Below are 72,089 nucleotides of genomic sequence, written 5' to 3'. Positions count from 1 at the left end.
GATTCCATTTAATAACTCGACTGCATGGTTTGATATTAATGAGTGCAAGCCAAGTATTAAAATGTCACGCGAATGGTTTAACACTGCATGCACACCACCGGCATGTAGTAAAGTTCGTTTTCGTGCGTCGATGACGTTATCGATATGGAACAATTATGACGTCACAAGACTTCGCCACCTCATAAAAAAATAAAAGTCGGCGCCTATGAGTAATACCCATCGCAATATTATGTGATGTGGTAATTAGGAAGTCCCGCTATCTATTTTTAAAATGGGTATCTGGAATTTCCGTAACAGAGCCCCAAATGTACTAATGCTAGAAACAAAACGCATATCTTGTAAAAGGTTGGGGCAAACGCGATGCAGAGAAATTAGTCTGAGCAGTAGGAGCAGACGTCCGTCATAATTAGATTCACAGTAAAAGGTTTTGCCGGGCGAAAAACGAGATTTATGCTATAGTAGCTTATCTTGAATTGAGGTTAACACAGTCGCAAGTATTTTCCTCGAGAGCTAAAGCGAGTGTACGTGAAAATTGAAGCACGACGTCACAACGTCGATGAAGTCATACAGTAGAATATTCTAGACGCAATTGTGATTTTAACATGATTTGAAATAGTAACCGATCCTCAAAATGAAATTAGGTACGAAAGCGACCGTTCGTCAAAATTGAAGTATGACGTAACAGTCACAGTCATATAGCTGAATATTATGGATGTAACTGGGATTCCTGGATAGTTTGAAGCAGCAAACTGGGTGAAAGTTGGATGTGATCAAAGTATCACCTGTTGAATTGTGCTTTAGTTACATTTGAAGGAAATACGTCATAGTGACGATGATGTCATAAAGTCGAATATTCGGAATGTGATCGTTTTTTTTTGAGCTGGGTTGGAAAGGGTCATTTAGCCATAAAATAGTGTCGGATATTCTGGATTGGATGTAATCGTTTATTTTTAGGGTTGGAAAGAGTCATTTAGCCTTATAACAGAATCGGGTAAAAATTCTATATTGATTAGTATTACCCATTGAATTAGGCACAATGGAATTATGACGTCATATAGTTGCGTATTTTGGATGTAATTGGGATTTGGGGGCATGCTTTGGTAGGGGTGGGTAGGTAGTAACATGTCCTCAAGCATAGAATTAGGTAATATTGTATGATGTATATTGTCCAAACTTTACCGATTGATAAGTGCGAATTTTCTGAATGTGAGCGCTTCTTTAGTCACCTCTTGTAAACGATTTCCGAATTACCACATTATGCATTCCTATAAGCTCGATTACTGCCGTCACGAAATCGCCCTGAATATCCTTTATTTACGATCGGTAACGACCGTTTAACAAATGAAAGCGTGATCGCCCTTCACGCTAATTACGCGGTCATGACACAAAAGCGGGCGACATCCGCCGACCCGTTAATCAGCGGCTATAAATCACGTTACCCCAAATCGATCCCGCACGCTCATACGCGTTTGCCGGACCGTGGCGCGGTTGTATTAATCGTCACAAAGACCGCAGTGCCGCGTACCGAATCTTGCATCTGTGGCTAGACATAACTTATCACACCCATGTAAATATATGAGTTGTTAATAGGTGTATATTCCGGATAACCACCTTGTTGTAGGGTGCGAATCCAGCCAATTCTAAATGGGTAAGCAAGTCGAACACCAATTCTTACAGAGATGCATACCAGGGGTGTAGTGTTGTAGTGGGTTATGTTTACGTGTAACGCATTTTTGCGCCTTGGCGAAAACGGAAGCCTTTCCACCCCTGGTCTAGATCTCCATAAGAAATTGCGTATTTGTAACGTTCTTCACCCATTTGAATGGACGCGAAAGCAAAATTTTATGCACACATTCGGCTATGGTTGAAATCCACGAAATACCACATTTTCGTTTACAATCCTTGGACAGGCGATGGACACTTGACCGTCAGCGACGGAAGACGGTGTCCATTGCCTCTGATATATTTTCAATCTGTTGTAGTATACTGGGAATAGTAATTACAGATTTCCATGTCGGTAATGCAATTTTCGTGTGAGTGGTGGTCAATTTCACTTTGAAAATGAATTTTTTCCGTATCAACGAATGTCTGTTACGGTTTGGACCTCTAGTGAATGCGGCAGATCAGCAGAGACCAGCAAGTACGTCGTGATTCGGATTTGCCGTGGCAGATTTCCGATTGCTGCCCACTTGGATTGCATCTGAACGTATACTTCCAGGACATTTATGTCTCAAAGTAATGCAACTTCGAACTTTGAATGAATTGGGGTTCTCGACCGATTATGAACCCGGATATGGTCGCATTGCGGACTTCAATTCGGAACTTAATCCCGATAACTGATACTTGGGTTTCCGACACATTTCCTCTAATCTCGAATCATCTAACTTTGAGTTCCTCGAAATAAACAGATTTAAACGCTCCCAATTTCACGTGCATTTGTACTGTGTGCTTCTCCAAACGTACCCACGATACATTACAAGGAAACAGCGCCTCCAGTTTGCTGTAAATAACTTGCGTTGTTGGTGTACCGTAGATTACCGACAAAAAGCCAATTTATCTTCTGTTAGTTATCAGACACGCATATTTGTACATAACTCGGTCATGCGACCAACTATTTGATTGACGCATTCCGGTCAATAAATTGACGGACATCCGATTCCGCGTCAAATAAATAATTCGATTCTGCATCAATTCATTTCGTGTACAAGCGTTAATGACAAATTTAGCGTCAACAAAAAGTCAAGTGCGTACTGGCGCGAGGTTGCCACGCAGCAGGTTTACGTAGTATGCAATGCAACTGACGTTTTAATCGGAGGATTATCCTCGCTTTTACCACCCAGCATCAGTATATAAATTGCGAACGTTGTTACGTCACTACTATGATGCGGTTTCGTCGTCATTATGCGTAATGCAGGATAATAATTGTCGAATATTCTTTGCTATAAAATGACGGCTTGTTTATGTGTGGACCTACGCTATGCAGCTTTGTAAATGCGTCTCGCCAGAGTCAAAACAAGCTACGTCGTCGGAATGAAGCTAATCGTTAACCCAGTAGAACTGCAAATGACATATTTATTCTGCTGTTAGCGGTGATAGTAATGTTGGCAGACATTGCTAAGTCCATCGCGACCGTAGTCTGCCTTATGCATCAATTGGGCGTTGATGAGATTGGCCTATATTCCTCTCTGGTCGTTACTGCGTAGCGTCTTTTCGACAAGCTGTCTGCGACGTTTTGGGGAAAGAATTTATACGCTGTAGTAGTACCAAACAAGCAAGTGTCTGCGGATTTGTATGTTATTCGAGGGCTTATTTTCGGAGTTAGCAGCTCATATCAGGTCAAGTGCAATCGTGTGCGTCTTCATTGCCTTGTATATGCGTTTGGATGAGCCTTGTGGTTGTTCTAGAGCAGTGGTTCTCAACCTTTTTGGCTTCGCGGACCCCTTTTGACCGTCACGGACCCTCGCGGACCCCCTCAAGTTTTAGTTCAATTTTAGCTTTATCATGGTGAAACCTTCGTCTGTCTTGTTCAAATATGAACTGTAGGCTTGTGATAAACAGCAAAATAATGATTTTTTTTGGAAAATAACATCATACTATTTATGTAGAAATTGGTAGACTTTTATTAGTCCAAAGCTAATTATGCTGCTGTATTTCTTAAAGTACGTGGTCGTGTCTTGAAAATCCGCGTCTTCGTTTTGATATGAGCGAGGAATGCCGAAAACCATTTCCGCAAAGATAGATGGACGATCATGCAATATTAGAGCATAACGCTTCCAACGATACTTTTGGTGTGATCGCAACATATATGGCACCAAAATGAAGAAACATATATTTTATGAACATATCACGTCCAGCATCTAGCGCAGGGACGGGCAACATACGAACCGCAGGCCGGATTCGGCCCGCGACAGCATTTTCATCGGCCCGCAGAGAGTTTGTACCGTCAAAGCGAAACCCTAATCTTAAAGTATAAACAAATTTTATGCGCCAAATAATGGATCCAAGTTTTCCAACCCGAGAACGACTGTCATGAAACGACTTGTTCTGTTCGGGTTTACATACATATTTGCAAGCAAACATTTTCGACCATGAACATTGAAATATTGAACATTAACAAGACAAGGCTGCATGCCAATATATCTGGTGATATTAATTTAATGATCGGAGCGTAATGTTTGATAGCAACGAAACACTCCTTGTTCATAAAAAAACCTTGTCGATAGGGCATCCGCAATAAGAATGCGCCAAATCTGATGGCTGAGCTTTAAGAGCAGGTATATCAATAATTTCATTGTCCGATTTATGACGAGTGTCAGCCGAAAATTTTCGGGTTCATTTCAATATCAATATACTATTTAATTGCATATTGAAATTATGTACCTCCAAGAGACTGTTCAAATGGTGGTTATGTATATCACAGGATAAAATGGATTTTGTGGAGAGGTTTCAATCCCTGCATTGGGACAAATTAGGGAAATAGTTCGGAAATTTTTATTTCAAACGACTGTTTACTAATTTGATGAGATTTAAAACTTCAAATAGAGAAGGTTTCGCAAACATTACGAAGTCACCCTGATTGACGTTACTATCTCCATATTTTTACTTTTTCCTCAAACCCCAACAAAACGTCTCTAAACACCAATATGTTTGTATCAGTAGGTTATTGGAAAATTGGCAATGAAAATGAATTTCCACACTACGATAGTTCATGTCAGACGATTATTATGATGATATGAGTCATGAGGTTTTAGCAGTTGTGGTGCGAAACTGCCTCATGCTTTCTCAAATTGAAAAATAAAATAAAAATTAGGTTTTCAACCATTTTAAAAATTTAGAGGCCTCGTGGACCCCCTGAAATTGCTTCGCGGACCCCTAGGGGTCCGCGGACCCCCGGTTGAGAACCGCTGTTCTAGAGAGCGTGTGATAGGCCAGTTTTAAAAGAGTTTACAGAACAAGGTTGCTGCACAGTGGTCCTTGGAATTTTCGAGTAGAAAGATGAGATGAGGCTTGGTCGCTATTTGTATATATCCGCGAATCCAATCATCGAGGAATTGAGGAGGAGTAACACGAAGATCTTGTCAATCTTTGAACACGTATTCAACGTCCATTAGCTAGTAAAATATGCGTCATAATTATCATGATTGAGGATCGCGAGAAAAAACGACAAGAATACAGTCAAAAGCGGGACCGTACTGAGTATTCACTCATCGCCGAATTCGTACTAGCAGTCCGCAGCCCGTCCGATATTGGTGACGCTGCGTCACGCTTGAACTAGCGAGAGAAATGTCGGAAGCCACAACAAAGTCGGTCGTAGTATAGCAACGTGACTGAAGTCAATACTTGTATCTTTATTTAGCTAGCCGAGACCGCGATTTGAGAAAAACACCGCAAATTTTAAACTGCACCGCATCCAAAAGAGAATATTGTCATCTTTATACAAGCAATTTTCAGTGTAGCACTGCATATAAGTCAGAAACCTGCTCGTAGTGCCGAAGATTTACTTTGGTATCATGGTTGAAGCGACACGAATTTCATACTCAATCGCCCCGACAAGATGACATTGGCATTTTATACCGACAATTTCTGTCATTTTATACCGACAATTTCTGTGTAATGCTATGTATAAATCAAGGAACATTTTCGTAATATGGAGGTTTTAATTGAGTTAGTCGAGGCCTCTATAATATGCAGAAAACTCCAACGATGCGAGAAGAGTAGATAGCAATATTATACTGCGTTTCTCCTTTCTGGTATGAAATTCTTTCATGTTAGTTGACGCGTACATATGCTCAAAACAAAACAAACTTTGCACCCCGCTACTTAGAGATGACAGTATTTATCTTTGAATGCGTAGCAGTTTTTAATGCCCGTCGATATTCAAGTCAAAAACCTGTTCGTAGTATTTTATCAAACGGTTTTGTAGTGAGCGCGCCGTCAACACTGTCATAATAGCGGCGTCGAAATCGTGCTGGTATTGTCGGTCACATCCGTTCGTATTGTGTTCGCGCGCATTGTTGTCCCACCGCGACATTGTCTCGTCAATATTTTGAAAGTTCACTCCGTGTTTTTCCAGGGAACTATCGGATAACGACACTTCGGACTCGTGCTCGATACACGAGGTACAAATCCAGTGTATAGAAGGCGCTTTATCGCCTCTCACAGTGCAAGGCAGCGTTTCGCCGGAATTATTCGCCTACTCGCCCGCGAAAGACACTCGGGATATACCAACGGATATTACTAACTCAAGTACAGCGCCTACAACACCGGCTCCGGCAGTGCCGCGGCCTTCGGATAACGCAGCACGAAATAGCCACGGGATATTATCATCGGCGGACTATAACAAAAGCTCGGAATACGCGGTGCCTATGCGTGACATGAAAATAACGACCGTCACCTCCAAACGCGCAGTGCTCGTTAGTACAGGGAGTGAACATGACATGGCCTCACCGAGTGCAGGTATGGTGGCGTGTTTGTGTTCGCAGGTAGTGAAAATAGCTGAAATATACTCGCGTGCTAGCGATCTATATCGAGAAACAGATAAAAAGTAAGCAGAGGTGGTCAGTGAAATATTGTTCAAAATTTTCTGTTCGCCCCATGAAATTGTTAGGTTGTCTACAGAAACTATGCTCACCAACTTTGACTCAATTCCAACCAGTGGAAACGGAGTTATTGTAGTTGAAAAATTTGAATTTGAATAAAATAGTATTTACGGGGGCAAATTCTTTAATCATTTATTATCGTCCTGCCCACCGTGGTTACTTTGATTTGAAATCTCAAATTTTGAACATCAATAACTTCGTTTCTACCGGTTCGAATTGAGTCAAATTTGGTGAGCATCGTTTCTATAGACAACCTAACAATTTCATAGGGTGAACAGAAAATGTTGAAAATTTTCTTCTTTATTTTTTTACAATAAATAAATTGCTGCTGTCGCAGCAATGCGGATAACGGTTGGAATTGAACCAAAATTGGTGTGCAGCTTTTTTAGGTAACTTAACAATTTTATCAAGTGGCCAGTACGATTTGAAAGAAAAAGTCATTTTCGAACACCCCCAGTGTTAATCGTTGATACCCAACCGGAAATGGAAACGACGTCGTAAATCCCAAAAATCTGAAAACTGTGACGTAGAACTAGGGAGCTACAATCGTAGCCGATTAGTTCGTAGTGCAAGCAGCCAAAACCTTCTTGACGACTCCAAAAGACAGGATTACTCAGTCAGTGACCACTTGATTATTATTTTTACTTAAGATACCATAAAATGTACGCATTTCAACTATTCAATCCTTTCCTACTTGGTATAACGCCGCGAATTTGTGCTAAATCGCAAGTAGAGTTTGCGATTCCCAAGACACCTCAAAGCTACTTGAAGTATCAGGGTCTGGAATTCGCTGAAGTCAGTAATTTCCAAAAAGATCTGGCCGAGGTGTCGAATAGTTTTAGTAGGCCTATCCGATCGAGGGGCGCTACTTTTAAAATCACAGAGTGCATCTTCCAAAACGTAAAATCGGTCGCAACAAATTGGTGCAATTTTCGAAAACATATTCACTTACCTTGGTACAGGGGGCTGTTTCACCCAATCGTTGCGGCAATGTCACACCTAAACATGAAGGAAATTTGATATGCAGTGTACAAACTACTTTTTATGCAAAGTCTATAAAGCGAGTCGTTTTTCCTAAAGAAATTTCTAAGAGTAGAAGTGGGAGTAGTATAAAATATAATCACTTGAATATGTAGTGCAAGTCGTAGGTTTACCATACATCCTCCTTTGGAGGATTTATCCTGCTTTTCAAGAAACGTCCTCCATTTTAGCTTAAAATGCCCAAGAAGACCACGAAATAGGGAAATGTTGACCAAAATGACGGACGACGGTTATTTCGGGATCCGAGTTTGTAAAATGACCTTTATTTTTCTTGTCAACTCGGCTAATATAAGGTGTAAGTGTAAGTGTGTATTTTGGTAGTCGAATCGGCTAAAATGACCTTTTTTTCTTTTCTCATAGTCAACCTAACGAAGTTAGCTGTATAGGCCTAAACATAAAAATACCCATTTTGCCGTCCGCTGTAGTAACTTTTGCAGCCTGTGAAAATGGTAACCCTTGCAAGAATGCAAACCATACTTGAATATTTCGCGAAAAAATCGAAGTAGGCTACTTGGTTATAGGCCACCTCTCAAACATTATAAAAACAAAGACGCCGCACCTGCGGGAATGGGTGTTATGCAGGCGGTAATTTTAGATTTTAAATGCCTCATTATGATGTCATCTAATATTTTGAATCCAGTCTGGTACGTATGCCTGCCCAATTGAGCACTTCGAAAAATTTGAAGCGCTTCATTACTGATCGGCGCTGCTTCCGTATAACGAAAGTTTGTCCGGTTTACGACGAGGGCAACACCTACAACGGCGCCGGATACTCGACCATCGAAGAGTACGAAGAGGACCAACACTCTGTGGCGATAAAGGTTAGTTTTGCGTTTTAATTACACAACCTTTTATATAAGGGCTACTCAACGGGCGGTCGCTGACATTTTTAGTGCTAAATCCGAACTTTATTTGTCTTCGTATTCACATACTGTTTAACGAAACCAAATCCGTTATCGTTGATTGATTGATTAGCTGCGATTAGGCCTTTTCGAACGTGAATTTTATAAATAATAATAGATTTAGCATCTGTATGAACAGTGAAAACTGTCACCACTGCCTTCGACTCGCTCCCGCCACTGTAGAACCAGGACTTGAATAACTAGCAAGAAATAAAAAATGTGCCCGGGGCCAACGATAGTAGTATATAGGATCGGTCGTGACCTGGCTGGGGTTCTTATGGGCGGGGTGGTGACTCGTATTGAAAACCCGGGGTGGTGACTCGTACTTTCAGACCCCCCTCTCGGCCGTGATTTGTAATGGGTTCTTATGGATGCGGTGGTGAGTCGTACTTTTGGGTATAGGCTGCGGCGGTGACTCGTATTGAAAACTCGTGGTCGTGAGTCGTACTTTTGGGTATAGGCTGCGGCGGTGACTCGTATTGAAAACTCGTGGTCGTGAGTCGTACTTTTGGGTATAGGCTGCGGCGGTGACTCGTATTGAAAACTCGTGGTCGTGATTCGTACTTTCGGGTATAGGCTGCGGCGGTGAATCGTATTGAAATACTGGTGGTCGTGACTCGCCTTTTTTGCTATAGGCTGCGGCGGTGATGCGCCATGTATTCTTACGGGATCTGTGGTGACTCGCCATGTGTTCTTATGGGCGCGGTCGTGATTCGTACTTTCAGGCATCTCTCGTGTGGTGTTGAATATGTACGAGTCACCAACAATAACCGCACAAACGGAAACGTGGCTTGCAAGAGGATTAAGTCTACAGTGCAATTCCTGTATATTGCTATGAAGGAGTACCTAATATCAATACCCTTAACGATATCCAGATTCTCATACTGACCTGCACTAATTTGGCTGAAAATCGGTATATATTTCAAAAGTAAACGTCACTGAACTACGTATCTTCCACAAGTCATTATTTGCAAACGGAATGCGAAGAACAATATTAGGTAATTCGGTCACTAGTTATATCACAGCACACTATGGTAATATCAATAAGAGAGAATATTTGGAAACATTTCTATTCCACTTGGACGTGCTCATAGTAAATTATTTATCCGAAGAACAACGCAGGTAACAATAGTCTCGGTAGATTTGTGAACACTGTGCGGATTTTTCAAGGATGGAATTCCAAGCATTGAATGACATGCCTAAAACGATAGATGAAATTTTCGGAAGACTCAATAAGCGAGCAGAACTGATATTGAGTAAATACGACAAGTAGGTACCTTTTCCATTCAATTTAAGCAGTGCGTGCGACCTATATTTCGAATGACCTGCGCGCTGAATTATTCCCCGTCCAGCCGTGTGCTACTATCGATTATTACACTAGACCAGTCAGTGCGAAATAGTTTGATCGTAAATTATGATATATGATGTCGTAGTTTAGTCGTGTCAAATGACCGATCGTGTTCTCTTTCCTCACTATTGATTGCTACCTGAATAATACTTTCGGCTTATTCACACCGCTGTTTCGCGCCTACAGAATAGTCTGCTGTTCACAGTCGCAACTTCATCGCGATAGGACAATTTTCACACCTCGATCAGTAGAACAACACCGCGCTAACCCAGTTGTCGAAACACATAGGTCATACAATTTACGTGAAAATGAAATATTGTATTGTGGTATACAAATATGCAAACTATTCTTTCAATTCAACAAGTCTAGTTAACGAATCGATTTTCAAGCTGCCGACACAGTTTTTAACACGAGTGAGTTGATATTTCTTCCCGGGTACGAGCGAGGCTTTGTTCCATTGATCCAAAACCACCTCACCAGTATCATCCTTCAATGTAAAACTGTATAATTTCAACTCCTTTCCGGGACCAGAATTGACCATCTTCTCCTCTCGAGAAACACAAGTAGCGGCGATCGAGACGTATTCATCTTTATTTCCGTATACCGATTCACAGGTCAATAATGGGTATTCTTCAGTCGTACGTCTCGATTTTCCATGCAGAGTTACTGACGAAGCCCGTCCCAGTAATACAGCAGGTTTTCCAGTAAACTTGTCAATTTGGACCCAACCGGATTTGACCATGAGTTTTTTTCGTTTGGAGAATGCTTTCTCAATGTAATTAGTTTGTCACAGAACCGTCGCAGACGGTGATTCGAAAACCAACAATTTGACACTTTCTGGTGGTCGCTATATGTTTTGACACTTCGAACAGTGGCTGACTTTAGTTGCGCGATAAGAATTATGAGAATATTCAACCAATGTATCAATTTACCAACTCGAAATGAAACTTACTACACAAACCAAGTTGATTCGTATCTGAATGTGTTAATTCGGTACAATTCTAATTATTTTGAGAAATCTTTTCGTGATCCTTTGATTCGACCATAACCCGAATATTACTGACGCCGACTTTCAGCTACATCGAATTATTCGCACATTCCACGCCGCTGTTTTCACACTTATAGAATCAATACCAACTATAATTCTACAAGAATCAAGAATCACAAGTATGTGCATTATACAGTTATTGTCTTTATCAACTTGAAATCAAACTCTTAACAAAAACACGCATCTTATCACTCGTCAACTCTATCATGAAAATCCTCGAGTTCTTATCATCAAAAATGTTATAGCGTGGCGTCGGAATCCATTCGTGAGATGTACTAAAGGTAAATCCTGATAATCCAAAATGAAATATTTGGACTTTGACATAGTCTGAATTGAAATATATTGACAAACATGACTACCAACTTTGATCCAGTCACATTTCAAGATCATACTTTGAAACAATCCTTGAAACTTACAACTCTATTCACGACTGAGTTTTCCCGTTTATCAGTTTCAGTAAATACTATCGCGATATTTTAATGTGTTACTACACACAATAGAATCAATCAATGAAATAACACCTGTTGTAAATATTTCTAACTTGACAACCACTTGTGCATACCACGATTGACTTGTGACGCGATGAGTTAAATCGGAATATTTCAATCTATTTGTCGAAACCTTGAACAAACTATCAGGTTATTTTTTGTTGCAATCGAGTGAACGGAAATAGTATTACGTCTCAACATTTCAACATCTTCCCATACACAAAAGAGTAAAATACAAAAAACCTTGTCAAGTCAATCCGTTTGTAACTTACCCAACCAAAACAAAAAGTATCCTTATGAAAAGTAGACAAGACTACGCAAGTAATCACTACAACCAACAAACATATCAAGTTCGGTTTTAGGCATATACCACCAACTCGTCTTATTGGAATGTCAGCAACTCTTTACGGTCATAGTTACAACCGCATTAACTAATTTACCCGGCCAACACGTCATGATCATTCCTGAAATCTACACAAACGCGGCCACTGACTTGAGTTAACCACAAAACGGCATCAAGTTTTTAATCCACTTGTAGCTGACAGATTATTCGAATGCGTCGATGGAAAATATTATTGAGCTCGTCGGTATTGTTACTTCAACAAATTTTCGCTTACACCGACTGCGAAAGTTAATATCGAATGGTAAGACTTGATCACATATTTGTTGATCACAGACATGACAACATTACCGAGATTTTATAAACTAGTCATATTACTCTACACATCTATCAATATCAAAATGCGAGTCATCCAATTTTTCTACTAAAGTAACATTTCCCTTTCGGAATCGGATTCGGTATAGTCATACAAATTGTATTAAATCCAACATCAAAACAAAAGGACTTTTTTAGTTCATTGAAATCAAATCATTCGTCTTCGACTTGTGCTTTTTTAGATTACCCGCGACAATTCGTTTCGAGTGAGTTGTAACCGAAGTCAAGATATCTTTGTGCCCACAGATATGGAAGATGAATATAGCTAACACAATCACGAATCGACGTTTCAGAGTATTTCACGGATGTAATAAACTTGTTAGTGTCGCCTATCTAAAAGTACGCACGCGTTCGATTTCCATACCGACTGTTGCGATGTTTAGGATTCACGTACAATAACCACGGGTGAGGATTTAACATCAATGTCGTTACTGTCGGAATTCACAACAGAGAATTGAAACATTACACAGGGCGAAAATATCTCTTTGATATCAAAGCACTACACCAAGTACACGATTAATACTCAACTCCGCTCACACTTTCTATAATACATGCTAAATGTAAAATATCACGAGGTCGCACTCTAAGACTTTGATCATTACAAAAGTAAATTGGAATATGTTTGCTAGATGCATTCAAATCAGGTAGAAATGTCTGGTGCACAACAATCGTAATATCAAGGAAGTACTTGCTACACTATAATTCATTAAACGTGTTTTGTATTGTTGTTCATTTGTAGTATTGATTGAAATTGTTTTTGAACCCTCAAATAATAATTCCCGACATGAAACTAAGCCGCCGAAAGTCGTTACCATCACAAAGAAACAATTTACACGATGTTTGCCAAATGTATCCTATAGTTAGGTGTACTGGAATTATTTGTAAAACACACTCTGGTAAAGAAATCGAAAAGATATCCTACACCTAAATCTGATAAAACCATTTTGCACTTTGTGTTCGTCAGTAGTATCCATTTGAATTTTTCCATTTCCTCTCGTCAAAGTAGATGTAATCATAGTCGCTAAAGAACTAACTTGGATGTGTTTGAATTCTAGACATAGTTCTAATTTACTCGACGCAAGACCCAAGAACAACCGTAGTTTACAACCGTGCACACATATCCAAAATATCGCACACTCCGCTATTCCTAAAGTACAAACACCCGATACAAAATATTACTTGTTGTGTTGTTGCGGCATCATCTTCACAATATCACCCTCAATACAAATGATGTTTATGTGTAACATGCTATTGATTTGAATCACACCCACCTGACGGAGGAGGATTTACTCAATCTTTACAAAATGGATATTGACCAACATCACATCATCGGATTGTATCTGTTTTGCTGGATATGAGTTATGTTAGTTTAACAGTAAACAAATTTCACCCTCTTGGATTATGAACTCAATGCGTTAGCAGTCATTCAATATTTTGTTTGTGTCAACTAGTTACTTTGTATGTTACTCCACAACTCTTACAAAAGTACGAAGGATATTAACATCACACAAAGTAATCAACTTTACTCGATATCTTCACACTACGAAACTAAATGTTATACTCTACAAACTGTTTTTGATGTCACAAGAACTTTTTTTACATGAATGGTCACGCATCTAAATATTCAAATAATCCAACACACCTTACAGAAATATCATAGTTCTTGTAACAAAGTTGTATAAGTATAATGTTTATCGTGAGTCCTACACGTTCATGATATATGTCGAGTTTGACTTTTAGAAAATATTATATCGATATCGCGACATCTTTCAAAAACAAATCGATGGCCACTGCTTGAGAGACCTACCAATGTCATCGCAGTAATCTTGTTACTTCCGCAAAAGAGTGTGTATTCGACTCATGTTCCACAAATCTAACGCACAAAACAAGCTACTTTGCTACCGAAAAGTGCTGAGTCATCACATGATTGTCCTCACAACAAAACAACCAGTAGATGGAGCTGTATTAAAATTTTCCTAACCCTTTGCACACCAGTGACAAATTGTTTAGTGAATCGAGTTGTTGTTCAGCGTCAAGTCTCCATGTTGAAGCGTACATTAAAACAGCGCAATTCAATTAAAACCACGGATCTATTTTCATTTCCTCACAAACTGCCACATCTAGATAAATAAATTTTATTTTCCTAAAACATACTTGTAACCAATCGCTTTCATTAAACACACAACACCATAATAGTATTTACTTTCTACAACATAGACATTCCGATGTAGTCAAGAAATATTTTTATTAATCAAAATCATCGACTTCCGTTTACGGCGTTAGTGTGTGCATGTCATACATGTGGGGTCCGTATTAAAATGCAAACGACACGACTGAATGTAAGGAGATAGAGGTCTATCGCATAGATTTACATGTGGTCTTCGCTACGGTTTCAAAAAACGAATCATCTCTTTTGCATTGATCGAGACCGAGCAAGTTAGTTAATGGCCATGATTGTGTTTGTCATATGCGAATAATAGGGTTACTGTCAAATCTACATACGACAACCTTCTGGCACTCATAATAGCAATTTCATTCTCTCCCTTCGTAATTGTATACTCACGACAAGTATATTGTACAACTCGACAGCTACGTTTAACAAGACCAACGACACTGAGCCCACGACGTTTACCTATGTAAAATTACCACTTTCACTTGACAGTCCATCGTTTACCTGACTAAACATATCATTTTCCTTTGGAGATCTGACGTTTACCCAGAGTAAGAAAACCATTTTCACTTGGAAATATATTTTTTCCCCGGGTAACAAACCTTTTTCACTTGGAAATCTATTTTTTCCCTGGGTAACAAACCTTTTTCACTTGGAAATATATTTTTTCCCCGGGTAACAAACCTTTTTCGCTTGGAAATATATCTTTCCCTGGGTTACAAACCTTTTTCACTTGGTGATCCGTCGTTTACCTGAGTAAAAATATCATTTCACTTGGAAAAATACTTTTACCTAGAGTGACTAATCATTTTCTTTTAGAAAAACCCTTTTCGTTTGGAAAACTATCATTTACCTGAGTACCAATACAGTTTTCACTTGGAAATCTACCTTCTCCCTGGGTAACAATATCATTTTCGTTTTGAAAACTGACAACCACACCGGACAATTTGATATTTTTGTATATTGTTACAACGGGCAGCGACAAAATATACACCAACAACGACTCCGATACATTTGTCTAATCAAATATTCACTTGCTCTGATGCATCCCATCAAAATCATTGGTTACTCACATACAATAACAATGAGCTGTTGTACATCGACATGTATGTTTTCGGAATTGGCGAATAAAGGGGTTTCCGATATGTCCGTGATGTCCGGGTTCGTGCTTTGGATTTTCCAGAGTCAAAATGCCTGAATAAAACACCTCCTCGACTTTGGTAGCTGGTTGATACACGGATAATGGTTTTCGGAAAACGGATGAATTTATGTTCCCCATCGCGCCAACAACTCCGGGTTACTTGTGAGTTTCCTCAGGTCTGTTTACTATATTGTGTCTTTACTGATCAATACATGTCGCTCCAGTCAGCTGAAACCGGATCACTAATACGAGAAAGTGTGTGGGGGGCCTGATCCGGATATTCACTCATGAACCAACGACCGATATTCAAGTAAACATGTTACAGACAGTGTTTTGTCTCCATGAAAAATACCAACCATCACATACAAGTAACGTCGCGATTGTTCACAAGTATTCGCGTAAACGAGGTGTACAAACAATGTGTCGGTGTACAAACATCATGGAAAACAAATTCATGTTCTCAAGTCTCATCATGCGACGACTCTGTACATTCAATGTGGGCATAGATGACACACGGCATGACACAATTGACAGCGCATTATGCCTGTTGATATATTCTCAGTCAAATATGCGAACCATACACAATCATATACCCTGATTTTCGCTGAATATCCACAACACCAACAAATCTGTACATTTCTTTTCCCTCAACCTTGACGATTGAGTTGTCCTCCCAATGTATCAATCGAGTGTATGGTTCATCAGGTGTAAAATCCAAATCAAATGTCACCAAATAATCGTTTTTCATTTTTAATATTTCCACTACCGCATCTTGCCTGTGTCGTAAAACCACGGTGTGGGGCCAGAGGAATCTATGGACAGTTACGCGTAGTCCCATATTTACTCGTGGATATGGTTAGGTTACGACAACGTTTTCTCAATGGTCTGTGTGGGTGCACCGTTTCAATACGTAGCTGGATCAACTAGACCGAAAGTTTCCAACCTCGTTTTATAACGACCTATAGAATTACGAGATAGCTCCCTCTTGCGGTGTGATCAACACGAAATAAGCCTTCAACTCGCAGAGACACACCTTGGATTACATTATACGCTCCTTGCCACGAAAGTCAATTTATCAACGAGAATTAAGGTTTCGATACTATTTTCCACTGTGGAAGCCTTGAAACCTTGATTGGCCGTATCCCAGCATACGAAACATATAGTACAAAGCTACTAAGTATAGATTATTAACCTGCGGATAGATACGCAGGTCCCATCGTTACGCTCCGGCAAGCAGTTACACTTACTGCTGAGCAATCTAAAAGCAGCATAATTGGTGGTGTTATAACTTGCGACCCGAGGGGTGAAATTTAATGAAACTGGTCTTAATCGAGAGCTACTGTCGCACTGATTCTGATAATACAAATTAAAATCTTGCCAGGGAAATGGAGCCACGTCAAAACATCCCTTAAAGTCTGAAAATCGGCATTGTTTTGAACAATCGCTTGACGAAATTGCCAATGTTATGTTCATCGTTTTGCGGTGGTGCCATTGTTGGAACAATGCCGATTTTCAGATTCTGAGGGCTGTTTTGAGGTGCTTCCATATCCCTGACAAGATTTTAATTTGTATTCTCAGAAACAGTGCGACAGTAGCTCTCGATTAAGACCAGTTTCATTAAATTTCACCCCTTGGGTCGCAAGTTATAACACCACCAATTATGCTGCTTTTAGATTGCTCAGCAGTAAGTGTAGCTGCTTGCCGGAGCGTAACGACGGGACCTGCGTATCTATCCGTAGGTTAGTAATCTATAAAATAAGACATTTCCGAAGTCATGATCCTCCCGAACAACATTGTCGCAAAGTGTAATGAAATCGGTAGGGTAGAAAAAAACTTAATTATCTTTAATGTGATGAATAACAGGCATTATATTCTTTGTGGTGGCATAAAAGGTACGCTCCTTGCCACGAAAGTCAATTTATCAACGAGAATTAAGGTTTCGATACTATTTTCCACTGTGGAAGCCTTGAAACCTTGATTGGCCGTATCCCAGCATACGAAACATATAGTACAAAGCTACTAAGTATAGATTATTAACCTGCGGATAGATACGCAGGTCCCATCGTTACGCTCCGGCAAGCAGTTACACTTACTGCTGAGCAATCTAAAAGCAGCATAATTGGTGGTGTTATAACTTGCGACCCGAGGGGTGAAATTTAATGAAACTGGTCTTAATCGAGAGCTACTGTCGCACTGATTCTGATAATACAAATTAAAATCTTGCCAGGGAAATGGAGCCACGTCAAAACATCCCTTAAAGTCTGAAAATCGGCATTGTTTTGAACAATCGCTTGACGAAATTGCCAATGTTATGTTCATCGTTTTGCGGTGGTGCCATTGTTGGAACAATGCCGATTTTCAGATTTTGAGGGCTGTTTTGAGGTGCTTCCATATCCCCGACAAGATTTTAATTTGTATTCTCAGAAACAGTGCGACAGTAGCTCTCGATTAAGACCAGTTTCATTAAATTTCACCCCTTGGGTCGCAAGTTATAACACCACCAATTATGCTGCTTTTAGATTGCTCAGCAGTAAGTGTAGCTGCTTGCCGGAGCGTAACGACGGGACCTGCGTATCTATCCGTAGGTTAGTAATCTATAAAATAAGACATTTCCGAAGTCATGATCCTCCCGAACAACATTGTCGCAAAGTGTAATGAAATCGGTAGGGTAGAAAAAAACTTAATTATCTTTAATGTGATGAATAACAGGCATTATATTCTTTGTGGTGGCATAAAAGGTACATGTTTTAACTTTGATATTGTACATTCTGTTATGATGTCATAATGAGTGATACTCGAATACTCGACTCGACTCGAAGCATAATACATGATTCAGAATCGAATCCCTCAGGTACTCGATTTTGCCCAGCCCTAGTTTTTACAACTCTGCTTGGATCGAGAGCTTCTTGGCGGTGCACAACTTCAATATACAATTGAATGGTAGGCCTATATATCTTATTGAAATGAACCCGAATATTTCCGGCGGCTTGGGCAGGGGTAATCGCCAGCAACAAGCACAGAATTTAGTGCCTGCCGAAAATTATTATTATACTAAGGATGAATATGCTACCGTTGAAGAGTTGTCATTTCGACTTCTGTCCAACGACACTAATGTTTTCAGTAATAAACGCCGTTTACTACCAGTGTAACCTGGCACTTTGGCATTTGAATTGAACAGATGTAGTTCAAGACTTATTTTCATAATTGCGCTCAACAAAATATTTAAATTAAAAAAATGTATTTGTTATATGCGAAGTTTCCCATCCAAAGAAATTTGACATGGGCCTCATAATTCATCACGTGCATTGCTTGAATGAAATGATGATTGATTCTTATTAAATTTAGGCTAAGCTATGAAATTTGCTCGCAGGTAGCAATCATTTTGGGTGGCATCAGAGACCGCGGGAGCTGAGAATTTGTGAAAGATTATTTGAGATCAGCGGCTAAGAGCCTCGTATATTTAGTCAAGTTGATCGCATTCCTCACTGAGTAAGCACGAACGTCATGTATTAAGGCTGCAGGTAAAGGGACTCGCCGTGTTGAACATCCATTATCCCTTGTCAGCGTGATGCTAAATGTTAGACTGAACTGTGCGCTTTAATAGTGACCTGAAAAGGTCAGTAATAAGTTAGTTTCGCTCACATCATATACTTCCGATTATTTGGATAAGCTCAAATTTGCTCGCTCTTTAATAACTTATTACAAAATTCGTTATGATTACCTCCATCGGGCTATTATACATATTTTTCTACATTGTGTAATCATGTGTGATGTTAGAGTTAGTGTTTACCCACGTAGTTCATGTGGTACTTTCTCACTTACTGAGTGCATATAATTCTGGCAATCTGACCTGGTGCTGCTTCTACTTGCATTGCTAAAGCTACTCCAAGTTTTGCTTGTTTTGCGTAACTTTAGTGTCAATACAATACGTTAGCTTTTTCGATGTCACGGGCTATACGAATTCGACCAAGACATATTGCAAGACGCGTAAAGTCGATAGAATCAACAGACAGCAAGCAATTTCCTATCATTTCCTCGATTTCCGCAGTTTCTTCGAGCTAACCGCGTGGAATATAATAAAGGATCATCGATTGATCTTAATTTCGAGACATTTCCAACCAACTTCTGCCGCGTGTGCGTGGACGTTATTGCTCCGTGAATATAGAGATAATGGTGATGAATATTTATTTACAAGAATAACGCCTACAAACGCCTACTAACGCCGAAAACAATAGGTCGTCTGTCTTCACGCATACGTATAGTGACGGTGTAACTGTGTTAGTATTGATACGCTATTGTACGCTTATCGGACTGCCGGTTATATAACACAGTGAGTCAGTATTCTTTACAAAAAATTGTAGTGCGTATTCGCTGAGTTGAGGAACTGGACAAATTTCAGGTCAAACAAATTAGATTCGAATTAAAATGACTAAAAACTCGTTGAATTCAATTCAGAATTACAAAGAAATGCAGCAATAATAAAGTACGATTCACATCGAAATCACTGCTTACTCTAATAAGCTCAAGAATGGCAAATGTCTCTATACACCAAACTTGGCTCGTTTCGCACGATATAGTTCTCCTGTAGCATCCCCGGGTATAGCAGAAATTAGCTTATAATTAACACGAGAGCGTAGAAATGACATTAGAACTAGATGTCCAGTCCATATCTGCGTATGGGGCATTCAGTTGTGTCGCAAATTACGGTGAAATGATTTACAGACTTCTGTTTTGTATTTGATGCTTCGAATTTTGATAAGGTGATGAACATTTCGACGTTGAAGTTTGCTTACTTACCGTTCACGGTTAGATGGCTGTAATACTTTCGCGGTTCCGCTCGATATACGCTATACCGGAACCGAACCAGCACCGTAGAAGCAAGATAAAGATAAATTCAGCCTCCGGGGCGTTTAAGCTTGGCGACGGATAGCAAGTTTCTGTTAGATGTGCCGCGTTCATTAGCGTGTCTAGAGTCGAGGCTAGCGTTTCGTGGAACTTCCGTTGCCGATTCGCAACGCAACTAGACGGTCACTTTTGCAGACACGCTCGTGAGATAGCGGCGTGTTGCGAATCCTGCAATGTTTGTGTTTTACGATTTAATCGGCTTTACCGCCGAAGTTTGCGGGTTTGCGATTCTGCCACTTGAAATCGTATCCGATTTGGCATGGTGATGATAGTTCAACGAGGTTACGCCATTACAAATATGAGCGAATGTGTTATTCAGCTAAGGCGAGCCAACCTATCTATGCGGTACCTAAACCTGCCATGTGTTGATTGAGGCTGGGCGAGATTGATAGTTTCGATACTCTTCTCCAGCGTGGAAGGCTTGAACCCTCAATTTGTCGTATCACAGTATACGAAACATCTGGTACAGAGGTAGAGTGAATGACATATATGTGAAGTCGCGACCGACCCATAGCACTGTCTCAAAGTGCAATGAAATAGGTGTGGTCAACAGAATACCAAATAATCTGTGATGTAGAGCTTGCATTATATTCTTTGTGGTAGCGTGAAAGATACACACGCGAACATTTTACATCTTTCAGTCTCACTTCGTGTGCAAAGTAGCTATTCTCGCTTATCACAAAAATCGTTGCTATAATAAAGCTTTATTGTGGAATGTACTTAAGTCCAGCCATTCCACAATAACTATATGGTGGTTTTAAAAATGTAATGATGGCTAATGACTGCAATCGTGTGGATTAATACTGTGGTTGCGGTGAAAAGGCAAAATTTGACGAACCACCTTGGTTCATACCTGCATTATGTATGAGTGCTCGATAGATATAATCTTTGTGAATGCAATTGTTGGCGATTTGTGAATATTGTATGCTATGCCGGTCGGTGTGTTTGGGTATTGGTACTGATCCGAAAGCTGAGCGCTATATGACTGGTGTTTTCCATTGGAAAAATGAAATAGTGATTTGTAGATTTTCATTAAGAATATAATTCAATCTCATTAGCGTTTCTTCGAAGTAACTACCTCAACAAAACTTTGAGATTTTTCTCGAAGACTAGCGAATGGGGTGTTTCTAATTCCGTCATGCAGTGACCACCCTACTCGAATATGTAACGTAGCGTGAAGCCGTACACATGATACTGAGAGCAACATGTCTAGGGTCAGAAATCAAGCTTGGTTTGTAGACGCTGCAGCTGATGTCATTATGAAAATCGGCTGGGTTCCGCGTTGACCTCCAATTTATTCGATATCTTTGTTTAGCTGGTACCGTACCATTCGTGACGCTATGGGAGCGCGATTTTTATAATAGTATAGTATACTGAAAAGCATAGTGACTGTGATTGTCGCATTGGGAGGCGTTACTTGATTATGGAATTTATGCTGGGGATTTTACCCTGGATTCATACTTGAAAGACGCTACGATGCTGCATCATTGAGTCGGATATATACGAGATCGTATTTTGTTCCTTGCGACGGACCTGGAGACTATAATTGGCGGCGACCGGATCTTGTGGGTTCAATGCCTTTTGTAGATTATGCGTTGTAGTTGCCGGGATTTGCGTATCCCGTCAAAGTCACACCAAAAGAAAGCTTGTACCGAAGAAAGCGACTATATTCACTGTTCAAACGAGACTTTCACAAACTACCGATCTAGGAAGTTGGCGGTCAACTGAAACTGGCTTGTTTGAGTAGTTCTAGTTCTAGTTGCGCATTTAAAAAATAATTTAGTAGTAAATAAACTATAGTAAACACACGTCGTCGTTTGGCGTGAATCGTGAAACCGCTGTTCTCTCATGTGTTGTTCTCACAGCCATTGCTAGCCCAGAGCCATCACTGCTAACAGTGGTGTAGTCAGGGGTGGGTTGGAGGTCGGAAACCCTGTCATATCAAACTAACGCCGTCCATTTGAAATGCCGAATCTACCTTCACTATTTATTCGATCATTTGCAATTTCGTAAGTCGTATATTGTCGGTTAGTTAGTTGCCAATTTTTGAAGTTCGTTATTCTAGTTCTAGTTACGCATGTTGAAAATCCAAATCCAGTGGTATGTAAAAATGTGATTCACACACAACGACGTTATCGATCTGCGGGACAATTATTTCAATGCGATAGTCCATGGACAATTGGACATGAACCTTTGCGATATACCTGTACTGTGAAGTCGGGAAACATAATTGTAATGGCATAGTACTACGCCGGCTATCAATTATTTCCCTACTATCGGTCGGCGCTTCCCGTTACTGCACCGGATATCTACCCTGTTTCCAGAAAGCTGTACTCACTTTACTAGATCCCACGGCATAGCTTTCGCATGAACCAGTATATTCTATTTTGATAACAGTAATTAGCCCTCGAGTATATGTAAAGGCTTGGAATGGTTGGTACTTTTAGTGTTAGGGCGCGTTGCGCGACGAAGGACATTAGGGCGAATTACTGAGTTATATTCTCCCAAGCAGTATGCATAGTTTGTGTACAATACAGCAGAAGACCTATCTGTCGCGTCCGTTCGTTCCAAACGGCAGAAAACAATTTTGGTGCTTACTGCCTTGCAGACGCAATCTGGTAGTAGCCTACTGCATGTTTGAGTAGTTCTGGTTCTAGTTTTAGTTGTGGATTTTAGTTTAGTAGTTAGTAATTCTAATTATAGTGGTGCATTAGAAACAGAATTTAGTTGCCAAACAACTAGAAAACGCGTCGTTTAGCGTGAATCGTGATACCGCTGTTTTGTTATGCGATGCTCTTGCAGCCATTTGGTACCGTAGATTTATCGCTACTAACAGAGGCGTAGCCAGGGGTGGGTTTGGGGGTCGAAACGCCTCCCACTTCAAACTTTTGCTGATGTTGATGTGGATGTGGATAGGCGATGCGATTCCGATAAAATATAAATGAATGATCTTCTTCCGAATTGAATCTACTTAGTTTTGTTTTAGTTACTTTCAAAGGTCGTTGGTTCTAGTTCTAGTTCTAGTTCTAGTAGCTGGTAGAAGTCTGTTGGCTTGCACTGAAGTATAGCGCCTCTCTCCACCTACGTCGATTTTTCCAAGTCACCGCGGTTTGAAATAACACAGCAAAGTCATTGTCTTGCCACCCGTATGTTCCACGCATTGCCGCTCGCTGGACGAGGAATTTGTTTGGACAACGCAGTGTCGTGATATAATCACAACAACAGCTGTGTCCAAGAATAGCATGCGCGATATTTTCACGATGTCAGCCGCTTCGCAACTAGAATAGATATCACAAACTCAAGTCAGGCCATACTATTCGCCAATGCGTAAGCGAAACACTTACGTACAACAGCACGCAGAGCGGAAATGTATCTGGATTCGATGGCGCGCACGCGTACATCAATCCGAGCACTAGATATATCGCACTCGTGTTACTTTCGTAAAGACAGATCGCAGGCGGCCCACTTTCTGATCTTACGACGTGTTTGATAGCGCCTTGTCAAGTCTGAAAATATACGCTGCGACTGGAGATCTTAAATAGCTGGTTCGTGGTACAGAACTTGAATATAGCTTTCAATACAACATCCATTGTAGCATTATATTTAATAAACTCGAAGACTTTTCGGGTGCCTGTTTTCAAGAGTTATCGGCACACTAAAGGGATTTAAACAGATTTAAAAGCAAAACCAAAAAGGCAAAGTATGACGCAACAATCAAAATCACAGACCATGAAATTCGCATCGTATGGCAACAATAACAAACTACGAAGTATACGGACATACGGTACTATAGTAGCAGCACAATTTGTAAATAAACAATTACACGCACGGAACAACACGCACTAATGAGAAATTTGTAGGTTATAGAGGAAATCTTTCAGTCTGCATAAAATAGGTTTGCTCAACTGAATAATAGTAGACTCCAACACTTTTAAATGAAACACAGACCTACCACGCGCAACGACAGTGAACATATTGTCATCATAGTGCTGTGCACAGGCAAGGTTTTCGCTCAGATGCTGACCGATTGACGAAGCATATGCTTGGTAATCATCATAGCAGTCTGTTTTTGCAGCCAATTTGCACTGACGTGTGAGCTCCGTGCGATCATTTGCGCATGTTTTTGACCGAATCAATTTTGGGATATGCTGCTTAATACGCTCAAACAATCTTTGAGATGTTCGTCCTACATACCTACTATCACAGTGGCACTTGTATTGGTAAACAACATTACTTGCATCAAAGGCAGGAAGTACATCTTTTCGAGAGTTGGGTAACAAGGGTTTCGTCGTGTACACTACATGCGTGTTAACGCTGTAGTAGCAACGGTGAACAGCCGATTTAATAAGCTTTTCAAATCGGCTGGACACGTTACCTAGCCAAGGTAGGTGTAAAAATGCCGGGCATTTTTCTGGGCCATATTTTGGAGCTGTATCCGATTTTTTCAATACCCTAGAGATGGAGCATTTTAATATGTGGTCCGGATAGCCATTTTTGGAGAGAATCAAGTGGATATCATCCAATTCGCGTGACAGTTTTTCCGGTGAGCAGAGGCGCAAGGCGCGATTAACGAGAGATGAAATGAGGTTTAATTTACGCCGCTTTGGGCAGAATGAATCCCAACGAATATAATGACCAGTGAAAGTAGGTTTTCTGTACACCGACGTTAAAAACGTTTGTCCTGATCTCTCTACTAAGACGTTTAAAAAGGGAAGGGCAGCATCAGTTTCCTTTTCCACGGTAAATTGTAGAGCTGGATGGAGACAATTCAATTTTTCGAAGAAATTATGACACTCTCGCTCATTTTTAAAGCCAACAAAGGTGTCATCGACATATCTAAAATAGAGGAGAGGTTTTGCGACGTTTTCAAACAATTTCTTTTCATGGTATCCCACGAATATATCGGCCAGAGTAGGTCCCAACGGTGAACCCATCGAAATACCATTGCATTGACGGAACATCGTGTCATTAAAGCTGAATTCAACGCTACTAGTAGCAGTTTGCAACAATTCAAGAAATATTTCACGCGGTAGTTTCGGAGGTTCAAGCGTGCCATCATAAAGCGCGTCCGCGCAGATTTCGAAAGTTTCCGACAATGGTACGTTAGTGAAAAGACTTTTCACATCAAATGAGCTAAGAAATACATTGGACGGATTTAATTTGGCGCGTTTTAATTCGTCTACTAGTAGCGTTGAATTCAGCTTTAATGACACGATCAAGTGGATTTCTGTGCAAGCGTTTCAATGTCCACAAACGTAAAAACTGTGGAATATGCATAGGCTACACCGGTAGCCATGCATCTGTTCGCGACAATAAGAAGCCAAGAACTACGTTCTTTACGGTTCCAAGTTGAACTTCTTACAAGATATTAGCATAAAATAATATCAAATCACCTTATATATACGCGGCTTCCTTGCATTCCAACGGCGCGGTATTCAGAAAGGTCGGCGAATAACCTCGTCAGGGGAGCAAAATGTGGCTGGTTCTAATCTTGGCCAGTCATACACTACTGGCGCCAGAGCGCTGGAAATCGTCTATAGTACCGTATGTCCGTATACTTCGTAGTATAGATAACTAACCTACGGATAGATAGCCAACAGCCGTCGTCACGCTTGCTTGCTCGGAGGAAAATACTGCTCAGCAATCTGAACTCAACGTAATTGCCAATCCCATAGCTGACGACCCGAGCGCTCAAATTGAATAAAGTTGATCTTATTTGAACGCTACTGTCGCACTGATTCCGAAAATATACATTCAAATCCGATCGGGGCAATGGAACCGCCTCGAAATACACCTCAAAGTCTGAAAATTGGCATTGTTCTGAACAATCGAGGACACGCAAGGGTTATTGTTATGGTCATTGTGGTGCGTCCATGCGATTGTCTGGAACAATGCCGATTTTCAGACTTTGAACGCTATTTCAGGCTGGTTCCTTTGCCTTGACGAAAGTTTAATGTATATTTTCGGAATCAGTGCGACAGTAGCTTTCTAATAAGATCAACTTTGTTAAATTTGAGCGCTCGGGTCGTCAGCTATGGGATTGGCAATTACGTTGAGTTCAGATTGCTGAGCAGTATTTTCCTCCGAGCAAGCAAGCGTGACGACGGCTGTTGGCTATCTATCCGTAGGTTAGTTATCTATATTCGTAGTTTGTTATTGTTGCCATTGATACGATGCGAATTTCATGGTCTGTGATTTTGATTGTTGCGTCATACTTTGCCTTTTTGGTTTTGCTTTTAAATCTGTTTAAATCCCTTTAGTGTGCCGATAACTCTTGAAAAGAGGCACCCGAAAAGTCTTCGAGTTTAATAAATATACTGCTACAATGGATGTTGTATTGAAAGACTGGAGATCTGACAATAATAATCCAACGCGTTGTTGTCAGGCAGGAAGACATGGCGATGCGGTGATAACGGCTTTGATTGTAGATTCCGCCACCAATATTTTCCTTCGATGCGAACATGATACGTTTCTGGCACTGGCTTTATGCTAGCGACACACATTGTAAATTGCGTACACTAATCATTGGTATTTTGAAGTCTACATTCATTGTAGTATAGTTTATAAGCTCGAAGACTCTTCGTGAGTTCCTTATGAATTGTTAACTGCATAGTGATAGTGACACGAATATTTGAACATAAACAATTAAACAGAGTTCAATGAATGCCAATTTGACGAAGTATGACGTAACAACGTCACTTTAAAACTAATGCCAGACGAAATCTGCTGTCCTGGTAACTGTGCGGTTGTCATAACAAAGGAAAACGGGTGTCAAATTAAAAATATGCAATGCATGGACACAAATATGACACACGTATAGCAATATATATCAATGAAAAATTTGAAGATTGTAAAGGAACTCCTTCTGTCGCCATGAAAATATTGGTTACTTAATAAATAAGAACTTTAATACATATAAATGGAATAAAGATCTGCCCTTAGAAAGCACAGTGATCGTGGTATATGCTGCAACGAATGTTGTCTTGAAATCAATGCTCAAACTTGGTACCTCCAGTCATCTATTCAAGGAAGCGTTGTAAACTGAGCTCAATTTTTCAGCAAATACTTTACTCTCGCTAGTATGTAAAGCTTAGAGTAGACTGATGGCCTCATTTTAGTACGATATGAACATCAATGCCGCTAACTCCGACTTACAGAACATTAAATGCATTACCGTTTACAGGCTTTTGTATACAGATATATCATAATACATTTATATGATTGTGAATCATTTCATGAGAGGTATTACTATAGAGCCCGACATTACACGTTGACAGAAATATCGTTATCGGACATTGGAGATTAAAAAACCAACGGTGCATCGGCAATTTTTGTGACATCCTATCAAACTAGATGTCATATCTTTAAATATCGACTGAATATATCGGAGTTTGCGGTGAAGGTGCTACTTATTGGCTTTATCGGTATCGGCTCAAAATCCAATATTGTTCTGACCGGAGAGAATTTTGAGCTTTTGTAACTGTACCTTCGCTAAAAATAATCGAGTACAGCCTCGATTTAACGCGAGAATCTTATTATTCCAGGCGAAATTTAAGAAAATGGCCCAAAGGCGCCAATCGGCACCCAGTATCGTGACCAGGGCCGTGCTGGGACGTACCGCCAAGCCCCCTTACGCCTTCCCCGGTAAAGAGGACAATAGCGGCACACACTCTCCAAACACGAACCACCTGCGTCTGAGCTTGAAATTCGGAAGCCAGGGCGCTACGCTGAATTTAACGAAACGGGAAGACGTTATGGAGGGGAAGGTTCAACTAACAGCTGGGATGCAGACGCAAGACAGATACTTCTTCCTCTTCGCCGACTCGTTTTTGTTTTGTTTTTATTGAACAGTATTTGGCACTTATCGCCTATTTGGTCATTTGTGCCCAGAACATGAATGTTGTAAAGTTCGTTGGTCTGTTTCACTTTTGTACGCTTCGCGGACGACTTCCAGCCTCGCACGCATTCACCATCTTTCACTCTCTCTTCCGTGCGTCCACTTCAGTATCTGTTGCTGTCGATTATTGAAAGCTCGACTTCACTTTATCCGTCTGGGCTTTTCGTACGACACCGCTCGAGCAGTGAGGTCGGCGATGAGGAGCCTAGATAAACCTCCGACCCATAGAAACATGGCAGAGCCGAGACTCGAACCAGCAACCATTGGTGTCGTGACTGCAGTGTTTAACCAACTGCGCCACTCGCTTCCCCGTACACCGACTTGTTGGTCATCGCGAAAGCAAAGTAAGGAAATCTTTTCCGCGCGTTGGCTGTAGAGCTCGCTCAGTGCAACTAGAAATGAGATTAGAATTGAAATTACTGAATAGGCCTTTTGCAGGACTTCGATCACGTGACTAGATACGCATAGCAACAACAAATTGGTTAGCAAGCTACTTTCTCGCGCACCTGCTTCAGTGCTAAATATCGCATAGTGTACTGTTGATTTCTGGTTGTAAACGTTTCGGAAATTTGTTGTAGAAGTCATCAGAGATTTACCTATGCTAGATGTCAATCCTGTACAAAGCACATAGAATGATGTCGTCTGAATTACGCAGAAATCCGTCGTTAACGTAGCCGTATTTCGGATACCGGTACAGTATATTATCGTTTTCGGGCTGTAAACGTTCGCAAGTGTCATGGAGATGCGCAAGGATTCAAATATGTTGGATGTCTTTGATTCATGAACTATGTAAACTCCTTGCATCAAAATGATCGACATTGTAGCCGTTATTTGGTAGTCAACTATGATTTTATGACACAAAATTCGACATTGCAGGACATTGACTGCGTGATATTTATTGCAGCATCAAGTTAGGTGTGGATAGTATACTATAGTTGTATTGTAGCGGTAGTTGGTAATCATTGCAGCATTTTGATGATTGATATCGATTGCAATATATATAGGATACTGCTATTTTTAAGCCTAAGAGACAATGACTGCCAGTGCCAGTACGTTGATGTGTTATGAATTCATGCAATGTGCTACATACCATATATATATTAAATATCCCAAGCTATTGTATGACTTCTCAGTTAAACAATTCAAAATATTTAGACCTCTACACCTATATTACAAGTTATTGATCATTCTGTCATGCTGCCAAGTGCCACTACCCGAAGGAAAATGATCATCAGCTCCAATTGAGGGTGAAACAGACTGTCCCGGGGCCTGGATCACTTGATTGATTGCCTGGATTGGAATACTTCACTCTATGGCACAGTGCAAATATCTTGAGTTTCAAGACATATGGCTATATCACATGCATACGGATTAATGATCTGATGGATTATCCCAAGAGAGCCGAACATAGGCAACTAAGAAATTGATGATGCCCTCGTCAAGAATTCAGCCTGGAGCCAATTATTATCACCACATAAAATTTGGTCATGTGGTGGAAGGCAGCGTGGTTTCATGCCAACAGAAAATGTCTGCAGATGATCTGACCACTGACTAACCATAGCAATTTACAACGTTGTAAATTGCTATGGACTAACTGTCCTGAACTTCTTTCCCGATGTTGATGTCTGCTTTGAAAATGATATTTCATTTGTGTACAGCAAGACAAGCGCTCTTCCGTGAATGCTATGAATATGTCTAGACAAGTGGCTATGGAGGTAGAGGAAAATACATAGGCATAACAGTCTCGGCAGTTATTGAACTTGATAAGGTTAACATCCATTTTTATTCAACTATTTCTTATGCTCTGGGTATCGAATACACAAAAATAATAATAAATCGATCTTCTTTGCAAGTTTATTTGTAAATTCAATGGATCAAAGAATATCATCAGTTCAGAATATTACGGAGTCAATGCGAAAGAAACAATGTTAGTCGTCTTTAGAGGATGTTTCTGAGTTGGTTGAGCCAATACACAGAGGGGGTCAGCAACGAAGTACTATTTTACCTGAGTACTAGCGTCATTATGAGTTTAGGCTACTTCCACTTCTACTTGACACTTTTTAGGTAGTACTTTTTTGTCAGGTTTGGGATTTTGTCAACTAGAAAGTAGCTTTGGCGCATGATTGCATCCCCTTCAAGCGTGAGGTTGTCATAACAACTGGGCCAAATAGCCCCAGTACCACGGTAACTAAATTAATTTTTGAAAATTGCACATATTTGTGGTGTCATCACCCTTTTGCGTTGATCAAGAAGATGCAACATGCAATGTTTACAGTTGTCACATGGCATCAATTTCTAAAACTAAGTGACCCTCAACCAAATCTTCTTCATTTAACGAATTTCTTGACCGCTTTTCAGAAATTAATTTCTACTTCCACTTGAAGTACTTTGGACATGTCCTGGAAGTAATTAGTGCTACTGGTACTGGAGTATAAATTAAGGCATTACTTCTACTTGGTTCCCAACAATGACCACGTCTGGGTATAGGATGACCGATCTTGTCACTGCGTTTGAACTGCTCTAAGAGTTATATGACAGTTACTTCCCTTAGTTCGCTAAATATCGCACATATGTGACATCAACTATTTATCAAAATCGAGTGTGATTTGCCACATCCACTTCAATCGCAGTTGCGAAGTAGTGGTAATAAAATTGGCATTGTATAAGGCAACAATAAAGTGCACTGATTTGCTTAGTCTTGACGGCAGGTTCTCCCAAAAGATACTTCCTATGTGTTCAGCGACATTTGTTTTATAGCAGCACGCCAGCACCCAAACCAGCAGACAGTATATCCTGATCCTTGCGGGTCCCGGCTGCTTCAGCCATATCTTCCATCCAAAATCAGGCTCCACAACAGACAAATAGTACTGCTTGAACTAACAAATACTCTTACCAGAATATAAGCCAATCGCTTTACTTCAAATGCATAAATTTAAGTACATATGATCAGAGTTGAGTACCGTAATACGACTACGTTACCGATGGATTTCTGCGTAATTCTGACGATATCATTCTAAATGCTTTGTACAGGATTGACATCTAGCATAGGTGAATCTCTGATGACTTCTACAACAAATTTCCGAAACGTTTACAACCAGAAATCAACAGTACACTATGCGATATTTAGCACTGAAGCAGGTGCCCGAGAAAGTAGCTTGCTAACCAATTTGTTGTTGCTATGCGTATCTAGTCACGTGATCGAAGTCCTGCAAAAGGCCCGCAATGTACTTGGAAATGGAATCCGATTCCTATTCAGAAATAAACACAACAAAAATAAAGATCAGTTGAATTCAGAAGCATGAAGATGGCAAATGTCCGTAACAAAGCTTTGCTCGTTTTGCGCTATCACATTTTCACGAAAACCTGAAGAAGAAAAATTAGAATTTCGTTATAACCAGTCTATAGAAATGCATGGTCCAAGTCTGCTACAATCGTTGACTATTTTTTGAATTGTCTTCGTACACTCTTTCACTTTTATTGTGGTGAAATAACTGGCGGACCCCCCCCCCCCCGAAATTTGTGTTACCAATTCCGCATACCTCTACCATAGACTCATTATCTGATTTCACAAATTATTGAAACCCTCAACTAGTCAACTTGCCAACCGACCAATCGATAATTCTGTGAACCTAATCCGCCATGGTGTTTGTGCGATTTATTTTACGTAATTGATATCATACACGCGAACGCCTACAAGATCGTGTACATGTGTAGGTTATCGTATCATAGCAGGCTTAAAATTATATCATTAATACGATGCTTATTGGAGCTGTGGTAAAAGTTTAAGGGCAATTTATTCATAGGCATGTTATTTATATAGACACAATTACACCGTCCGCGATTATATTCATTGCGGGCAAATCTGGGCGCTATGAATTGCTCCGAATAAGTTCTTGTAGATTTTGGGAAACGTTGTTTTGAGTTCTTACCAGTCTCACGACTTTGACTTGACGATTCGCGTGTTGGTGTTCCGGTATTCCTGGAATTTTTGGGTGATGCTGTATAGGTCGTATCGAGTTACATCTTTAAAATCACCAAAGTCAGAATATATCTCAATAGCGTACCTGTGTAGCACTCCTGTCGGACATTATTGTGGCAAAGCTCGTGCTACGGTACTTACTATTGCATTTTGATTTTGAAAACTACAGAGTAGTTTTGAGATAAGTTACAACACTTATTTTACCGAGTTACAGCCCCCTGTGTCGTTGTAGTTGAAAATGGTTTCCAAGACTCTTCCTGTGTAACGTGTGAATCATTTTGCTCTAATCGAGAATCTACTTCGAAAGTAGCCACATCCGATTAACACTTGTAGTAAATTGCAATGGTGACTACAATGACCGGCTGTGTTTTTTTTTGTGTAGGAACGCGAGCCGCGGACGGTCTCAACGCAATAGCATGGAAGAAACGTGAAAAGATCAACAATGCCAAACGGGCAAAACAGAAAAAATCCTAATGTCTCTCTGCAACTTTAGACTTTATTTTGACAATCTTCCTAGAAGTGTGAGCGGTAAAAAGTTGAAGGTATGTCAGAATCACAACTGTTAGCATGCTTTGTATTTTACCTTGGAGCGGTGCCTAACAACCGGGGCTCATCCGATTACCCCAGGGGTTTTATGAGCCGGACTTGGACAACTACATGATTTTCAGGTTTTCGAAATTAGATTAGAATTAGAGTTATAGCTGCACATTTTTTTTCTTCTCTAAATTTGACTAGAATTCGAATTATAACTGGACCGTTTTTTTCAAATTAGACCCGACTTCAAGTTACATAGTTACACAGTTTTACCAAATTAGATTGTAACTAGAATTACTCAATTTGCAAAAGCTTGGACACGGAATAAAGTCCCGTTCATATCATATCATACCTTATTCTAATAAGCATGACGCTGAAAAATATCAGCACACTATGCCCGACTCGTTTTGCACGGTACAGTTGTCCTGTAGCAATTCTGGATGATCCTGAATGCATTAGAATTAAGAAATCGGATTAGAATTAGAGAACAGAAAAATTTCACTTATTATGTTACAATTATATTACCGACATTTTCCTACAACTAGTGAAATCAAACAATTAGAATTATTTAGTTGTCTAAGTCATTCTGAACCAGACTCATACAGCAGAAATCTCAATCATTTACTGCAATATATGTTGTGTGTTCATGTTATATGTTTTTTTTTCCTTCAACAGTGATGGTAATGCAAAGTTGATTCAGTGGACCAGTATTCTATAGTACGGTAGTGTATTAGATGTGTTACCTGGTAGCTTATTAGTGACTTGCCGAAAATACGGGGTTCTCACAATGTTTTCAGATTAATGTAGTGGTTCACCGAGTTAGTAAAGGTTAAGAACCACTGTCCTCGCATGAGAACCTCCAACAAGTAGCATCGGTTGAGAGTATTCGATCCGTCATGTTAACAATTTCCATTTATAGCTATGACACAAGTCCATCGTTAAACTGATTATCACTGGACACAACTTCTCTGCTGAAATATGTGTGTGTTGTATGAAGTGCTATCATCAAGGTAGTATACTAAATGACTAGAGCTGTGGTTCTTAGCATTTTCTAACCTGGCGATACCTTATGCTAACCTGGAAGTCTTCAGCGAACAATGCTTCAAGTGCTGCACCATGTTTGAAAGTAACCTACAACTCGTTAAAGACCAGTCATGAGTCGTAAATACTTTCCGAAATTTGAGGACATTCTAAAATACCAAATTAGCGATGTTTGACAGTATTATATATCTGGCAAACATTTGGTCGCGTTTCTTCCAAAATACACCAAATGGTTAAAAGTGAGTTGTTGGTTTTATCCCGTCTCTCAGAGGCTTCAATGAGACCTGTTATAACAGGTGTGATATCAAACGGACGGTAGCAAATTTCTCATTTGAATAATGTTAAGATTCTGGGTTTCAAATTGCATGATGTTGTCGCCATTACATTCTGTGTTGACCTTGATTTTTGGAAATTTTACCGTTACACAAGCTGGTAAGGTAGAGAAACGCTGTTCTATATTTTTCTGTACCCGTTTTGTGTGACTAACATGTTTACTCTGAGGAGTACTTCGATAAAGTGATTCCATTATGTTTTCAGGAGCTTCTCCTTTCCCATTTTAAAGATCGACATGGTGCAGTTATCATGGATTCTCGATAAGACTTTCAACAAAGAGGGAGTCGGAAGACCGCTCTGATACGCATTCATTAACATCACCAAGCACGAGCACGCTTTGAAAGCTTCGAAAAGTTTTGATGACAATCCTGGCATCTTCGTACCGATCAAGAGGCCCATAGTTGAATTTCATCAGAAAACAGGTAAAACTGCAAGCAAAGCAGATATTTTGTGACTTTGACATTACCTTTTCTCGTTCTGTTTCATTTTATGGTATCATTTTTCCTTTACAACACTTGATCATAATCATTCGGCCAATGATAAAACTCTACCCACTTCCTAAAATAATATATACCAACAGACTCCTACAAACTACTGGGTGTTCGAGATGCGTAACTGGAACCACGGCCATTAAAGCTCTGCAACTAACTAACCAGATCGCATACCGCTATTCACTGTCGATTGTCGATAATTGGCAGCACTGATAATACAAATCAGTGAATCGCTAACGAGATAGGAAATATTGGATACAGAATCGTCACTTCTAAAAGTAAGGGTTTCTAGGTAAAATGGGAAGGCTTTCAACCCCTATCACCCCTACGGCAGTCTCTTCAGTGATGACTCTGAGCTAGAAATGGCTGCAAGAACATCACAAAGACGTTATCACGATTCATGCAAAACGATGACCTGAGTTTTCCAGTTATTGGCAACTATTTTTTTAATTCGCTACTGTAACTAAAACTGCTCACTTTTCAAAATCCACAACTTGAACTAATCAAAAAAAGTTTTGAGTTGACCGTCAACTATCCAGATTGGTAGCTTACAAGCTTACAAGTCTGCATACTAGTAAATAATATTATACTCGGCGGCATAGGCGCCGACTTACGCGGTTACGAGGTGGCTGCGCCACCTCGTGACCACATTTACGAGGTGGCGGCCACCTCGTACAAAATGCTCAAACGCCTAAGTGATTTCTGACCAGTAATTGGTAATCAGGCGAATCGATGCGACCTCATTAGAGACGATATCATTCTAAATGCTTTGTACAAGATTGACATCTAGCACAGGTAAATCTCTGATGACTTCTACAACAAATTTCCGAAACGTTTACAACCAGAAATCAACAGTACACTATGCGCTATTTAGCACTGAAGCAGGTGCGCGAGAAAGTAGCTTGCTAACCAATTTGTTGTTGCTATGCGTATGTAGTCACGTGATCGAAGTCCTGCAAAAGGCCTATTGGTAATCAGGCGAATCGATGCGACCTCATTAGAGACGTCATCGATTTCGATACGCGCGTGTGGCAGGCTCGTAGCCACGGGGGTTTCGGGGGTCGAAATTCCCTATTTGAAACGCGAAACCCCGTCATTTTGAAATGATCATTGTAACTCTAATACTCAGTTGCAATTCAATAATAGCGTTATCAGTGTGCCGCGCGGCTGATTTGCGAGAAACGTGTTCTCAATTAGGGGGAAAAGTCTGTGATGATCTCTCGCTGAGATGGTCGCTAAATTAGATCATTCATTCCTGTGCGCGTGGCAATCGTCGCTAGCCTGATTTATCGCGTATCGAGCTAGCCTGGTTCCGCAGGCTTGAACAATCGCATCTGCAATAGGCCTAGTTCACACTATATCATCGCTTTACTGCGCAATCGCATCTGCATTGGCGGCTTCGACCTGGTGTGCACGATATCATTGCTGGCCTAACTATAGTGTCTGGGGCATAACATGCTTTGGCTTTTATCTCTCCCTGGTTTTGAGACAATGCGGTCGAGTTTACGCTAATTAGTGTTTGTTTTATGTCGTATTCATTAAAAAGCGACATCGCGAAACTGAGTAACATTGAATCGCTGCAAACAGACTTTACCTTGTGTGCAATTGATTCCCACTAATACTTGAACGTAACGATCAGAAGATGTGTATCATGGCTCGGGTTCTGAAAGACGACTAAGGTTTGAAATCGGTGCCATCAAGTTCAGATGCTCGGCGGGGCCTGAAAAAGTATGTGAAAAAAAAAACACTCCCAATGGGATTTGTAACTTGTTGGCCACCCGAATAGATTTTGAGATGCCGCCACTCATTATTGAAATATGATGTTTTGTGAGATTTGATGACCACTGACAATCTCCTTGTAGTATTCATTGGTAGGGTTGTGAAAATCGAGCGCCTGAGTGATTTGACCATGAATCGAATATTAGGCGTCGAGTCGAGTACCACTACTTATGACATCATAGGGGTATGGGAAATGTGGAAAGTGCAAATCTGTACCTTTCATGCAACCGCAAAGAATGCAATGCCGGGTCTACGTCATATTAAAAATGATATGGTATTTGTCGACCATTGCTATTTCATTGCAGATGCTGCAGGTTTACAAATATTTCATTTCCACTAACGTAGTTTTGTACAACAGCTTTCGTATGCTGTTATATGACCAAGAAAGTTCCAAGGCTTCCACAGTGGAAATACGATCGAAATGATAAGTTTAGTTAATAAATGAACAATGAACACATATTGGTTAGTAGGGCTGGTCATGATGATACGAATACTCGAATCTGCTTCGAATAATATATATAATGATTCGAGTCGAGTAGTGAAATTTTCGGAGTGCTGATATTATACGCTCCTTGCCTATGAAATGTAATTGACTAACGAGAATTATAGTTTCGGCGGTATTTTCCACTGTGGGAGCATTGAAACCTCGACTGGCCGTATCAGAGCCTACAAAACATGTAGTAAAAAGCTATGAATGTTGCTGGGATTAACATATTTCTGAAGTCATGATCGACCCACAGTATTGTCACAAAGTGCAATGAGATTGGTACCTATTGTGGATTAAATATCAAAGTACAGACATTATATTCTTTGTAGTAGCGTAAAAGGTATATATATGAACTGTGACATCTTACATACTGGTATTTCGTCATAATGACTGATACTTGAATACTCCACTGGACTCGAAGCCAAATGTGTGATTCAGTATCGAATCGCTCGCGTAGTCGATTTCGCACACCCCTACTGGTAAAGAGAGGAACAATTTCCCTAGTAGACTCAAATTGGTAGAGTTAATACTGATTTCAGATGCGAGTCCTCTGGACATTGTGCCTAGCCCAACAATAAGTGCTATCTTTGAAAATATATAAAGTTACTGTGATACGAGGACAATTTTCCCGTTCAAATCAACCGATTCCTACCTTTTAGGGAAGCTCTCGAAATCAAAAGACAGCGTAAAGTGAAATTTCTCGCAAAGCAGAAGCTATGTACAGGAAATTGACTCGTCGAATGAAACCGATGTTAACTCAAATCCAAACCGCCAAGTTTCAAAAGAAAGTCATCGGAATATTCAGTCGCTCGCATGAAAAGACAGAGAAAGTAACAAAACTCTGGATTGCAGAATGGGAAAAAAACGTTCGATCTACATATTCATCATATGCGACTATACTTCTGTTTCAAGGCAAAGTCAGTACGACAGCCATCATTGATGAATCATACGAAACCGAAAAGAGCGAGATTGTGATACAATGTTGTTTTTACCACGATACCAATGTTTCCTGCAGTCCGAAAGGACGTACTTTATGGAGTAGGCTGCGGAAATTGACAGATTTAAGACGCTGGTGCGGAGCAGTGAAACCACGTTTGATCGTATAGTGCAACAGCGTTTGATGTTTTACAGGTGTTAGTTAATGCAAAGCTACTTGAATCGACACCGTATTTATGCTCGTGTCTGTAACTTTATCTGAGCTTCTCAAAGCTCAAACTGATTAGGTCGTATTTACGTTCTGCCATGAATGATGATCGCCTATCAGCTCCATCCAGTCTGTCTATAGAAAGAGACTACGTTCAAAAACTTGAATTTGAGGATATTATCGCTGATTTTGTTTCGGCCAAAGCCCGAAATGTTATGTTTTAAGGTGGCTATTGATTTTCTATTTGCACAATATTAATATTATTATGAATTCAAGGCACTTAAATGACGCTTGTTAGGCCTTGTGCATCACGACATGGAAATTATACAGTTCAGTGTCATTGTCTTTTTAAGTATCGTTGATATTTGCGTCTTTCTTCAAGCGCTTCGCGATCGTTCACTTTCATTTCACTATTCACTCTTCATTTCACTCTCCCATGCATTCAACTTCTGGTCTCGGATGCCGACTTTGTGCAGCGTGGCTTACTGCGTTTCTGGGTCTTTTCAAGTATCAGCGATAGCGGCAATCTTTACCAGAGGTTACTAAATATCCGTGCTTCAACGAAGTAAAGTAATGAGAATGGACACCACTTGCTCATATACACGCTCCAATATTATTGATCAAATTCTTCCATTTATTCAAAAAAATATTCCGCTCTGCGCGACTAGGCCCGAAATTCACACTGATTGTTCAACACCTAATGTCAGCGATTTGGGCTCGTCCGTGAAACGATCGCCCAGTACAAGCTATAGTTGGCAATAACTGGGAGCTTCCATAGGGTATGTGTGTGTGTGCGTCTAAGAATCGTGTGTATAAAGGGTAGTGATGAAATTGGCCATGGAAGGATATACGGTTCTGCGAGGTGTTCCCACGGGGGAGCTTCCCTATACTTGACCCCCCCAAAAACATTTTTTTCTGGCTACGACCTTGCGTGTGAGCGATCTTTTGAGTGGTGACTGCTTTCTCCGTAAGTCATGAAATAACAGCAATAAATGAAGGGGGGCGCGAAGCTGTGGTAAACCGAAAAACAATTTCGCGCTCCGCCTGATTTCTCTCCAAGTCATGGTTATTGCTCTGCGTTCGAATTTAAAATTTGTGAATTCTCTCATCAACAGTCATATGTCATAACCTTCCATGCCATCAAACTATCCGTTGGGATTGCTCGCATTCTTGTGGCATTTTGTGATATGATGATAAGGGGGACGCGAAATTTTTCACTGTCATAAACGGGGGCGTGTCGAAAAAAGAAACTCATAAATAGTCTTGTCATGTGATATGAACACAGTTCAAGATGTATATAATTAAGTGTTCGATGACACCACTTCTATATGCAATACCGGTAAATCCGAAAATGAAAACGTATTTGCAATAAGCAAGTAACAATATTATGAACCAATTTCATTCATTATCCATGAAAAATTTTAGCGCTCCGCGCGAAACTTTTGACGCCCGAGTTTTCCACAATCATTCTATTATTACATCACTTTAGGTCTGTGAGTGGGATCTATGTTAAACGATCGCCCCAGATGTTGTATTAATCATCCAATAAGGGCCCTATAAGACCATCGTTTTTTACCTATTTTCTCCTTATCTTTAGGGGGGGGTTCATTTACGTCACCGAATTTTTCGCCCCCCCAAATATTTTTTCTGGCTACGCCCTTGTTGGGAACTACTGGCCTCTAAGTATTGGAGGTTTTCTTGGCTCCTCCTCGCCACGTGATCCGCGTAAGCGGTGTCTTATACAAAGCCTAAAAGTGGGCCGTGCTACAAGTCGGTAAACACAGAATAAAAATAGAGATTATCGGCCTGGTGTACAATGACCAATGTAGTCGTAACACCATATCAAACAAACAAACATAGCACTAGCTATCATTTGTAGCTTTCCTATGCTATTGATTACTATGCTCCCGACATTTAAATCTCTATCGTGGTGGCCAAACAACAACCTCATGCCATAGGACAGGGGTCACCAACTCAAAACATATCGCGGCCACTTTTCAAAATTTATAAAAGGCCGCAGGCCGCATAAATTAAATACCGAGAAGAAATAGGAAACAAAGTTGGATAACCACGTTTTTATATCATTATGTCAGTAGAAAGACATGCTCCCTATCGTGGGCGACGGACATAGTAGTCAGAAAAAAATAATTGAATAAAGAAATAATAATGAAACATAAAATATCATGACCATCACTTTCATTCTAATTTGAACCATGAGCTGCGCCGGGTACCTGGCAGCCCTTTTCATCGACAAAAGAATCGATATTGGGGTTAGCTAGATACGGTACTAAGGGTACTTGCTGGAAAACTATATGTTCGCAAAGCTTGATCTTGTGTCGAAGTTTCAAGTCGTTTCTTAAGTATGTCGGTCTTGACAATGTATGGGCCATCGCACGTCCAGGCAATATGGCCAATTGCCCATTCATATCAGCTAATGAGGAATAGTTCTGTTAGGCACAGGTTATCCGCTTATTTTGAACAACAACAACATTTTTAAAATGAAATAAATTTCATTACATCGAAATGCTTTACGTTCTCCCGACATTTCAAATCAGTTCGTGGGCTGCGTGTTGAAGACCCCTGCTATAGTACGTTGCGCTTTGACACGTGGGATATGATACCTATAGTTTGCCGGGTTCGCATTCGTCGAAGACCTCTTCTTGCAATTTGGGATAATGGACTAAATTTTCAGAAATGACCCGCCTGAAGCAGAAACTTATCGGCAGTCTTTAAATGGTCATTGTTATTTAGTTCTACTCTTCACGATTCCAGAGAATTGGTGGAAGGTCCCATTGGGGTCAGCAACGACTAGGGATCCTTTCGTAGCTAGTAAACACGCAATGTATGTATGCATATTGTGAATTATGGTGTTTAGCAGCTGCGGCCTTGTGCATCTGACAATAAGTGCGCCCGATTTCTCAGCTGCATTATAGTTGCTTGTCGATGAGGAATATATAATAATCAATCACAGGTAAAATCGTGTAGGGGTTGCCGAGAAGTTATCTAATTTCTATGTGCACGTGATTTCGTAGCGCTATTTCCTGCAAATATGAACTAGGGTTCCTTTCGTATCTTTCACAATGACCATAAACTTTACGTGTTTTTTCAACCACGCAGTCGTCAATTACTTTACAATGGTATTAGCGATACTGAATCACTTTTCCAGTTGCCTGAGTACAATTGCCTGCGACAGCGATAGTTGCAAGAACATTGATTATTCCTAGAACGCCGCCATGGGGTCTATTCAAAACCTATAGTCGGATGACTGTGCATTAGGGTTGTTTGTTTAAACATAAATTTTTCCGGATCCCGGGATTCCCTGATTAAATTAATTGTTAGAGTGCCTGAAAAACGCTGCACATAAAATTAGACTCAATTCCAACCAGCGGAAGCGGCCCCATATCCAATTGAAAATTTTCAATTTCTGGTAAAAATAAATAAATAAAATTCATATTTTAAACACAAACCTATGAAATTGTTGAATTATAATCTACAAAAACGATGTAAAACAAATTTGACGCAATTCCAACCCGTGGAAGCGATGTTATTTGAGTATTTCATCAGTAATTCTGGGATTACCAACCGTCCAAGTAGGCTAGTTTTGCATATCTCCACAAGTTTCAACAGCAATAACTTCTCTTCTACGGGATAACAGTGAGAAGAAATTGTTATGTGTCGTTCTTTTAGGCAACGTAGCAATTTCATAGGCTTGACAGTAAAGTTTGAAATCTAATTTTTTAATTTTTTTTTATCATAAATTTAAAAATTAAAATTAGCTCTGCATTCGCTTCTACTGGTTGAGCTAAATTTGTTGTGCAGCGTTTTATTGAGGCAACCTTACAATTTGATCAGTGAGTTTCCGGAATCCAGAAGAAAGTCATTTTTGTATAGCCCTACTGCTGTGCATGTGGTATTTAGCTTAAAAAGGTTACATTTGTGTCGCACGATGTTATTGTTTGTGGTATTGGAGGTGTTTGGAAACTACAATGGTCATTTACAGCAGGCCGATATTCCTTATTTTTGTGACTCCGTAACCGCCGACTTGTTGCACGAGCCACTTCTAGGCTTTTGTAAGACACCGTGCAAACGGATGACATTGCGAGGAGGAGCCTATAGATTGGTGATTTCCAACCGCTGTCCCGCGAGCCGCTTGCGGCCCCCTGCTAGCCTTCATGCGGCTCAAAAGAATGATATTAAGAAATCGATTTACAGCGAAAATTAAAATTTATGTTTGTAGAAATTGGTTGCTGATTCGCACTTGTCGAGACAGCATGACTGCAACACATTTATTTACTGTGATTGATATCGAATTCTGACGACTTACACATGATAAATATAACATACCAATTATTACGGCTCTTCAAGATCAAACTCGAATTACGTAGCAAGGCTCCCGGTAGTCAACGCGTACCACAACCAAATCCACACTTGTATATCCTTTATGTATTCGTTGACTAAAGCCAAGGCGCATGTATCTTCTTTTTGCAGTGGAAATACGGAAGTGATACGGTGAACTAAAAGTTACACAAAAGCAGAATCAATACTAGCCTACTGAGTCCTACCTAACAATGCAAATCTTACCAATTTATTCCGGCAACAATCCTACACTAACATCATTGATCCTAATTACTGATTATGCCTGTAGAAAGGTAAACAATTACTAAATATGCCAATTAAATATGAACAACAGCAGACCAAGAGCACGGCTTACATCAGAATCACACGCATGGCTTGGTACTTCTAAACAATAACTTATGTTATTGTGGCGCCGGCAATCAATATTACTCGCGAATTCGATGATATGTAAATTTCATTCCTAATGTTTTCAATCTTGCAAGCGAACCATCTTTTAAGGCGGCAATAATACAATAATTGTCGTTATCGGCTAACGATCTCAAGGGCTATTTGGTGTACGGAAATGTGAATATTGATTACGACGGTGCGATCTCGGACGATTCGCCGCGGTAAACGATCCTTGATGTTCGCTAAATCGAGAGAGCGTATTTTTGTCTCGAAAATCTGACATGCCGTTTTGCGTTCATGGCAGTCGGGGCATTGTGCGGTAATGAATTCAAAATTCAAGACTTGCTACTAAGAGGCAATTTCGCTGGATTAACTGTACGGAATAGTAACTTTATTTGATATATATTTCCACGACGGTAATGATTTTCAACAGATGCCAATACCTAAAGACATTTTACATCATTATCACCAATCTTCAGCGACACATCGCGCGTTAAGTTAATATACGGATCTACTGAAGCCACCAAATCAATACATGTACTGCGACAACACAGACTTCACGCCAATATATAGGTATTTATTCAAGTTTTTCAAACGTAAAATTGCATCGGGAGATGACGAGGACTCAACGGTGACAAATAATGATGTTTTTGTGCAGATCGTTGCTTGTAATCGTACACAAATGGGCTCCGTCGGTATGTTACTGCGCCTGAAAAACAAACTTGAGTACCGGTACTAGCATAGCCTTTACAAACTAGCCGGGAAGCGCAGTTGTAGCCAGACGTTCTAAGATGAGCGGATCTGGCGGGCATAAGCGCCCAGCTAGTGAGGAAGCTGAAGGTCCTGCATCAAAAGGCAGGAGTAGCGGATCTGTTATCCTCTGCCCAGATGACACCTCGGGAGTTATTTCAGGAATCGCTAAACCTCTGCGACGGTACAATCCGATTACTATCAATCGAAGTTTAGTGCGAGTCATAGGCGGTTCGTACAAGGAGATTAAGGTTCTTCCCTCGGGAAACCTTTGTGTAGTTTGCTCTAACTCAAATCAGGTGACGAAACTCTCGGCGTGCACCGATCTTGGTGAGGGGAAAATTAATATTGAAATCAAAGCAGAGCTATATCGTAGCAAACCATTGGAAAGTCGAGGCGTCATATCGGATGTTCCTATCGATCTATCCGACCAGGAAATACTTGAAGCTCTTGAAAACTCTCGTGTCACGTTCGTGCGTCGCTTTCCGTATCGTGGTGTAAAAGGTCTATCGAAGAGTACCTCTGTTCTCTTATGTTTTGCGTCTCCCACTCTACCAACTGTGGTGCAAATAGGTTTTCTTCGATTCCGGACCAGGGTATATAATCCGCCACCCACTCGGTGTTTCAATTGTAACCGTTTCGGGCATAAAGCCAAGTATTGCAGGAGCGCGCAGAGATGTACGAAATGTGGGAACAGACACACATACGACAATTGTAATAATGAACTACATTGTGTCAATTGTGGCTTAGCCCACTCTGCGGGATATGCAGGATGCTCCCGTTTTCAGAAAGAGGCGCGAATTCAATCTATTATGGCTAATGATAAGTTAAATTACAGGGACGCGCGTAAATTGGAAGAACAGAAAACCGCCCCTATAGAAGCGGTAGTTGCTGAGACACTATTAGGAAGCTCTGTACGTCTGAACACAGAGGCGCATGCACCTACAGAACGAACGTCGAAGCCCGTTGCGGGTTCGAACGCCGTCCCCATGCACAGTAAATCACAGAGCTCTGCAGGCCTTACCCAAACAAATGGTAACATAACGATCCCAACCGAATCCTTCTTTACCTTCATTGCAGAAGTGATCAAAAACACCCTGCTCTCATTTGCAGAGAATAAGACAGTTGATATCGAAACGATCATCGCGAAGTCCGCGGGAGAAAACCTCGGTATATCCATACCGATTTCCAGAATAAACAACCAAGTAGCAATGGACTTATCTGCCAACAGAGCAACTACACCAAATAGGCCTACCATAGTTTCAAATGTAGAACCGGTCATCTCCATCCCTGACGTGCAACGGTTTGAGCCACATGGCTCCACCTGGGTGACACCATCTATTGCAGAGGTCTCCAACACGCGGCCCGCGGGGCGCATGCGGCCCGCGAGAGCATTTTGTGCGGCCCGCGACGGCATTTTGGAATTACAAGTATTCAACAATATATTAAAGGGCCATATATTTTTTTTAGATATAAGAGCTTATAGTTCAATCTAAAACTACTATAAAAATCACTGGGATCTCAACAAACTTCGCTATCACATCACTTTTAAAAGCTACCATGAGGTAGAAGATCAGCTATTACGTCACATTTCTAGTTCATCACGATAGAACCCGTTGATGATTCGTGACTTAAAATTGTTATTTGGTTTGGTGCGACCTTCTCGTAAAATGACTCGGTTTTAAATTGACTGAGTGATTAAATAAAAATGACTCGAGTTGTGTCGGATCAAACGTTAAAATCAGACAAGGACTTGTGAATCGAAACGGTGACTTGTTAATCCTACGGGCGCAACAATCTATGAAACTGTCATGGAGAATAGTAATATATCAAAAGGTACGTAGCTTGCGCTGCCTATCTAATCAGGTCAGTATGGCAACCATTGGCATTCTATGACTCGCGTGACATATAGTTGGTTACATGCTGGGTGTTGTTTGTTCTCTATGTCCATGTTATTATCGTAGGCGAGTAGGGTAGCACTTCGCTCTACAGCTGTAACACCCATGAATTATTCGCCGATTGGACATTTCTATTCCAGGGGTTCTTAACCAGGGTCCGTAGACCCCATCGTGGTACTAAGCACCACATCAGGGTGTGCGGGATGCATTGTGGAATTAGGCCTATATGCTGGCCAATTTATTCAACTGGAAAATAATCTTGTGTGAATGGGCTTTCTGATTTTAATATAGGTACCATCAGAAATTTTGTTGAAAATGGACAGGCGCTACGAGAAATCTCATTGGAAGCACAAGGGGTACGATCGCTAAAAAGGCTAAGAAGCAATGCTATTACTGTGGCTCAATAATTATTATATTCAAGTTGTTATTTATATTTTCCAATAATAACCGAAGGCAAAATATAACGCTGATTTAATTTGACTTTGGCAATGACAATAACAATAGCCTACATTTATCTCGACTTTATCAAAACCAGGATTAGGCTACACCGCTCAAATGCTCTGACATCAGATCAATCTTCAGTCTATTTTAAAATATACTACATCAAGTTGTGGCACGTCAAAGGTCCACTAGCTGCACTATTATAACCCGACAGTTCTACGATGTCATGATGCATCCTCTCGTATTATATTTTTAACTTATTAATTAGAAAAAGTATGCCCGGCACAAAAAAATTATTCAAATATTTGAAAATGTGATTTTATTTCGTGTAAAGCGTGAATAATGCAATAGTAAATCTCATTTTCACGATGTCTGTGGAATGCCTGTCTGCAAGGACCCGTCAAATACGGCCAAGTTGAAACCTATATACATTGAATATCCCGATTATTGATGCTGCGGCCCGCGGCGTCATCAAAAACTAGGAAATGGCCCGCGAGCTCATTTGAGTTTGAGACCTCTGATCTATTGCCTCTACTACCAAACCGAGTGCCATGGCAACTCACAATAGTTCATCTATTACTGACTCCAATGTATCGAGTAACGGAACACAATGTCGATAAGAATCATGCAATGGAACTGTAGAGGGATATATCGGAAAATCCACGAATTGAAATATTACTTGGAAAATCTTAACAAAATGCCCGACATCATTGCCCTGCAGGAAACGCACCTGATCGATAAGTACACTCCCAGAATTGCGAATTACAAACTTATTAGAAAAGATCGAGACCAGCACGGATGTGGTGTATGTATCTTTGCCAGACAAGACCTGTCTTTCTTCGAAGTCCCCATAGACAACATTTATCCTATAGAGGCCCAGATTATCAAATTGCACGATTTGAAAATAATTAACGTGTACATCCCACCGAATCGAGCAATTTCACACGCTCTCTTCGAGCGATGCTTTGCGCAGTGCAACTCGAGAACGATCCTGTTGGGTGACTTCAATTCTCACCATCCAATATGGAGCAGTGGTGCCATCAATACGAATGGTCGTCATCTTCACTCAATAATAGACGATAATGACTTGGTTGTTATCAATACAACAACGCCAACTCGTATTGAAATCTCCGTATCGAGTACCACACGGACTTTACTTTTAGACCTATGCATTGCATCCAGAGATATCGCCCCGAAGGTTGTGACCTCGGTGACGGACGAACTATTGGGGAGCGACCATTTTGTTGTTATGAACGACTTGCAGTTATCCAGTCACGGGGATGAATTCCATTACCGGTCTTGGTCTTTCAAGAAAGCCAACTGGGACGTTTTTCAAAAGCTATGTTCGCAATACTTTAAAAATCTAGACGAGATAACTATAGAAAAGATCAGCAACTCGACAATCAAAGCCGCGACCGAAAGCATACCCCTAACAAAACATATCAAAGGAAAGAGTTCCGTCCCATGGTGGAATGAGGGTTGCTCCAGGGCGGTTCGCCGGAAACGGGCGGCCTTCTGCAAATTGAAGCGATCATTCAGAATGGAAGATATCGTAGTCTTCAAACGAAGGCGAGCAGACGCTAGAAGGATCATACTTTCAGCCAAAAAATCCTACTGGGATAACTTCTGTAGTTCTCTTGATCACAATTCTAAGTTGTACCAAGTGTGGCGTGTCGTGCGGTCGATTAACGGGTACAGCGGATCCTGGAACCATATCCGTGTACTCAATCATCTTGACAACCATCTGACTGACAGCAAGGACAAGGCCAATGCTCTCGCAAATAGTTTTGCTGAAACCAGCAGCAACAATAATTTAGATTACCAATTCCTTCATCGGCGAACTTTAATGGAATCCAATCTTTCGTTGCCTCCTGTTGAAAATAATACCCGAACACTCGGAGTAAACGCGCCATTCAATATGGTAGAAATGAAACGTGCAATAAATAATCGCAAAAGCACTTCTCCGGGAGCGGACAGAATCTGCTATCAGATGCTGCAGCACCTGGACGAGGAAAGTCAGTTGGTCATGCTATCAGCCATCAATAACATTTGGGCAGTTGGTTCTTGTCCCGAATCGTGGCAGCATTCAATTGTTGTGCCCATACTTAAGCAAGGTAAAGATGAAACCAAGACATCCTCTTATCGTCCTATCTCACTCACCAGCAACATGTGTAAAACGATGGAGCGGATGGTTGCAAATCGTTTAGAATGGTGGCTCACTAAAAACAATTTGTTGAACCACCATCAGAGTGGGTTTCGTCGACATAGGTCCACGAACGACTGTATTCTCGCGTTACATGACCATGTATATAAAGCTATTTGGACCAAGCGGTATGCCATAGCAGTTTTCTTGGATATCTAATGACGAACTCAGAAATAGAACGCCATTATGAATAATATTTCATACTATGCAGATACTCAAACTCATTATCTAGTGCTCTAGTAGTCTAGTACAAGGATCGGCAACCTGCGGCCCGCGGGCCGGATCCGGCCCGCCCAGCGAAATCGTCCGGCCCGCGACGAAATAATTAGTTACCACAAGAATACGTATCTAAGATTAGATAGGTATGGTACTTGATTCAGAATCTAATCACTCAGGTACTCGATTTTGCCCAGACCTATTTATGAGTGGGAATGTAATTGTGTTGACACCTCGATAGCGTAATTGTACCTGACACATTATCGTATTCGGTGAAGTACAAGCGGCTTACCTGGAGCACAAAACTGCTTGGTGTTGAAATAAAAGCAGGAAACAAAGTCATATGGTAAGCGGGTGCCGACCTTGTGTTGAGATTGTATCAGTTCGCGATAAAATATGGGTCTTGTATCTTGAGACTAGATTATAGTGATCAAGTATACGTTTGTAAACACCGGATATGAAGCTGCGGTTCGGATTAGTTCAGATTTGGCCTTGGATATGAAGTTAAACTCCAAACCCTGTTTTAAATATTAAACTCGGCATAGGCATAGGTACAATTGTATATTCATATTGAAATAAACCCGAATATTTTCAGCTGACACTCGTCAGGGGTAATCGTCAGCAACTAGAAGAGAATTGGAAAGAAAATTGTTTATCAAAAATCGTGTCGAGATGGCTTACGCTCAATGTAGCCTACTGCTTTTAGTTGGTACGAGAACTCCTTCTGTTGAGACAAACTAGGTTGGGGTATTTTGATACAAGTTGACTGCAAGACAGACAAATGAAAGTGTGGCATGATTCCTTGCTTTCACGCTCATTCCAATGGATGAAAAGAAGTCGGGCACACCAATTTTAACAGAGCTATCTCCATGGTGGGGTGGGTGGGGGTTTCTTGCACGACCTCAAAAGGGCGCATAACGTTTGTACAGTACCGTGCGCAGGATCCATTACACCCCTAGATGTGGCGAGATAGCGTGTTGGTATATGGTTCACCGCTTCAACACCAATGGGCTACTGGTTCTAGTCCGACCGAGGTCGACTCCAGAATTCCTGTACCCAAGTGTTGGAGGTTTATCTAGGCTCCTCCACGCCATGTCATCCGCGCAAGCGGTGTTTTATAAAAGCCTAGAAGTGGGCCGTGCTACAAGTCGGTAAATACGGAATCAATATAAAGAATATTAGCCTGGTGTAAAATGACCAATGTAGCCGAAACACGATGAACATCAAACAAACATACACTTCCATAAGGTTTGGTGTATTTGAATCGGTTTCACTCTGTGGATGGGTGTGAAAGCAAGATTGAATACATCTCAATGTCAATATATTTCACCTCACTCTGTACTGTATGGTGGAATTCTTATAAAAGCTCCTATTTTACACCCATTTATGCAGTGTGTATGGGCGAATCGCTTGCGCCTTCACAGTAGGATTACTGCGTGTTACAGACACGATTAGCCGTTTCATCCAGCCTCGTTAGCGTTTAATGTTCATCGACCAGGTAATGCTTCCGAAAATAAATTTGCCACCAGAGAGCACATAGCTTCGGAATCTCAATACGCTACCATACAGTAAAGACTGGGAACGAACTTCCGCAAATACTGTGTCTCTCTACGCGCGCAATACGGTCGTTAAGCACCCAGCTTCCGTTCAAAAATTGTTGACACGCGCCAGCTGTATACTACAGTTTTGGCGAGTAGAGTGTTTTCACACCCAAAGGGCGGTACACATATATGGATTCACAGCGTGCTCCCATATCTATATCCTATATCGATGGAGTAATCCAGGGTTTGTCATTCCGCCTACCGTGTTCGTCGCCTGTATCGCACGGCGCTAAATTCGCGGAGATATCCCTACATCACCCGTAACATCCATTATTCAAGGGCGATGACGCAGATAAGAATATTTGGTTGTAAAAATAGAGTTTATACCGCAGGGACTGTGCGTCTCTGATTGGTGTACTGATTGCAGAGCTTGACAACCATGAAACTTTAAATTTTTCCAAATTAGATGCGAATTACAATTACAGCTGCACAGTATTTTCCGAATTAGACTTGAAGCAGAAATATAGCTGTACATATTTTCCGAATTAGATCCTAATTATTGAATTACTGAATTACTGAAACCTCAAAAACATGGAAATTGATTGAAATTCCGAATTACAAAGACATACCACAAAAATCGAGTTCGTACCACGCAAGCACGAGAATGGCAGATGTCTGCACACCAAGGTTGACTCGTTTCGCGCTACATTGCAGCGCGAAACTGCAGCATTTTCAGAAAAAACAGAAATTAGATTAGAATTACAATTGGAGCATAGGAATATTTCACAAATTAGATCAGAATGAGATTAGAGGCATTTCCCGAAAATTCGTCTAATAAGACAACTGGAGCAGTGGTTCCCAAACTTTATATTTTCGGAATCGGTGCGACAGTAGATTTGGATCAAGACCAGATTCAGTAAATTCTGCGCTATGGAAGATAACTTTTGGATTGCTAGAAATCCTACAGTCGCTGCCGCAAAACAATTCGGATTACAGCTTCAAGCGTAGCGGAACGAAGCTGCAAAATCGGTCGTTGCCATTCCAAGTTAATATTCGATGGTTTCACAGAACTTTGTGTCAATACTGCGGGTTTATCACAACTCCACAGATATGTTGTTTCCACTAACGTGCGTAGCTTAGTACTACATGTTGCGTATATGCTGCAATACGACCAATCGAGGTTTGCTACCTTCCACGGTGGATGATAGTATCGGAACTATAATTCTCGTCCTAGTGGCAAGCAGCGTAAAATTTTAGTATACTCAAATAAACCGTCTCTTACTATTCGACCCGACTTATTAGAATTATTACTAGATTCAGGTTCGCGCACTCGAATCATTGTGAGGCCTAGTAGCAATAACAGTCGAGAGGCGCTACCGTGACGAACCGGGAAATAGCAGATCTTAGCCACCGGTATCAGCGCGTAATAACCTTACGAGATTGTACCAACAAACAGCGTGAAGTACGTCCGGTCGAAAGTCGCAGGTGATGAAACTCTATCTCTCGAGGATATAATTGCATAGCGTCACTCGCTCATCAGATAGAAACAATATGCTCCTTTGCAAGGACAATACGGATATGACGACAGCGGCTTGATGATAGAGTATTTACCGAACGCTGTCAGAGTGCATGTTGTTTTTGATGAATTCATTTGCTTGTGAATGTGTTGTGTTTACTACCGCGCGCTGCGTTGATACATCTGGCGACAGATATACTGTTACAAATAAGCCGCCGTTAGATTGGGAATGGCGATTTGGATTGGCGGTGGTGTCTATCGTGCTGGTAAGCGCTGTCGGGCACGCCACGTATTAGCAGATACAGAGATTAACCACCTTACTGACCCTGATGCATAATTTAAAACATTCTCACAATATTCTGGCTTTGGTTTCAAGAAGTCGGCTTTAGTGATTTATTTCCGATGCTGTTCACGCACGAAACTTAGTTTCCTTGATATTTCGAAACCTCTTCCTGTCGATTCTACTTCGCCCCCCTCACTTTGACCTTACATTGCCCACAGCCGCGTCTCCAATGATTTATTGCTCTCGTCATGAAGATATGACATCGGGCATTTTTGTCTTGCCAGAAGCAAGTACTCCATAGTTTTGCGACTTGGAAATTTTCAACTATTTCAATTATAATTACCATTACTGAATTCGCAAAAAGAAATTGGAAATGGAAATAATTTCCAAATAAGAAAGAAACACAACAAAAATCAAGTTCAGTTCATATCAAATCAGAGTTCATTATCGTAAGCATGAGAATGACTAATGTCTGTACACCAAGCCTGGCTCGTTTCGCACCATACAGTTATCCTGTAACACTTTTAGTAAAACCAGAAATTAGATAAAGATTTTATATTAGGGCATAGAAACATTTCACAGATTAGATTACAATTGGGTTACCGGCATTTCCCTCCCAATAATCTAATTAGACATCTAGAATTATATAGCTAAAGTTTGATCTCTGCCCAACTATATGCGTGCGCGCTATAGTAATCTGGTCAGTAACGAATAACTCCTTATTATTGGGAGTACTCAAGTATAGGCACGCTACTTACTCTAATGGTTATGATTTGGTTAGACCATTTCTACTTCACATTTCTCAGTTTTCTTTGGTAATAACTAGGCTCAGCATACATACTTTTTACTTACTTTGAAATATATATTTCTGCTTGTCCGTGAGTACAGATTTTGTTACTTAATCTTGACTACCAACGAAATGACCACTTTAACCACCTTTATCCTATAGTGAAGCGTTTGTCACGTTCACGTCATAGATATCGATAATTGAACGAGAACCCATCATTTATTAATACAGAGACGCGCTATAGGTATGATTTGTTGTCGTTGTCGCCTATAAGGCGAAACGAAACAGTTTCTTTTTACCATCCCTTCACTTCCAGAGGTGGACGGAAAAGCCAACTCCCTCCGCCCGCCCGCTTCTGGGGATGAGCCGTCCGTCACAATCGAGGACTCGAACGATAACGTTGTCAAGAAGACGGCCGACAATAGTGAAACGAAAAATCGATCACTGACTGTACCATCAGGTTTGTACACTGGTCAGTGACCATCAGCATCGCCGCATGGGATGTTACGCCAATATACTCTTGACTTCTTTGAAAAATACTAGATCTCTATTTACTGTACGGAATCACAGTAGCTTATCTCCATTTTAAACATTTTGCGAGATGAAGATTTTTTGCAAAGGTAAAGTTTTCATTTCCTTTCGGTCCTATCTCGGCCATGGTTAACTTTGATACAATGTGACAAGCATAACCACGGCCAAGGCATTTGTTTTCAAACGATCTATAAATTATGCCATAATTGTGTGTAAATACTTCCGAAAAAGCATGTATATTTACACCCGGTACGTTTGACGTATTGGATATGGAATGGTTTGAACCGTCGAAATCGCCATCGGTTCGACAGTTATAGCTTGTAGATACATACCATTGGTACGGAATGGATTTTGTGATGATGATGACCTCCTACAAAACGATGTGGTCCTGGTTGAAGATATTTTTGGTCCGTTTGTGGCAGGGGTCGGAAGCCTTTTACGTCTTAGGATCCACATTCACGGAATAATTTCAATTGTTCATGCCGACCCACTGTGACCTCGCAATTAACAATTCGTGACGTCGTGGTTACAACAATAAAAACATGTTTCAAACAAGGACCTTATTAGTTTTATGTTGATATATTTTTTAAATTCAACCCTACATATCAGTCTTCACGCGTCGGGACTGGCGTCGGAATCCATATCGGCGTATTCATATAAACTGCTGCATATGGTATCTTTTGATCATAAATAATAGTCAGCACTAGGTTGATATTGTAAATGTCAAAGATGTTACAAGATAAAGTCCGTTCTTCCGCAACGCGTCGATGATTTGAATTATTCACAAGAGTGAAATCTTCAGTGAACCTCGATGGCAACTATGAATGTGCTGCGATGTCCTATCGATATCGTCCCTGTTCAGTGTTCACGTATATAAGACTCGTTTTTGTTGCCGGAGTTTCAGCGTTCTAGCCGACAATTAGAATTATAACTACACATTTGTTTCGTCTTCCCATACCCCTAGTTTGTCTTCTAACTGCGCCCCAGCTGTAGTCGTGAATAGTCCCAATCTCCGTTGATAGGTTTCCCCAACACTGCGTTTATACGACAGACCATACTATATACCCCATGCCATCAATATCGCTGTATAAACATATGTCCAATTGCCCATTCATTCATTTGTGCATTGATTTTGTCGTGATAACTCTACTACGCCATGTGATGGGAAGACTGGATTGCATCGCTGTGACGTAACGAATCCTCATATAATCGCCCATGATCGACCCTATGCAACTACATCGAAAGACGTGTAGCTGACCTTCCACTGTTCGCATTCTTCGAGCGAGATATGCATCGCAGTGACGTCACGTTGCTGTCATCTCAAGTGTGTGCTATTTCTCGACTTTTCCCACGGGCTCGATTAGCCAAAAGTGCGCTCGCTAGCCTTAATGTATAGCGCCGTCGGTCTCCGAATAATGACAACTTATTTCATGTGCTGAAGCAAATCAAAGGGTCGCGTGGTCGTTATTTAATGATGCGAATTACCAGCTGCCGTGTTTAATGCGAATTCGTTGGAAATCGTGCGCCCACAGTCGTCTGTAGCTGTTGAAATGTACGTGCGCCTGAGGTACAGTACATGTAGGGATCTGTTGTGTTGTTCATATGCAACATTTTACGGCCTTGAATATATTCACATTGAAATAAACCCGGATATTTTTGGCTGACACTCGTCAGGGGTAGCCGTCAGCAACTAGTTTGTCTGGTTTATTTCAATATGAATATATTATTCAATAGTATATTGAAGTTCAGTACCGCACATAGTCTCTTCAACTGTATGTTTCGAACTTGATATGCAGTGTAGGCAGTCATTATTGCAAAAGCCGATATCTACCGTAATAATGTTATCAGTATATGCGATCCATGTCAGTACTGAACACCCTGACTAACGTTCGATATTCGTAATTCGAACCTGTACGCTGCAATTTATATAATTTGGACGGCTGAGAATCGTTTATGTTTGTAACGGGATTTGGGTTACGTCTTGGGATTACATAGAATGTTACGCGTAAGGCCATGAACACATACAGGGTATTTGTGGCAATCCTATTTCAATCCCGACTACACCGGTCGGTCGATTCATTCATAAATCAAGCCCTCACGGAAAGCAGTAATGCCATAATACCGAACAAAATTTCGTGATATTTGGCCACACGAGATGTAATCGAAAGCTTTGTACCTACTTCGACACGTCTTCGTATACATAACCGATAACCGTACAAAGGCGAATCCTGTGATGATATAATCCAACGGCCGACACAGTGCGCGTAGTATTAGTCTGTCAACTGGAATCGACATTTGTACAACCTGTATACATTATCAACAATATGTGTAGTGTATGCGCATTAGGACAGTGCTACTCTCTACTTATTAAAATGTCAGGTCGCTTATAGAACGCCGCACGCCAGATTCGCCTCATTTCCAACCAGTAGAAGCAAAGTTATTACAATTCGAAATTTCAACCATTTTATAAAATAACAGTGGTGGCAGATTTCGTCACTTCGCCTCGACCAAATACCTTGTTCCGGGCGCGTGCCTGAAGGGAAAGTGATGAATTGTCAACTGGTTTTCACCTTGAGACGATCCTGTGATAGCGTGTGGGTAAAGACATTACTAAGTAATCAAAGAAATTATGACGTTGATTCACTGGAATTTAGTCAACTTCGTTAAAACGATTGTTATATCTGGCTGGAAGAATCAAATGTCACGCCAATGTCAATTTCCGACACCAGTACTCCGCGCGTGGCTGTATTATTCACCGTGTATTATACATTTGAATGGCATGGTATATTCATATCGATACGAACCCAAATATTTTCGGCTGACACTCGTCAGGGGTAATAGAATAGTCTGCAACTAGTAGAGAATTGGAAAGAACATGGTATTCACCAATCGCATCACCAATTTCAATTATAGTTGCTGACGATTACCACTGACGAGTGTCAGCCGAACATAGTTTTCAATATGAATATACTCTTCAATGGTGTGTTGAAGTACTATACCTCCAAGAGTCTATGCAATGTATTATGACATTAGTTTTTTGGCACTCCTGTGAAACAGTGCCTATATTGCGCAATGCGCATCTTATTCCAGCTTCCGCCCCTACATAAAACATGTAAAATTTCAGTTTAATTGCCCTCGCGGTCGACTTCAATATCGATCGCGCGACCCGTCGACACCACGGCGCGTTCCAGCAACCCAGACCAAGTACCCTCGGACGAAGAATTCGTCCATCTCAAAGACATCGTGTGTTACTTATCGTTGCTGGAAGGAAACAGGCCCGAAGATAAACTGCAATGTGCGTATTCCGCGTCTAAATATGGACGTGAGCGTGCTTAAAATAGAACCGCTTTTACAGTTGTGTTCAAGCTGTACGACACAGACGAGAACGGAAACCTGGATAGCAGGGTGAGTTGTAACGTTCGGCTTTCATGACCTGTACTAAACCGTGCTTTCATATTAGAATATTAACACCCTTAGAGGTACAGGACTTTGAGTATACGATTGAAAAATATATTCATATTGACACAAACCCGAATATTTTCGGCTGACACTCATATATTTATACGATTAATATATAATGTTATTTTCAAATTCTCTACTATAGTTGCTGACGATTACCCCGACGAGTGTCAGCCGGAAAGGTTTAGCTTTATTTCAATATGAACAATGAACATAGCGTGTCTCACCACACAATACCTTGAGGTTGTGCTCCCCCCATCTTATTTTGAACTGCAATCACTTACGCTTGTGATTATTATGATCAATCGGCATTCAACATTGGTTATTACTAGGGCCATTTAAAGTCATTAAAGTCATATTTTTTTCTATGCATCAGTAAGTCGTGAAATCAATTTTAACGCGAAAACCACGTTCCTATGGGGTATATTAGGAAAGTTATAAAGTCATATAAAGTCATATTTTCCTTGTTAGGTCATATTTGAGTTATAAAGTCATATTGTTGTATACTTTAAATAAAAAGTGCCAATTTAGGCGGTGAAGCAATTAAGCACTAAGAAAGTAGGGCAGTTTCTGATTGAACGAAGGCAAGCTGTAAATTTAGCCTACATCACATTACAGTCACAGACCTATGAGGTCACACATTGCATTATGAGGTCACACATTGCATTGTGTTGCTACACAATCTGTTTTACTTCTGTGCACTGAAGTAGGACGTCATTTGAAGTTCAGTCAGTGGGTAGGCAGGCTAAAAAGCTCTATCTTGGTCTAGTTATATACAAATACATTTGGATTTGAATAAAATAGTATTTACGATGGGCACCACGATAATAAATAATCGAAGAATATTGGTCACCGAAATATGGCTCCACTACAACAATATTTCAAACTTGATACAGAAAATGGAAATTTGTACGTACACCATCAGAGAGGCTAATGCTGATCTAAATGCCCTTGATTTCAGAAAAGATCCGCTTGAGCTCAAAAATTACATTAAGAAGCGAGTGGACAAAAACAATATGAAACAAATTATGGAGCTACAAAGGCAAGACATTTCACCAGCGCTGAATGCAAAACTGCAGAAGTGTCAACCCACATCAGCGTCTGTGGAGCGCTCATTTTCCTTACTACTGTCATTTTACGTCCAAATTGTCACTTTAAAGACTCCAACATTCCACACAACATGAAACTGTACTACAACAGTGGTTTAAAATAAATATGGATGCGTATTACTGCTATGTTGTGTATGTTTTACTCGTCAGTTCCATGAGTGACGTTGGTTACATGTAAAAATACAATATTTTCTCATAAAGTCATATAAAGTCATATTTTCCATAAAATAAAGTCATATAATTGATTTTTTAAGGTCATATAAAAATGGCCCTACTAGGGCCATTTAAAGTCATTAAAGTCATATTTTTTTCTATGCATCAGGAAGTCGTGAAATCAATTGTAATGCGAAAACCACGTCCCTATGGGGTATATTAAGAAAGTTATAAAGTCATATAAAGTCATATTTTCCTTGTTAGGTCATATTTGAGTTATAAAGTCATATTGTTGTATATACTTTAAATAAAAAGTGCCAATGTAGACGGTGAAGCAAATAAGCAAAGCACTAAGAAAGTAGGGCAATTTCTGATTGAACGAAGGCAAGCTGTAAGGTTAGCCTACATCACATTACAGTCACAGACCTATGAGGTCACACATTGCATTATGAGGTCACACATTGCATTGTGTTGCTACACAATCTGTTTTACTTCTGTGCACTGAAGTAGGACGTCATTTGGAGTTCAGTCAGTGGGTAGGCAGGCTAAAAAGCTCTATCTTGATCTAGTTATATACAAATACATTTGGATTTGAATAAAATGGTACTTACAATGGGCACCACGATAATAAATAATTGGTCACCGAAATATGCCTCAACTGCAACAATGCTTCAAACTTGATACAGAAAATGGAAAGTTGTACGACGTACGTACACCATCAGAGAGGCTACTGCTGATCTAAATGCCCTTGATTTCAGAAGAGATCCGCTTGAGCTCAAAAATTACATTAAGAAGCGAGTGGACAAAAACGATGTGAAACAAATTATGGAGCTACAAAGGCAAGACATTTCACCAGCGCTGTATGCAAAACCGCAGAGCGCTCATTTCCTTACTAAAGTCATTTTACGTCCAAATTGTCACTTCAAAGACTCCAACATTCCACACAACATGAAACTGTACTACAATAGTGGTTTAAAATAAAAATGGATGCGTATTACTGCTATGTTGTGTTTGTTTTACTCGTCAGTTCCATGAGTGACGTCGGTTACATGTAAAAATACACTATTTTCACATAAAGTCATATAAAGTCATATTTTCCATAAAATAAAGTCATATAATTGATTTTTTAAGGTCATATAAAAATGGCCCTAGTTATTACACACTCGTCACTCGGGGTGTGTGTACACTCGTATCGGATGCAAATAGGTAACCTAGTTAAGCCTATCTAGCCTATAGTTATAAGTATGAAAATCAATTTTTTCATTCGGCGAACAAATTATTATTTACGGTATTGAATTCATAGCTACTGAATATCACGAGAACGTCGCGTTCTTATGTTTCCAATTCGTACCGACTGATTATGATATGGCGTACGCTGACGCAGAAAACGTATCCCTCGCAACAGAGGTTTGGCGTGCTAAGTTACTGTACGATACAGTCTCGGTGACAAATAAGTAGGGCTGGGCAAAATCGAGTACCTGAGTGATTCGATTCTGAATCACGTATTACGCTTCGAGTCGAGTCGAGTATTCGAGTATCACTCATTATGACGTCATAACATAATGTAATATGTCAAAGTTAAGATATGTACCTTTTATGCCACCACAAAGGATAAAATGCCTGTTTTACGTCACATTAAAGATACTTAGGTATTTTTTCGACCATACCGATTTCATTGCACTTCTTGACAATGTTGTGGGATGATCACGACTTCGGAAATATGCTATTCCAGTAACGTTCGTAGCTTTGTACTATGTCTCGTATGCTGCGACACGGCGAATCAAGGTTTCAAGGCTTCCTCAGTGAAAAATAGTATGGAAACTATAATTCTCGTTGGTACTTTAACTTTCAGTTGCGAGAAGCGTATAATTTCAGTACTCGAAAAAATCGTATTTTACTACTCGACTCGAATCATTGAAATTGATACTCGATTCAGATTCGAGTACTCGAATCATTGTGCCCAGCCCTACAAATAAGCACCGTTGCAATGCGATTAGGGTTGATGCAACCTTTTGGTTTGCAGCTTATGACAATAACCATCAATGATTTGATGTCAGATGACATTACAGTACATTGATAATGTACGAGATGAGAGGTTTATCACAATTCGCACATTTGGGTTGACCGAGATAACTTGACACGGCAGAGTTGGGACGAGAAAATTTTCTTTATTTGCAAATTGGATTAGAATTGGAATTTTAGATTAATTTTTTTCCAAGTTAGATTGAAATTATATTTTAGAACATAGAGATCATTTATAAGTTGGTTTGACTTGGATCAGTATCAATATCAGTTTATTAATATTTTCATCATTTCAAAACACCACAAAACTTGGCAATTTCTAGCTTCCTCATATCTTCTATGTTTAGAACAACAAATGTTTTGAGTAGCGATTTATCAGTTTTCACATTTCCTACATTTGTCTACGATTAGTCCGACTGTACAACTAGAATTATCTAGTATCTATTGTAAAATTGCCAGGATGTATATTTGCGTTTGCCAGCAGCTTTGCATTTTATACACAGCGTATAGTTGACCAAACGGTATGCCTTTAAATACCGACGCAAACGACGCATGCTGCGTCGCGCATGTTGCGTCGCGCATGTTAGGCACACCCTTCTCCACGCTGCAGATCTAATTTTTGTGAAATTATACGGTGCTCATAAAAATAAATCTCGCAATTTCGAAAGGTCCGCGTTTCGTGCGCGATGATATTCTGCGTTTACCTAGCGAACCATGCATAGGCTAGGTCCAGAAACTTGCCCAAAGGTATTGATGTCATGTTGCGAGTTTCGTGTTGACTAGTCCGTGACGCGGGTTGGAATTTACGATGCACAACCCCACATTTCATACACTCTAGCATCGGATCCCCGTGACCCCATAATAGGGTACAGGTTTTTGTTATCCATTGGATTACCTGGGTAAAATTCGAAACCTTTATAGACTTTTTAGTAGTTATACTATTATTCACTATTTCACAAGGTAACGAGCTACTGATCTCATCTTACATGGTGGAGAATACCGTATACCTGATAGGCCAGGGGCGGGCAACTTCTCCAGTCGGCGGGCCGGATATAGGAAAATTAGGTAGGGGAGATGTGGTACCGATGGATAAAAAATTGGAAAATGTTCGCTGGCCCCAAAACGTTCAGCCGAAAACAGCAGATCTTTTGCTGGCTCAGCACTTTGATACAAGCTCTACCTATCGCGCACATATACTTGAATATCCGTCTTTTCAAAAAATATTTATGGACGTTCAAAATTTGTTGCTCGAACGTATCATCGGTCCCCACCCGGTGGGTCCAATGGCACACGACCCGGGGACCTACGACACATATACCCTAAAAAAGTCAGATGTGACAACTATTCTTGCTCAGTATTATAATTTAAGCTACAGCACGCCAAAGAAGAATGTTTGGTCGCAAATGTCAAAAAATAGAATAAATAATAATTCAAATGTTGTCATAAAATCACGTTTCGATTTAGGCTCGAACCTATAAATTTGAGGGTACATACATATTGCCCGGAAATCGACAGTATGACTTCCAAATACCTCGTTATAGCGATAAAACATCATATGCAATTATTACATAAAGAATTTCTGTACGTAGGCATGTTTCATTTGTTTCATGATTAGTATGCTTGATTATTTTGCTTGATTTGGCTATTGTATCATCGGTCCCCACCCTACGAATTTTACACATGAATCGAAAAAAATTCCACTCAAGGAAGGTACTGAAAAAATAATAGGTGCCATTGTATAGCCTGATACAAGCCCTACACTTCACAATAAAAATGATTGCTGGTTTGTTCGTGTTGAAGGTTAAAAAGAAAAATGTATATGTCGATCTAAATTTAGTTTACACCCCCCAAAACAAAAAACATCTGTGAGAGACCCCATAGCTCGCGCTCGTCGATTTTTTTTGTATGTGAGGAAAGATTTTGCCAGCATGCTATTGTAGACAAGTTCACGGAGTGTAATCATGGAATTATCATAGAGAATTTTCAAAGTATTTTCGGTCCCAGTGATCCATCGGTACCACATCTCCCCTACTTGGCGGGCCGGATTGCTGAATCGATAGATTATTCGCCCATTTATTTAATTATTCAAGGAATAAATCGTAATTAACGAATGCATTTTAACGACAGCAATGTCATTTCGAAGCGATTTCTCGCCGATAATGACGATGACAATGTGGAGTTGAGAACCGCATTGTGATACAGCAGTAGTTCTCAAAGTTTTTAAACACGCTTCCTTTTTGATGGTGAAAAATTCCGCGCCCCCCTTCCTTATGATATCACAAAATATTAAAGAGATAAATCAGAATGCTCGCCATCCCAAGGGATAGTTTGATGGCATTAAAGGTTATGGCTGTTGATGAGAGAGTTCTCAAATACCAAATTAGTACAAGAGACAGAGTAATCACCATAAGCTGGAGGGAAATCGGGCGGAGCGCGAAAAATTTTCAGTTAACTGTGACTTCGCGCCACCTTCAGATACTTTCCCGTCCCCCAGCTTGAAAACCGATGTCATACATGCACTGCCATGTCTGCTTCTCTCTGATCAATCAACACAAGGCGCAATCTAGTCATTGAGCACTTAACGACCACGATAGCCGTCACAGCCCAATATGAAATACTAGCAATGGTCTCGCAATCTGCAAGTCCGGGGTTAAACCAAGTCGACCGTTATCACCCAAATCCCATCTTACTATCGACAACCGTTCAATTCGGTGCCGCGAATAATCTGGTGTGTAAGCATCAGCCAAAACTGTTATGAGGATCGCTGTTCCGCTGCGGTAACCCCGTACACGAGCCATCGTTCCGTCTGTTCATGCTCCTGGCGCTGGTTTTGTGGAAGAAGCCGAATTCGGACACCGCCGCTAAGGCCGACGTGACTCTCCTAAATCGCGAATACGAATATTTCTGATGTGATATTGGTAATGCATTTAACTTGAGTGATTCAAAGCCGCTTACCATAATACGATATTCCTTACGAGAAGCTTAAAACACAGCACTCACTGGTAAGTGATTGATTCTTTGAGGTTTCAGATGACACGACTAGTCCTTGAACACTCGAATCGGGATCGAATTACACAGTTAATCATTTTGGCTTAGCCCAAATAACTACACAGCACATACGCATACCTCGTCATGATACACGATACGTATCAACAGTTGTACTTGTACACGAGAGCAGTGGTAGCCCTACAACTGGGCGAGACCCCCCTCCGCCCATATCCCCTTTCACAACAATTTTTACCAACCTAATATAAGTGCGCAATATGGAAGGGAATCACGTGATGTGTATATGACACTATAACACGCCTTTGGATCAGGCTTAAATGTTGAATTGCTCTAGATCAGAGGTCTCAAACACGCGGCCCGCGAGAGCATTTTGTGTGGCCCGCGACGGCATTTGGGAATTTCAAGTATTCGACAATATATTCCAGTGCCACATATCTATTTTAGATATAACAACTTGAAGTTCACCCTGAAACAACTATAAAAACATTGAAACCCCAACGAACTACGCAATCACATTACGTCACATTTCTACTTCATGATGATAAAACATGACTCGCTGATGATTCGTGACTGAAAATTGTGAATTGGTTTTGTGCGATCTTTCGTAAAATTACTTGATCTCGGATTGACTGGGTGATTCAATAAAAACGACTGAATTACGTCGAGTCAAACGTTAAAATCCCAGAACGACTTCGACTAGGAACAGTGACTTGGCAATCCTACGTACGCAGCAATCCACGAAACTGTCATGGAGAATAATAATATATCAAAAGGTCGTAGCTTGCGTTACGTAGGGTATATATAGCTATCTAATCAGGTCAGTATGGGCCATACTGTATGGCAACCATCGGCATTCCCCCCGTGACGTATAGTTAATTACATGCTGGGTGTTGTCTTATCACTTTATCCATGTTATTGTCGGTGGGGAGTATAAGGTAGTAGTACGCTCAACAGCTGTAACACCGATGAATTCATCAGCGATTGGACATTTCTATTCCAGGGGTTCTTAACCAGGGCCCGTAAACCCCTTCAGGGTACGGAGCACCACATCATGAGGTACGCGATGCATTGTGAAATTAGGCCCATATGCTGTGGAATATTTTCTTGACCAATTTATTGATCTGGAAAATGGTCTGCGCGCTGCGCGCGATTTCACTAGTATGGGCTTTCTATAATTTTGATATAGGTACAATCAGAAATTGTGTTGAAAATGAACTGGGGCTACGAGACATCTTATTGGTAGGACGGGGGATGCGATCGCCAAGGTTAAGAAACAAATGCTATTACTATGGCTCCATAATGATTATATTCAACTTGTGATTGACATGTTCCAATATTAATCGAAGGCAAAATCTGGCGCTGATTTAATAGCCTACTTATCACGACTATACATCTCATAACCCGGATTAGGCTACACCGCTCAAATGCTCTGATATCAGATCAATATTCAGTAGATTTTAAAATATTCTACGTAAAATTGTGGCAAGTAAAAGGTCCACTAGCTGCGATATTATTACCCGACAGTTTGACGATGTCATTCTCCATCCTCTCGCATGATGTCTATGACTCATTAATTGAAAAATATTGCCTGGCATAAAAACAATCTTATTAAAATATTTGAAAATATGATTTTTTTCATGTCAAGCGTGAATAGTACAATAGTAAATTACATTTTCATGATATTTGAAGCTCCCGTCAAATAACGTCTACTTGGAATTTCTGCGTTGAACATCCCGTATCATTAGTGGTGCGGCCCGCGGCGTCATCAAACCTGAGAAATTGGCCCGCGAGCACATTTGAGTTTGAGACCTCTGCTCTAGATCAGAGGTCGGCAACCCCCCTTCCCGGCACGCGTGCCATTTGCGGCACGCGAGATGATTTTTCATGCCAACGCCAATAATTTGACGTTCACGACATGCAACCATTTTTTTTGCAAAAAAAATGAAACCGAAGCTTTTAAAATGTACTAGGCTTGTAGGCGACCAAAAAGTATTTCGGAAATTATTTCAGAAATCAACATAAAATATCATCGTTTTAGGGCAGATTTTATTTATCCTGAAAAGTTTTTCCGATTCGCGCGATTTACTGGTACCTGATTTCTTGATTATAATGTTGAAGTGCCCCGTCACAATATATATATATATATATATATACAATGTTTCCATCAATTGTATGACCGTAGTTGTAATACAAACAGCTAGGAATAATTCCCATAACACGCTAATTAAATATGTTTTCGAAGACTGCGCCTTTTTGTAGTGGCAATATTCATTTCCTCTCGGTCGCGAATACATATCTTGCTATATCGAAATAAGACTTTTTCCGCAACCATTTATTTTCTACTTCCCCTAGTTCTGACGGGTAATAGAAATTCTTTTGCTTCTACTTTGACTTTTACTGCTACTTGGGTAGACATTTACGTGTTACTTCGAATTCCACTTGAGAAGCAACGTTGTTACCGCCTCTCCTATTAACACTATAAAGCCAAACGTGAAAGTATGTGGATTCTGGGATAAACCAAAACCTCTCTGACGACCTCAACTTAAAACTCTGTTTCGGTGGTTTTGATACGCCAGGACGGTGTGCGACTGAACTTGGAAACGAGATTTTGTCAGCATCCGAACGTGCAACAACATCGAGTGGGCGAGATCAATGAAAAGCGATGTCGCAATCAGCGGGTGTCAACGGGAAAGTATTTTATTTATATTGCTCTGAATACATACATAGTTATTGTGGCGAGATAACGCAGTGGTATCGGCTGCTGCAACACCAATGGGTGTAGGTTCGAGTCCGACCGAGGTCGACTTCAGAATTCCAATACTAAGTGTTTGAGGTTTACCTAGGCTCATCCTAGCCACCTTATTCGCGTAATCGGTGTCTTGAAACATCGTAAAGTTGGGCCGTGCCGTCGGCAGTTACGGAAAATAATAAACAATAACGGTTTGGTGTATAGTAGTCGACAAACAAACATACATAGTTCGGGTATGTTTTCGTCGCCGGAAAATGCGGGTTTCTTTCGCTCTGTTTATGTTTTCATCTGTCATTATTCTCCTAGGTGGATACTGGTTATGTATCGGTAATTCGGGTATATTTTCGTCTTGAAGTGAATATGTCAAACTCATTAGAACTGGTTGAAGTCGGGATTGTGATTTCAATATAATTTAATTAAACAAACATCTATGTTTGCATCAGCTTGTAAAACATATTAAACAATGAAATACTTATCCTGAAATCTTCGAAGACGGAAATAAATGTCAGCACAGCACAATGCACGGATAGCGCCGTATAACAACGAAACTAGAAATAGTTATCCGCCTAGTACAGTGGTTCCCAACGTGGGCGATATCGACGAAGGAGGCGATAGGGGGGCGATGACGCGTCAAAACAGCTGACCTTTTTTTTCAGTTAACCCACGGAAATTTAGTGACAAAAGTGTCAAATTAGGCTTCCAGTCGAAAAGTTGACCTTTTTTTAGGCAACCCGCCGGTGATTATAGTTTGTATGCCCAATTTTCGGTACACAAAATGTGGGGGGCGATGATCGGTGTTGAGCTTGAAAAGGGGGCGATGGGACGAAAAAGGTTGGGAACCACTGGCCTAGTATATTTCACAGTCTCAAGTAAGGATGAGAAAAAGACTGAATAGTATCTGTAGAGCAGTCGTTCCCAACCTGAGATGAGTATAGCCCTGTACCGATTCCACCCTTGATCGACACCCCATGACATGTCTGAGGTTTTTTAATAAGTTTAAATAAACAATCTTTTCCCCAAAAAAAATCTCTCTCTCTCTCTGAATTTTCAAGGCTGACCCTCAGGATGGCGTCAGAGAGAGGAATGTGATGCTTCAGTGCGTAGCCGCTGTTGCCTGGTTTCAAACAAGCCGTTATTCTTAGTTGTAAACCGCGTGGTTCGTCAGATATCGAAAAATGGAAAATACATATAAATTTACAAATGGGCGTAGTCAGTGAGTGGTCATCAAGGTCAAGTTCATGATCAAGACTCAATCGGCCCCTACAGTCCGGTTCATGGCATAACACAACGCGATATGCTTTCTTTTGTCATATCCAACCATTTGCAGGCATAGTAAACCTGTTTATGACTCATATGCCGACTGAATTTGCACTTGAACTTGACCTAGATCTTGAAAATCACTGAAGCGTGAGCAAAATTTACAAATCCCCCTCAGAAAACTCTCCAGAAAACGTTTTGATGTTTGAAACGGTGAGAATTTACACAGAAAACCGTACATATCAACTTCTGATGTTCTGGCAGATTTTCCGGCAATACTTCCCACTTTTAGGTGATAAACATATTTTATTTTATTTTTAATTTTTTTTTCATTTTTACCAACCAAAATTTCTGAGTAAGGTACCAAATACATCGGAAAAGTCTCACCTTTTCGAAAAACGTAGTACCCGATGTCTAGGCCGTGTCAACATGGAGAAATCGGTGTCGGGGACATGCCATATCATATATGGTACGCCCACCTCGTAAGGGTTAAAAGCACAATGCACATTGCAAACGTGTCAAGCTCAAACATACGCGAGAATAAACTGTACCGGTATGCATTTAATGAAAATTATACTGATTGCCGCTACATCAGTTTAGTCGTTCAGTCCTTGAAAAGCAACAACAGCCCTCTCAATGAATTTACCGATATTGAAACAGCTTCAGCATGGCACTTTGGTTCAACTTTTCTTTTTAAATTTTATACCGCCGTTGAAAACCGCCTGGCAAACGGATGACCAAGTCCTAACAGTGCGACGGGCAACTCCAGCTAAAAACCTCTGGCCTTCTTCCCTGCTGCGCAGATGTAGCGGATTGATCGTCATCCTTTTTTGTCTTTATCTATAAATATTTTCCCACTTTCTTCTGCATTCTTATCTCAATTCTCAACTTCTGTTCTTTCGTTCATCACCTTTTCTCTCTTCTTCAGCAAGAACAACAACAATTTGACACAGTGCAGTAGTTGCGTAGCACAATAGTGGATATTAGGTAGAGTGGGGTAAGACGCACCGGCGAGGTAAGACGCCTGCTATCAATATATTAGAACAAAGCTAGCGTTGAACGCGTCACAGTATCGCAAATATCGCCTAATGGTCAGACGACTGCCACTTTGATTTCCACGCCATAATGAGAATTTATGACTTCTACACATATTCTTACCAAAAGAGAACCTTTTATAACCAAGTGAAATGTCATATTTAACGGATGCTGCAGATAGTTTTCAGGTCTTAACTATGATTTACCAGCGCGTAGTTGGATTTAAGCCACAGTCCGGAGGCGAATTCATATAATAACCGCTTGGTAGCTGATCGGCAAACAATGGCGACCACGAGGCTAAAACGCCTACCCCTACCGTGGGGCAAAACGCCCCACCCCTTGAAGTCCAGTAAATATGGATTGAGTAGCCGTTTATGTGTTCCTCAAGGATGCCTTCTCGGAGAACGCCATTTCTATTGAAATTGCTATTCGGCTGGCGAATATTGGCTATCCCTCTGACTAAACAAGATACATTTCAAGAAATTCCGACTTTGTTTTTTGACTTATTAATCATTTGGTATTTCTGAATGGAATTTGTTTTCAAAAGTATCGGTACGCCATGATGAGGTGGAGAAGTTTGTATAGGTCTGTATATGGATTAAATATTCATCGGTTACCGAGTGCCATGCGGTATTTAGTAGGGTATAACGGGGTGAAACGCCAATGGAGGCGTTTTACCCCACCCATGTAGCAAAACGTCAAATTGATGGACATATATGAATGATAATTCTACATATGATAATTGATACTTGGAATTTCCATATGATTGTGGTAGAGTGGGGACGATATCTCGCGTGCAAATTCCGAAATTCAATTCGTTTTGACTAGTTTGGTGGTTATGACGTTTCCCGCTTAGGGTAGGCGCGTTGCCCCACTCTACCCCTACGTTAATATATTTCACGCGAAATCCAGGCAGATGTCCGAAAAATTATTAATTTGACAGAGGGGTTCCGTGACAACAAAAAGGTCGGAAACCACTGCTGTAGTGATCTAATCCCGTGCTTTCAAACTTTTTCGAGCCAATTTTCATCCACGTTTCTTCGCGCGACCCACATTGAGATGTCATCAAAGTATGGAGAACGTAATTCAAATCACAATGTGTCGCATGAGTAAGGAATTAAAATTGATGCCAACAGGAGACTTTGTATGATAATTCGAAAATAACAGTGTATTATCAAGCTTACAAGAATTAGTACACATAACAGCTGATTACGAACGAGAAAACTTGTATGCAATCAGTAAATTTTATGTCGAGCACAAAGGTTTTTTTCCATAGTTTTGTCACGGCAATTGTTTGCTGATTATAACGAGAAATCGAGCAGGATTGCTGTACTTCCCGATCAACGTTCAGAAAACCTTGGCACGAAATAATTAAATCCCATTCTCAGGCACACCACAATAACACACCGTGAAATTTCGCGCTGCATACAAAATGACTCTCACGGAAATATGGCTCACTAATTATTGTGAGCACGGGAACGTGGCTCGCGGCGATTATGGGCGCAAAAACAATTTAATTTAGAGGAGGTAATGGTACATTTACTAGTCTAGTCGCGAGAATATCTAGTATTCGGCGTATTTGGCAAATTAAAAAGGAAACTGTATCAGTTAGAAATTTTTCGTGACCCACTGGAAATAGCGAAGATACCAAATGGGAAGCACTGAACTATAGTCATCCTCGTTCTTTGTCTGCCTGTCAGGCGCGCATTTACAGGTGCTGCTTCAGATTTTATAATCTATTCAAATCGCTACTTGTCTGGGACATGACGATTTCCACACGTATTCTCGTTCAGAGTTGTCTATCATAATTTCAAAATCATATAACTCGATTTGTATCAGTTACAGATTTACGATTTCAGTGACTTTGGGTTTGTACTAGAATCTTGATTTGATTGCAATGACATCAAGGTATAATCTTACCTGTGAATCTGAATACTATAATAATACACAATACCTGATATGGAATTGGATGTCCATATGATGATTATGAAGATATCATTAGGCTACAGAGCAGATCTGCCATTTAGAATAACATACGGTTGGGATAGTTTAATGATTCATAAGTGCGCACTAGATATCGAATTAGAATATGGAACATTTTCACAAAGGAATCACCACCCTCGCATACTACATCGTGTATATAGGCCATACTTGGCTAAATGGGTTACATGAAATTCATTCAATACTTTCCCTTATATAAATGGGGAACATTGACCGCATGCCGTGACTAATCCGTGTCGAATAGTATTACATCGCAATGTAGATTAGCGATAATATATAAACTCGTCAATTTTATATGTCATGCGTTATAGCGTATTCGTAATTTGAATGCGTTACCGGGTTATAATATCAACGTGATAATTCTTGTGGGATTTCAATAAATATTTTCTTGAAGCTCGAACGAAGCAGTGACCTTGGAAGGTCCAGCGGCTCAAACTATTCATACAATAGACAAGCCCCTTGGCTTAATTCAACCAACATACTCCAATAATTATCATGCAGACAGCAATGAAGTATCTATGCAAAACTCGGTTAAGTTGGCACACGGAACATACGTCAATCACAACACGAGTCAAGATTTAACCTACCCATATTCATGCATGATTAATAACAGTTCAATACTCCAAGGTGTGTTTACACCATAAATGTGACGGTATTTCCTGCTGACAATATACATGCATATAATATACAAGAAATATGCCAATAGATGCCACAAAAAAACAATACCACACAGAGTTCAAGTTGACCAATTTGCCGACCACCTTGTTTATAAGAGTTCCCCAGTCTTCCAGATGCAGATATCAAACTGCAATTAGTCCAGGAACTGACCCCTTGTTTGAGTCGTTACTACTTAGGATCATCAAGTACTTGCGTGTCGATTCGGAGATCGGGCATTCCAAGTCCAACAGAACGCTGCGGGTTTGTTGAGGGTTAGTCGTAACGATATTCCGAATGCAATACCTCTATGTTCTTGGCTCTTTGTATCTTTAGCTCATCGGCTTTATGGAGCGATTCCAGCAAATTTCATCGAGATTCTCCATCTCTGTATACTTTGCGATTTCGGTTAGCAGTCGCTCCCATTTCATCGCACTGCTTTATTTCTGTATACTTTGCAACTGCGGCAAGCAGCCGACCAAATCAATAGCATGTCAACATTTTTCAGAGGGACATCGGAACATCACCCTTAAATCTCAAAAGACGTCAAACCCTTCCGCAATGCCTCCGTCAATGTCCGGTTTTCTGGATATAGTCTGCTACTGGATGCTTCGTTTGGGGCTCTGTTTCAGACTGGTGGATTTACATTGGCATAGAGTCACAAGTTCGCCGAAACTAGCGGACGCACCGATGTCGTCTTTATATGCAATAATTGGATACTACAACTGAGTGTACAATTCATGTGGACATCATACATGGCATAGATATGCATACATATGTCAGTCATACTCCGGCTCACTGTAAAAGCTCGCATACATGAAAAAATGGTGGCGCCATTTTTGGTAAAGCAAACTGATGGTATAGCTAACACTTAACATGCATACGACACAGTCCCAGATAAGCACAAAATGATACCATCTCACTTATAATGGTCATATGTGAACCAATATCCCAATTGTAATCATGCTATATTCCTTAATTTCCAGTATTGGTGTGCTTAAGCTTTTTTATTCATTCGTATATATCGTGCTTCATAGGCAATAGACTACGCTTATCGCGAATTTCGAACTCACATATGCTCCAATGCCTTACCCCGAGAGGTCTTTAAATACCCATGTTTCTATTGTCCTATGGTCCATTACACATCAAATTTTCAAACTTTTGTCTCGTTGGGGTGAAGGGTCCTGACACTAGTATAGGGGCGGGGTCAGTTATGACGCCTTATTAATACCTACAGTTGTAGTATACTCGCTATTAAATTACTGCAGTAACAGCCAACTATTCTAATATTAAATGTTCATAACTTATACCTATATCTAAGACATGTTAGCGTCATCTTAAAGCAATATGATGGTAGATGTCAAAGATTAGGTAAATGCAGTACTTGGACAATATAAGAAAGATAGGCGTCACGTTGCAATAATACGTCATAGTAAACCCTCACATGAAAATACCCCTTTGCAGATTGATTTTTGCCAATACAGTAAACTTTCATAGTTCGTACACGTAATGATTGCAATGCGACAAAATGGCGCTCGTCAGGCGCATTCACTTCGTAAAGTGAATACGCGGACAAAGCGGGTTTTAGGCAAGTGTCATTTTCCATCATCGACACATCAGTTTCGAAAAACGAATGTGTGGATAAGTTCAATCATGGGTTACTTTTCTAAGGTCTTTATATTAGCAGTACTGG

General features: G+C 40.5%; 2 long non-coding RNA genes across 2 annotated transcripts; both read left to right on the top strand.

Moving 5' to 3' along the window:
• Positions 1–21,664: 21,664 nt before the first annotated feature.
• Positions 21,665–28,204, top strand: LOC145459885 (uncharacterized). Its single transcript, XR_013921586.1, has 2 exons — positions 21,665–21,922; positions 27,902–28,204. It is a non-coding gene; the product is annotated as an uncharacterized LOC145459885 (long non-coding RNA).
• Positions 28,205–48,455: 20,251 nt separating this feature from the next.
• Positions 48,456–56,711, top strand: LOC145459874 (uncharacterized). Its single transcript, XR_013921582.1, has 3 exons — positions 48,456–52,880; positions 56,076–56,246; positions 56,307–56,711. It is a non-coding gene; the product is annotated as an uncharacterized LOC145459874 (long non-coding RNA).
• Positions 56,712–72,089: the final 15,378 nt, after the last annotated feature.

The sequence above is a fragment of the Botryllus schlosseri genome, unplaced genomic scaffold (genome assembly GCF_051294905.1).
Source record: "Botryllus schlosseri isolate E-star unplaced genomic scaffold, Bs_hap1 Bs21a, whole genome shotgun sequence".
Classification (NCBI taxonomy): domain Eukaryota; kingdom Metazoa; phylum Chordata; class Ascidiacea; order Stolidobranchia; family Styelidae; genus Botryllus; species Botryllus schlosseri.
Note: the sequence above shows the minus strand (reverse complement) of the source record. Positions and strands in the feature narration are given on the sequence as shown.